General features: G+C 45.9%; 1 protein-coding gene across 1 annotated transcript; it reads right to left on the reverse strand.

Moving 5' to 3' along the window:
- Nucleotides 1-9604: 9604 nt before the first annotated feature.
- On the reverse strand, nt 9605-59479 carry LOC143962429 (uncharacterized). The gene is made up of 4 exons (XM_077471706.1): nt 59225-59479; nt 46572-46682; nt 27601-27658; nt 9605-9870 (listed from the first exon to the last, which is right to left on the reverse strand). Exons 1-4 carry the CDS (start codon nt 59438-59440, stop codon nt 9605-9607), a joined length of 651 nt encoding a protein of 216 aa, XP_077327832.1. The 5' UTR covers nt 59441-59479.
- Nucleotides 59480-72089: the final 12610 nt, after the last annotated feature.

A 72089-nucleotide genomic window follows, 5' to 3' on the forward strand; every position in this document is an offset into this window, starting at 1 on the left:
AGGGAGTAATGTCACGTATTCAAAGAGCAGGGGAGACTTATCAAGTCTGTCCCAGGTCTTTGAAGTATTGTGACATTAGGGACATTTTTACCAATTAAAAAATGGGTAGAGCGTTTATAACACTTTCTTAAGGTAATACATGGATTGGTGAGGCTAACTTTTGATCAAAACATGCTATTTGAAAAATTCCTTTTGCTACTGACATCTCTTGCACGGGGGAAGTCAGGTGCAACTTGTGGATATTTGGCGTTTTGCCAACAAGGGTTCAAATACTAATATCTCACCAACCGTAATAGATAATGGGGAATTGTTTGTGGCATTAGTATTACAGCAATTGAAAGTACTGTTTAAACCTGTTGACACTTTGCCAAGAAATTTTAAATATACATAAAAATTGTTTGGTTATAAGAATAAGAAAAGTAATAGTTTTTGCTTATGTTCGGGGGAACCTCTGGCCAAAGGGAGTGTTTTTTGGCATTTTGACGAGAATAAAAAAAAATTTTTTTTTTATTTGAAAAAACTAAATTTTCCTTAAAAAAAAATAAAAAATGATGGGTTCCAGGATAACTAAACCAATTCCACACCCCGAACTGGGAGAGACATGTAAATGTTATGTTGCCCAAGTCTGTGGGACAGATTATGTGTACATCAATCCATGGGTAGACAATTTGGCCAGTTGGACTCTAGCCATGGGTAGCTGTGACCCCTTCCCCAGGGTAGGACAGAATGATACCTTCCATATGGACATGGTAAAGAGCTTGTCTGGGAGACAAGAAAGCCTTTCCGTATTTCTCATTTGATCCCATCTGGGACATGGATTATATGAAAAAAGGGGGGAGAATTGGTTGACTTATGCGCCCTATTGGTATAATAGGTCAGATAAAAAGGTGAGAAGGAACCACACTAATCCCAGAAACAAAGAGTCACCGGGACTGCATGCCATGGAGGAGACGGATGTGTCCTCCTACAGCTCCATGCCTTGCACCTATCTCTCCTTTCCCCGTATCCCTATCCATATCCCTCCTCCCGTATATTATTCAGAAACAAAACTGTATCCCTCGCTCAAAAATGTATGACCCACAACCCCCGCACCATTAGTCATTTACTAAGGATGAAATAGATTTCTTGGCTGCAGCAATCTACCAAACCAGGCTAGCCAGAACCACAACACTAGTACGGGAAGAGGAGGAACAAGGGTTCCCCTATACCCCAGAAGGGATTAATAGGACTGTTTCCCCACTATCCCACGGTGAGGAAGATTCAGAACCAGGGGGTGCGGAGGGGGGACAAGGGGAAGCTAGTGGTAGCAATCCCCTCCCCGTCCCAACAGTCCAATAGTAAAAACGTTAAGAAGCGGACTCACCATCCCAGCACAACAGTATCCCTTCTTAACTGTAGGAGTCACACTAGTAATCAAGGTATTGGAATTACATGAGATGAATGATACAGTCATAAATTGTCCCAAGCCCACTACAGCCCCTGGGGGTACATTGAGTTACCTAAAAAAAAGGCTTGTAGAGGTAGGAATTTCACCCAAGAGGACATGGGATTAAACATAGATGGTATAGTGGGGACTACATCCCAATAGGATTGGGCACAGGTCCCCAGTATTAATATCCCTATTGCTCTTAATACACCAGCTACTGATTATCCCTTACACAAAGAAGGTGGGAGGAAGATAATGTGGGAGGAAATAGAAAAAGAACTTAGTAGAGCATTTAAAAATAGATCCTCACTGCCCCTTGCAGTAGCCTGCAGACATAAACCAGGGGAATCAGTACTCGGGTTCTGGACCCGTTTCAATTCCAATTGGCCAGAAAAGACACATGATGCATTTAAAAAGGCTTTAATAGGAAAAGATGCAGCAGGGCATTTTGAGGTGCCCAGAGAGAAACCAATAAGTACCCACTTCCAAACAGACATATACCAGAGGGGTAGGGGTAGAGGAATAGGCAGATTTAGGGGTCGAGGACCTTATTCAAGATCACCATATCCTAATAAGAATACACACCCACAACAGGTGGGATGTTTCAATTGTGGGGACCTTAATCATTGGAAAAGGGACTGCCCTCACGAGATGAGGCAGCCACGGCAAGTGGGGGTTCCAAATTTTAACCCAAACAGATGCCAGGTTCCACAGAAAGATCTCAGAGGTTTTAGGTTGACTGGGGACTCAGGTCCCACAATGAAGTTGCCCGGAAAGTGGGGAACAAGCTTTTCCTTTGCTTTCTCTCCACTACAGGGAACAATCCATGAGATCCCTTTGAGTAAATGGTAGGGAAACAATACCTTTTATCAAAAGAAAAGATAGAAGGGATGCAACCAATTATTGCAGAATTTTTGTCCAAGGGAATTATAAAGCCCATTATTTCACACTACCGCACACCTATTAATCCAGTAAAGAAATCAAATGGATCTTACAGGTTTGTGCAAGACCTTAGAACCATCAATAGTCTAGTCATCCCTATTGCATCAACTGTACCTGATGTGCCATCTTTACTGACAGCCATACCATCCGATGCTACATACTTCACAGTGATTTGTCAAATTCATTTTTTAGTGTCCCAGTAGACGAGGAGACACAACCCATCTTTGCATTTCAATTTTTAAACCAGACCTTAAACTAGTTTAAAATGCTGTAGGGCTTTGTGGATTTACTAGTAGTGTTTTCCATCATTTTGCAAACGACCCTCAAGGGGTGGACACCTGGATTTGGTTCATTCCTGCTGTAATATGTAGATGACATCCTCATATGCAGTCCTTCAAAGGAGGTCAGTGTCTGTGACTCAGTAAGTCTTCTGCAATATCTCTATGAATGTGGACACAAGGTGTCAAATAAAAAGTTACAATGGTGTCAGGAAAGTGTTGATTGCCTTGGTTTTGTACTCTCAAAGGGGGAAAGGAATATCAGTCACAAAAGAGCCACATTGCTCGTAGGTCTAGCCCACCCACAGACAAAGAAGGACATGCTAACCTTCTTGGGGGTCATTGGTTACTGCCACCAATGGATCCCTGATTGTTCCTTCTATGATAACAGTCTGAGACAAGCCACAGGTTCTGAAATGTCAGATATTGTATCATGGTCACCAGATATTAAATGCATTTTTGTATTTGAAAAATGATATGGTTGTAGCTCCAGCACTTGGTGTCCCAGATTATGGAAAAATGTGACCCTCTTACTTAAAAGGATGACACATGTCTTCACAAGGGTTGAGCGGATATGAGGTAATCCTACTATCCGATAGTGATCTAATTATCAAGTATGTTGCCCCAACAGCTGGCCCAGCTCCAATTTAGAATGCCCTGCTAGGTCTTAAAGGTGGGGAAGATGAAGTAATGGATGAACATGACTGTATGCAGATTGTTCAGGAGGATACTTCCCCTAGGTCAGATTTAGAATCAAAACCGAAAGAGGGAGTACAATTGTTTTTGTGGATGGTTCTTGTTCAAGACCAAAATGACAACACATATCATGCAGGATATGCAGTAGTCCAGTTGCCAAACATCGAAATGAGGCCAGATAAATACCTTACCAATCAGCCCAGGCAGCAGAATTAATAACAATTAACAAGTGCTTGTCAACTTTTTGAAGGCCAAGATGTTAATATCTTTACAGATTCCAAATATGGTTTCAGGGTTGTACATGACCTCGAGGTCATATGGTCAAGAAGGGGATTTGTAGCAGCTGATGGCAAGGGGATGCCACACGTTGGTAAAAATCTATTGCAGGCCAAACAGTTACCCAACAAAATAGCCATCATGCACTGCAGGGCACACACTAATGACACCACTGAAATAGCAAGAGGAAATGCTTTTGCTGACAAAGTGGCTAAACTTGCAGCCACTACACAAGAAACACAAATTGCCATGCCAATGTTAACACAGGAAATCAATCTCCTAGACCACACATTGATAGAACTCCAGAATCATAACACTGAACAAGATTTGAAAGAGTGGGTTAGGGAACCAGAGTCCAAGGATGAGAATGGGATCCTGAAGGAAGAGGAAGAGGACAGGTGGGAAAAGTCCACAGGTGGACTTATCTTTAAAGAGTGGAAGCCATGCAGCGAGTGCACCATTGTTCATAGCTTAGTACCATGGAGTTAGCCACAGAGGGTGGAAAACCACATGTGAGGTATTACTGAAGAGACTATGTAGCCCACTGCATTACATGCATTAGAAACCATATCCCCACAAGGCAAAACATTAACATCTTCCATATCCTACCACCCCTGTCATACATCTACAGATTGACTTTCCCCACATGCCCAAGAAAGGACCCAAACAGGAATTTCTGTTTGGTTTAGAGGCCTTTAGAACCACAAGAGAAGACACCCAAACAGTGGCCCGCATACTCACACCTTAAGGTTTTGGAAACAGGAGATTTAGACCAAATTAGGGAAGAATATGTCCAAAAACTGATTAAAACTTTAGATCAAGTTAAAAGAAACATTACTCGCACCTCTCCTCTTTCTTCACAGAATCTGCCTACACATCCCTTCCAGCCTGTGACTGGGTCATGGTGCAACAGTTGGCATAGACCAGAAAAGGAGGATAACCAGTTGGACCAGAAACCAAGGTGGTGGCCATGACAAGTACTGCAGTCCTGGTGGAAAACCAACAAGCCTGGATCCATGCCAGCCATGTAAAATCCTTACACAAGGAGATGTGAAGCAAGCTGCTAGAACGTGAGCTGACCCAGAAATAAAAGACGAGGCAAAAGGAGGCACAGCAGGTGATTTTAGCCCTCAAAGAGCGAGTGAAGCAGGTGTTTTAGACTCTGAATCATCAAAATGACTGTGCTCATAGCCAAGGACTCTGGCAAACTCTGGATGTTGATTTTGACAACCGTAGTGGTTATTTTTGTCCCTGTCTGGGTCATAATGAACTGTATCTACCACCCGGCAGATTTGGGTGCAACTAAAAGTATGTGTGGGAACACACATACACAGGACAATATTACACTGAGGGAAGGCCCAGTAGAAAAATGTAAAGGGGGCTTAACCCCAGATTAGACATGTAAGGTATTTTGCCTCTCCCTGTTTTGTTGACATTATGTAAAATTTGAGAAAACATATAGATTAATGTTTTAAGAGGGGATTTAATGAATATGTACATTCCCTAGAGCCAATGGGACTCCATTTTAAGATCAGTATCAATTTTGTCAGTATGCATACAGTCAAATATTGCTTGTTTAAGTCTTAGGTATTTGCCCATGCAGCTTACCATAAAGCTGTTTCTCTTATAAGTTTGTTCTGCGATTTCTTAGAAATAAATGTTGATTACACTGTCCTCAAGACAGTCTGCCTCCAAGTTTGTTATGTAGTATAGTTATTGTTATGAATTATATGTCTGGAACATAATTGTTTTGCATAACTATGAAAAGTCCCATGACACACATGGGGTATTGTATAGCATTTTATGATAATCTGTTTCCTATATAAGTGTTAGAAGAATAAAAACTTATCAGATTTGCTGTGACCAAATCACAGTACTGTCTGTGTCATTGTTTGTGATGAGTATATCTCCAGGCCTGTCGGTATAGGATGAAGGGAAATCAGGCTATGGGTCTATAAATTGTAAACCCTTACAACAGTAGCACTGATGGGCACTGATAGGTGGCACTGATTATGCAGCACTGATAGGTGGCACTGACTGATGGTTGGCAATTATGGGAACTGATAGGTGACATTTATGAGCACTGATAGGTGGCACTTATGGGCACTGATGGGCAGGCACTGAAATGCAGCACTAATTGGCATTTGCTAGCCTGGCATAATAAATGACATGAATGATGAGAGGAAAGGAAGGATTTTGCAATGATATATGGCATATAGCATTGCAAAATCCTTCCTTTCCTCTCATCATTCATGGCATTTATTATATGTGTAGCAGGTACCTCTCCAGGCTGATTGAATCCATGAGTGAGAGAGCTACCTGCTAGCAGCTGTGTGGGCTTTTTACGGCCTTCCCAGGCATGTTCTGGCTATTGGAACTACCGGGAGTTTTACGGTGGGCCGATGGCTCAGTGGGCCAATTTCAGAGACAGGGGAGGAGAGAGAGATAAACAGTGCCAAATGTAGCATTAAAACAACTTTTATTCCACGTAAAGAACATTACTGACAAAGTTAGTAGGGTGAAAGGCATGGAGACACTTGTCTTCGATCTGAATTAGGAGCCGCCACTGGGAAATGATCAGGCCAGAGAGAGCATTGGTGTGTACTACTACTTCCTGATAGCGGAGGAATGATGGCCTGAAGGATGCATCACCGCCCACATCTTGCATCATTTCCGGCTGATGACATCAAGCCCACCCCATAATGCGTTCCACCACCACCAGGAAGTAATAGTACACACCGATGCTCTGCATCTACTGGTCCAATCAGTTCCTGGTGGACGGCTCCTAATTAAGATCAATGACAAGCCTTGCACAGTGTATCAATGCCTTTACATTCTTTAATTGGAATACAAGTTGTTTTAATGCTACATTTGGCGCTGTGTATCTCTCTCTCCTCCCATGTCATGTTGTGTGTTGGGGGGGTACAGAGCTGGATTGGAGGTGACCATCAAGTCCTGTAGTAGAGCTGCATCTGGTGGCAAGTGACTTGGCAGGCAACGGGCAAGTGATATGTGGCATCAGATGGCAGGTGACGTGGCAAGTGACAATGCGCCATCTGGTGGCAGGCGATGTGGCAAGTGACATGCAGCATCTGGTGGCAGGTAACGTGGCAAGTAACATGCGGCATCTGGTGGCAGGCAACGTGACAAGTGACAAGCTGCCTCTGCTGACAAGTGACGTGGCAAGTGACGTTCTGCATCTGGTGGCAGGTAACATGGCAAGTGACATGCGGCATCAGGTGGCAAGCGACGGGGCAAGTGACAAGCTGCCTCTGCTGACAATTGATGTGGCAAGTGACACACTGCATCTGGTGGCATTCGATGTGGCAAGTGACATGTGCCATCTGGTGGCAAGCAACGTGGCAAGTGACATGCAGCATCTGGTGGCAGGCGATGGTGGCAAGTGACATGCAGCACTTGGTGGCAGGCAACATGGCAAGTAACATGCAGCACCTGGTGGCAGGCGACATAGCAATTGACAATCTATACAAAAGTGTACCGCTAAACAAGAAACCGTGCAAAAATTACATAAACTCTAAACATAAATTACATAAACTCTATAACATAACCCCATGTGCCGCCACCCGGGGCTACCACAATGTTCCTTGTAATGAGAACATTGATCTAAATAAACACAAAGATTGTATTAAATGAAACAATCACTTAAAATTTTGCACATAAGAACAATTCACACATAAGATTATATTGTTTTGTGAACCAAAACCAAAATGTTCAATAGTCCAAACAAAAGAAAAAAGAAAAAAGATCCATAAAGTCTCTTTGAATAAAGTGATCCAATCCCACGTGTATAGTCAGATTCACATTCCACCTTCATTAGATATGGAAGACATGCGAACACCATGTGACAATCCCACCACCTCTGAAGATGCGGGCTTACCGGACGTATCTGACCCAAACGAATATATATTCGAAGGATCACACAGGCTTATGTAGTATCAATAGGAATTCACATTCACGAGGTTAGAATCGCCAGGGAAACTTAAAAATGATCACTCCACCCGTTATAATAGGTTTTCTCCAACTATATGATCCAGCTCAGAATGTTGGACATATGAAATAAGAAAATGGGGCCATACAGTGTAATTCCATTAAGAAACAATTTTAATAAAAATACTGGTAATAAACTCACATTTATGAGGTAAATCAAGTGATTTTTCAATTAAAAATCGGCTGCAGTAGAGCCCCGACATGTTTCGTCCTCATAGACGTAATCTGGGGTGTCACTCCACTGCAGCCACACTTACTTTTACACCAAGGTTGTCCATTAGACGAAATTCTGTCTGCCTGTGTCACTGCATGTTACTTCCGGTTTCAAGGGTCAAACATGGCTGCCGGGCGTGCGTTCCACGCCTCACTTTCATATTGTCCCACTTCCTTTCTACGGGTGTATATCATACATCCTCATATTTATGGCAGTATATTGTGCGTTGAAGCGCTCACTGAATAAAATTATGTTGCAAGATCGGGCGCTCATTAGCAAGAGAGCGACGCCAAAATACTCCTGTCACTTCCGGGTAAATGTCATCTCGGAACTAGATAGTATCGCGCACTGAAGTGCACGATATTCCGGAAGTGACGCAGACACGATCCCATCACTTCCGGTCCCCGTTAAAACTAGTGGTATCACGCGCTGGGGCGCACGATGCTCGGGAAGTGACGCAGACTCAATCGCGTCACTTCCGGTCAATAGGGCCCGACGGACACCTGGATGGTAAACACCATCACCTGTGGAAATGATGCAATCACGTCGTCAGTGTCTTCTCAGGACGGCGGTATGTAAACAAATAACTCCCACTGTCCCTGGATTAGAGGCTACAAATCGTTTCACCTCCATTCCAGTGTAAAGGGGGCAAGACCTATAAAAAATAGAAATGTGATTTGCATTATTTAACCAAAATTAGGTATATAATAAATAAAAATCCATCACAAACAACCCTCGTAGAAAAATAAATAGATGGGGTAAGTGATGTAAAAAACAGACCACTTTTTAACTAAAATTGCTCCCATTTTACATAATTTTGTTAAATATAAATAAATAACGGGCAATCATGATCAAGTGGATAAATACAATCCACCATATATGTAAAGAGCAATATATGGCTAGAAGAGTGCTTGTAAAAGGACTACACAACACGTTGACACATAGAGCAGACAAACTTACGCCCTGCGACTATCAACATACAAATGCCACCATATCTATGTTCAGACTCAAATTTTCCAGGTACATACAAAAAAAATATGTTTTTAATTGATATATCTTATGGGACTCAACCCTCTCTATATCTTCCCATTAACCTTCATTAATGAATGCATTAATGTCCCACTCCACGTTCAAACCAAATGGGGAGTGGGACCGGAGCGTATAGATCCAATAGGTTTCTAGTCTCGATACGCCTCTAGTCATGGCACCCCCCCTCCATGGGGGTACATATTTATCGATAGCCAAAAATTGTGTTCCCATAGGGTCACTATTATGGCATTCTCTATAGTGACTATGGACACTATGTTTAGAGTCTTTGCTCTTAATCAGGGCTATGTGTTCACCTACTCGGATTGCGAATGTTCTTGTTGTCCTTCCCACGTATTGTTTGCCACACAGGCCGGTAATTAGGTACACAACATATTTAGTATTACATATACAGAATGTTTTGATGGTATGTCTCTTGTTGGTAACCGTTGACATAAACTCAACCGTTTTATACCTCCCAGCTATATTGTGTTGGCATACAACACATTTTTTGCAGGGAAAAAAAACGGTTAGATTATGAAAAAACGACGGACGACTCAGTGGATTTATAATGTTAGGAGTAATACGGCTCTGCAGGGAGGGAGCTCCCCTAAAGAGTACTTTAGCTCTTTCTGGTAATCTGGACCTAAGGACAGGATCACTCCTCAAAGCCTCCCAATGTCTGTCCATAATGGTTTTGATCTGTTTATGTTGGATTGAGAAGGATGTTAGCATAGCCTATTTATAGGTATCATCGGGTTCCTGTTGGGGTTTGACCGCAGCGAGACTCTCTCTGCTGGTGTTCACAACCCTCTGCACTTCTCCATCCAAGACTGTGATGTCATAGCCTTTGTCTAGAAACCTCTGTTTGAGGATCTCAGCTTGTGCCTTGAATGTATCCAAGTCCGTACAGTTCCTACGAAGCCGCAAAAACTGGCTGCGTGGAACTGAACTTAACCGCGACTTATGGTGGCAGCTGTCTACAGAGATAAAGCCGTTGCGGTCTGTAGGTTTAAAATATGTTTTAAATTCAAATTTGTTATTCACTATCTGTATCTCTAGATCCAGAAAGTTAACCTAATGCCGCGTACACACGATCAGATTGTCTGGCGTACTTAGTCTGCCGAAACGCATTTCAGCAGACAATTTGATCGTCTGTGGGCTTCAGCGGACTTTTCCAGCGTGAAGTCCGGCGAACTAAGAAAGTATTTTTGCACTCCAATCTTCCCGTCGGACAAGGGTTTCAGCGGACAATACGTTCATCAGTATGCTAGTACGGCGGACTAAGAATGACGCATGCCCAGAAGCAAGTATGAAAAAGGAAGCTATTGGCTACTGGCTATTGAACTTTCTTTTTCTAGTCCCTTCGTACGTGCTGTACGTCATCGCGCAAGCGAATGTCGGACTTTCTGTGTGTCCGTGTGTGGCCAAGTCCGTTCGGTAGAAAGTCCCCGGATTGTCCGCTGGATTGTATGTAGGACTAAGTACGCCATACAATTCGATCGTGTGTACGCGGCATTAGAGGTACTCATTTCATATGATAATGCTATGCCCCTATCATTAAGATTCAAAAAAATCAAAAAATGATTTCAGGGACTCGGGAGAGCCATTCCATAGGAGGAGGATGTCGTCTATATATCTAGCCCATAGAACAAACGAAGGGTTCCGCTGGGCATAGACGACATCCTCCTCCCATTTGGCCATAAAAAGATTGGCAAGACTAGGGGTGAACTTAGCCCCCATCGCCACGCCTCGTTGTTGTAGGTAATAGTACTCATTAAACCAAAAGTAACTATGCTCTGTGGCGAATTCTAGAAGCTCTACAAGATAGTCACATTGAAATCGTGCTAGAGAATCCTCAAGATTAAGAAAATCTCGAACTGCTTCTATACCCCTCCCGTGTGGTATACATGTAAATAGGGAAGCCACATCTGCTGTGGCAATAATGCATTGATCCTGGAGTACAATGTTCTCAAGTCTTCTAATTTTAGCACCTGTATCTTTAAGGTAAGATGGGGTTTTCTTAACGAGAGGCTGTAAATAAAGTTCTATGTAGCGACCTATACATGAGGTTACCCAATTGATACCACTCACTATAGGCCTACCAGGGGGATTAACTGGATCCTTGTGTATTTTAGGTAAATAATATATTGTGGGGATATGTGGGGCAATAGGGACCAAAAACGATTTTTGTTTATTGTTCAAAATTTTTAAATCATGACCCTTGTTCACAAGATCCTTGAGCTGTCTCTTGTATATATTCATGGGATTATTGGGAAGCTTTTTGTATGTACATGGTTCATCCAAAATTCTGTGCATTTCTGTTTCATATTGTTCTCTGTCCAATATGACGATATTTGTCAGCCGGGCGTATAACTACATCCCTTTGCTCACAGAGAGATTTGAATCCAGTCATTGAAAAGGGGGGTCGACATCTTTGTTTGACAGAGAGTTTATCAAGGTCTTTCAATACTAGGTCTTTAAAAATTTTTACAGCTGGAGCTGTGGGTACAGGGGGTATAAATAAAGATGGATTAGCTAACCCTGAATGTACGGTTCCTGATGTGGCCGCATGGTAATCTGTCCTGAATGGGTTAGATGTTAAATATCGTTGAATATTAATCTTACGGATAAACTTATGTATATCTATAAAAGTGTTGAATTTATCAAACTTTTTGGGGGGTGCATATTTCAGTCCCTTGTCAAGTACGGATAATTCCACATGGGAGAAAGTTTTTGTACTTAAATTAAAAACATCCTGCCCTACTAAACTGTCCTTCTTTTTCCTCCTCTCTAGTCTCCTTCAACCTCGACACCCTCTCTTGGGTCTTGGCCTCTTTTTCTCGTATATGGGTCCTCGTGAAAACCCTGATTCATATAATTATTATTAGGTTGATTATATGTAGATGGTACATATCCATTCATCATGGTCTCAGGGTCACGTAGGCCCCTCAATGGTGAAAACCTATTATATGTAGGAACCGCAGCTGTGTTATAACCGTGGTAAGAATTGGGGGGAGCTCTTCTGGGTAACGGGGAATAGTATGGGGAGTTATTATATTCCCTACGGGGATAAGCACCTGGGTTGTGGAAATACCCTCTACTAGGGATGAGCTTCGTGTTCGAGTCGAACGTACGTTCGACTCGAACATTGGCTGTTCGTGCGTTCGGCGAATTCCGAACGTTTTGGCCGTTCGCGTCAAAATTCGAGTGACGCGCGCGCGGACCACAATGCACTGCGTTGGCGCAGTGCATTGCTGTCCGATGATTGGCCAAGCATGCACTGTGACCCCGCATGCTTGGCCAATCGCAGCGCCGGCAGCGAGGAGAGCCATGATTGGCCACAGGCATCCTGCCTGTGGCCAATCATAGCTCAGACTGTGTAGTGCATGCCCCACACTATATAAGGCCGCCTTTAAGGCGGCCTCCTGTAGTGTGTTACTTTGCATCTGAAGCAGTGGGTGTTCTGTGTACCTTCAACACAGTACACACCAATCGTTTTTGGCTGATTTCCTATCTTGCTGCTGTGTAGTGGTTGTTGTCTGTGCCCTGACTGCAGTATACACCACTATATTCACCTCACCTATATAGCTAGTGATCTAGCCTTAACCACTTAACAACTGCCCATTGCCGATTAACGGCTTCAGGGCGGTTGTTTAACTCAGAGAGGCCGTTAATTAACGGCCTCCCAGAATTCTGCTCTCGCGTGCCCCGAGGTGTGCGCACTCGAGAGCATCCGTTACCGCCGGTAAACGGCCGCTCATAGCGACCGTTTACCACGTGATTGCTCCGTCAAATGACGGAGTGATCACTTGGAAACAAACCGGCGTCATGTTATGACGCCTGTTCCTCCCTCCCCTTTCTGTACCGATCGGTACAGCGGAGGGGAAAGAGATCGGTGTCAGCAGCGATGTGGGCTGCATCTGCAGTGCCCACATCGCTGCTCACCGAATTTAACCCCTCAATTCCCTGCCAATACTCTGCAATACCAGTGCATACTCTGCAGTACCCTGCCATTACTCTGCAGTACCCCGCCATTACTCTGCAGTACCCCGCCATTACTCTGCAGTGCAGTACCCCGCCATTACTCTGCAGTGCAGTACCCTGCCATTACTCTGCAGTACCCCGCCATTACTCTGCAGTACCCCGCCATTACTCTGCAGTGCAGTACCCCGCCATTACTCTGCAGTGCAGTACCCCACCATTACTCTGCAGTGCAGTACCCTGCCATTACTCTGCAGTGCAGTACTCTGCCATTACTCTGCAGTGCAGTACCCTGCCATTACTCTGCAGTACCCCGCCATTACTCTGCAGTACCCCGCCATTACTCTGCAGTGCAGTACCCCGCCATTACTCTGCAGTGCAGTACCCTGCCATTACTCTGCAGTGCAGTACCCTGCCATTACTCTGCAGTACCCTGCCATTACTCTGCAGTACCCCGCCATTACTCTGCAGTACCCCCCATTACTCTGCAGTACCCCCCAATACTCTGCAGTACCCTGCCATTACTCTGCAGTACCCCCCATTACTCTGCAGTAACCCCCATTACTCTGCAGTACCCGCCATTACTCTGCAGTACCCCCAATACTCTGCAGTACCCTGCTATTACTCTGTAGTACCCCGCCAATACCCCGCCAATACTCTGTAATACCCTGCCATAAATTGCCATACCCAGCCATACTCAGAGATACCCAGCCATACTCGGTGATACTCTGAAGTACCCAGCCATAGACGCCCCCCACCCCTCACCGCCCTCCGGTGCTTCTACCAACTCGCCAGTACGATCAAAGCCAGAATCTTTTTTTAAATTTTTTATTTCAGGCTTCCCAGCCTAGAGGTGAGATGTGGGGTCATATTGACCCCCCAGATTTCACTGTAAAGAGGACCTGTCACCCCATATTCCTATTACAAGGGATGTTTACATTTCTTGTAATAGGAATAAAAGTGATCAAAAATATATTTTTGGGAAAAAAAATGTCAAACTAAAATAAAGTAAAATGAACAATAAAAAAATAAAATAAAAATGAAAGCGCCCATGTCCCCATGTGCTCGCATGTGCCACACATGTGAGGTATCGCCGAGAATGTTAGAGCGAGAGCAATAATTCTAGTCCTAGACCTCCTCTGCAACTCAAAACATGTAACCAGTAAAAAAATATTTAAAGCGTCGCCTATGGGGATTTTTTAAGTAGCGACGTTTGGCGCCATTCCACGGGCATGTGCAATTTTGAAGAGTGACATGTTTGATATCTATTTACTCAGCATAACTTCATCTTTCACTTTAAGCAAACATTGGGCTAACAAGTGGTTAATAATAGAGCTTGCAGTCAGTAGTGTTAGGAGATAGTGCGTGCTGTCTGCGTGCTCTGTACCCAGTACATAACGCTATAATATAGGGCAGGCCCCTACTTTCAAACATCCAACTTACAAACATCTCCTACTTGCAAACGCAAGGAGACAGCAGCAAGTGAGATGAAAAAAGATGGACGACAAAACAAATTATACAGGGGTGATAACCCTTCCCTATGTTTTCCAAAAAGCTTAAAGATAGTTTTTTTGACTGGAGCTACACTTTAAAAATGTACCGGTTGAAAATGACAAACAGATTCAACTTAACACAACAAACCTACACAGTCCCTGTCTTGTTTGCACCGCCTGTATACTGCTGTTCTGAGTATATAGGGCCTGGGGGCCACACGCATTTCCTTTTTTTAATATGGGTACGGGGTTCCCCTTAATATGTGTACAAGACCCAAATAGGCTGGTAATGGGCAGGGAGGGCTACCCATGCCATGTTTCTCAATGATTTTCAACCATATTGCAGGAACCAGATATAACATTAAAACCGCAAGCAGTTTTAAATGGTGTTATTTCCGTTTAATGCCATTTTGTGCAGGGACTGTTCTAAACACGGGAAACATGTGACACTTCACAGGCATACTATAGACACCCCCCAGGCACCATATTTAAAGGAATATTTCACTTTTTTTTTCACTTTAATCGTCATTAAAATCAGTGCTCCCGCCAAAACGGTAGTTTTTAAAACTTTTTTTTGCAGTGACCCATGTCCCCTGAGGCAGGAGGCAGGTCGCCAAACCCTTTTTAGCACACTATCTTGCATATTAGCCGTTAAAATTAGCACTTTCCAATTCGAACGTTCGAGTCCCATAGACTTCAATGGGGTTCTAACGTTCGTACCGAACGCGGGGGTCGTTCGCAAGTTCTGGTGCGAACCGAACCGGGGGGTGTTCGGCTCATCCCTACCCTCTACCAGAGCCGCCTCTCTTACCACGATTATTTCCCCTTCCCCTCTGGGGATTGTTGGGGGTATGTGGAGTATAGTGTTGTACCTTTTGTTGGGAAAATGATGGATCAATACCTGGCCCCCTCTGTACTGCCTCACTGTAAGGTAGTGGGGGTATGACCTCCCTTTGGGACGCAGTGGTATTTGTGGATTGGGACCCAATAGCTAGTGATGGACGAACTTCTGACGGGACGTTTCGCAAACGCGAAACGTGAAACGTGAACGCGGCCGGAAGTTCGCGAACCGCAAAGTTCGCAGCGGGCCCCATTCACTTCAATGGCAGGTGAACTTTACAAACCTACAGGTCATATTTCCAGCCACAAAATAATTACTAGCTGTGCACACATAGTCCCACCACACGGCCACTGACATAACACATGTATGAAGTGAATCTGGGATCGACAACTACAAGCATTCTTTTTTTATATGTGAAATTCTGACAATTCAGGATTCAGGAGCGCATGAAGGCAATGGAGGAGAGGGAAGATCAGGGTAGGCTAAGAAGAGGGTGCAGGAGATGATCACCTGCCCCGTGATATAGAGCACTGACACCAGCACCGTGATAGAGTGATCTGACACCAGCACCGTGATAGAGAGCACTGACATTAGCACCGTGATAGAGAGCACTGACATCAGCACCATGACATAAAGCACTGACACCAGCACCGTGATAGAGTGCACTGACACCAGCACCGTGATAGAGTGCACTGACACCAGCCCGTGATAGAGTGCACTGACACCAGCACCGTGATAGAGTGCACTGACACTAGCCCCGTGATAGAGTGCACTGACACCAGCACCGTGATATAGAGCACTGACACCAGCACCGTGATAGAGTGCACTGACACCAGCCCCGTGATAGAGTGCACTGACACTAGCCCCGTGATAGAGTGCACTGACACTAGCACCGTGATAGAGTGCACTGACACCAGCACTGTGATAGAGTGCACTGACACCAGCACTGTGATAGAGTTAACTGACGCCAGCACCGTGATAGAGTGCACTGACACCAGCACCGTGATATAGAGCACTGACACCTGCACCGTGATAGAGTGCACTGACATCAGCACCGTGATAGAGAGCACTGACATCAGCACCGTGACATAAAGAACTGACACCAGCACCGTGATATAGAGCACTGACACCTGCACCATGATAGAGTGCACTGACACCAGCACCGTGACATAAAGTACTGACACCAGCACCGTGATATAGAGCACTGACACCAGCACCGTGATAGAGTGCACTGACACCAGCACCATGATAGAGTGCACTGACACCTGCACCGTGATTGAGTGCACTGAAACCTGCACCGTGATAGAGTGCACTGACACCAGCACCGAGATAGAGAGCACTAACAGCAGCACTGTTACCAGCAACTTGCTGCTGGGCCCCAAAAATATGACACCTCTCAACCTCTTCAAACAGGAGGGTACGGGCATATAGTACGGTGTGCTTTTTTTGTACAAGGAAGTGAGCCAAATGTAGAAAGAAGGTCTGTGTGCTCGATTTAAAAAATCGTTTATAGAGATATACATGGTCTACTGGTCACATGTGTTAAATTCCTCCGCGATCCATGCCTCATTAATTTTTATAAATGTGAGGTAGTTAACACTGTCGTGAGCTAGGCGAGTACGCTTATCGGTCACGATCCCCCCTGCTGCGCTGAATGTCCTTTCGGACAGGACACTGGACGAGGGGCAAGCCAACAGTTCAATTGCAAATTGGGCAAGCTCTGGCCACAGGTCAAGCCTGCCCACCCAGTAGTCCAGGGGTTCATCACTCCTCAGAGCGTCCACATCGGCCGTTAACCCGATGTAGTCGGACACCTGTCAGTCTAGGCGTTCCCTGATGCTGGATCCGGATGACACCTGTCGATGGATCGGCTGAAAGAATGACCTCATATCAGAAGTCACCAACACATCTTCAAACCGGCCTCTTCTTGCAGGCACTGTTGGATTGGTACCCACAACTCCTTCTCTGGTAGTGGGAATTGCTCCTCTGCCAGCGCACGCAAAAGCAGAATGCAGCATTTCTCGAAGCAAGGCCTGGAAGTGCTCCATTCTGACATCCCTCTGTGACGGAGGTAACATTTCCACCATTTTGTGTTTGTACGGGGGGTCTAAGTACGGTGCCACCCAGTACTGGTCCTTGACCCTTATGCTATTTATACGGGGGTCCCTATTAAAACACTGGAGAATGAAGGCCCCCATTTGCACTAAACTGGAAGCGGTGTGGTGGCCTGGCTCCTGCTCATCATCCAGGATAATGTCGTCCTCTTCATTCTCCTCTCCCCATCCACACACAACAACAGGGATCCCAGAAAGGTTGCTCCTCCTCATCCGCCCCGGCACCATCCTCCTCTGACTCCTCTTCAGACTCCGGTTGTTTACTTGTCTCAGATAGAGTAGCCCCCCTTGGGAATTCATCCAGCATTGCGACTTCCTGATCTTCCCGCTCCTGCTCCTCCACAGCTTGATCAATGACACGACACAATGCACGCTCCATAAAGAAGGCATAAGGTACCATGTCACTGATGGCGCCATGGCTGCGACTAACCAGTTTTGGTAATCTCCTCAAATGGCCGCAGAAGTCTGCATGCGTCGCGCATGAGCAGCCACTGGCGAGGTGAAAAAAAACCCAGCTCCCCAGAACCTGCTCTGCCGCAGAGTTCATACAGGTAGACGTTAACTGCATGTTTCTGCTGGAGCAGCCTATCAAGCATATAGAAGGTTGCGTTCCATCGCATCGGGCAATCGCAAATAAGACGTCTGACCGGCAGATTGTGTTGCCGCTGAATGTCAGCAAGGCAAGCCATGGCCATGTAAGATCTTCTGAAATGGGCCGAGATTTTCCTTGCCTGCCGCAAGATGTCCTGGACCCCAGGGTATTTGACAACGAATCGCTGCACGACCAAGTTTAAGACGTGGGCCATGCATGGCACGTGCGTAATTTTGCCCTGTTTCAATGCGCTAAGCAGATTGGCACCCTTGTCACACACCACTTTACCAACTGTCAAATTGAGCGGTGTTAGCCACTGATCTGCCTGTGAACGCAAAGCTGAAAGGAGTGCCGGGCCAGTGTGGCTCTTGGCTTCAAGGCACAACAGACGCAGCACAGCATGGCAACGTCTCACCTGGCATGTCGAATAGGTTCTGGGGAGCTTGGGCGGCGCAGCGGAAGAGACGCTAGCAGCGGAAAAGGAGGAGTCAGCCGAGGAGGAGAGGGAGTAGGATGGAGTAGGAGGAGGGGGAGAAGAAGAGCCAGGCCTGCATGCAATCCGTGGCGGTAAAACCAAATCTACACGGGTGCCACGGGTTACATGCTTGAGGCCGTCAGAAGGTTCACCCAGTGGGCAGTAAAAGTGATATACCTTCCCTGCCCGTGTTTGCTAGACCACGTGTCTGTGGTCAGATGTATCTTGGCACCAACACTGTGTGCCAGAGATATATTCACTTGCTGAACATGGCCATATAGCTCTGGGATGCCCTTCTGTGAGAAATACTTCCTTCCTGGGACTAGTGATGGACGAACTTCCGACGGGACGTTTCGCGAACGCATAACGCGAACGAGGCCGACCGTTCGCGAAACCGAACGTTCGCCGCGTCATATTTGCAGCCACGAGGTAATTATTAGCAGGGCAAACATAGTCCCACCATATGGCCAATGACATAATACATGTATGAGGTGAATTTGGGATCGATAACTACAAGCATTCTTTTTTCATATGGGAAATTGTTCTGACAATTCAGGACTGTGGAGCGCATGAAGGCAATGGAGGAGAGGGAAGGTCAGGGACCAGGGTAGGCAAAGAAGAGGGTGCAGGAGATGATCACCAGAAGCGTCACATAGAGCAATGACACATGCACCGTGATAGAGGCATCTGACAACAGCACCGTGATAGAGGGCACTGACATCAGCAGCGTGACATAAAGCATTAACACCAGCACCGTGACATACAGCATTGACAGCAACACCGTGATAGAGAGTACTGACATCAGAAGCGTGACATTAAGCACTGACATCAGCACCGTGATATACAGCACTGACATCAGCACCGTGATATACAGCACTGACAGCAGCACCGTGACATTAAGCACTCACACCAGCACCGTGATATACAGCACTGACAGCAGCACCGTAAGCAGCCCCAGGAGTAAGTCAGCACAGCACAGGGATGGTGTGATCCCCTCATAATGAGAACCCCCAGGAGGAAGTCAGCACAGCACAGGGATGGTGTGATCCCCTCATAGTAAGCAGGCCCAGGAGAAACTCAGCACAGCACAGGGATGGTGTGATCCCCTCATAATAAGAACCCCCAGGAGGAAGTCAGCACAGCACAGGGATGGTGTGATCCCCTCATAGTAAGCAGGCCCAGGAGAAACTCAGCACCGATAGCGGTCCTTACAGAACAGCAGACTGTACCGCACTCAACCCTATGTACTGTAGCACCCTAGACCAAGTTACCAGTCCTTATAGGAACTTTTGTGGACCAAGCAGGTTGTGTGTTAGTGATTAGCAGACTGTACGTCAGTCCCTATACCAATGAAGGACTGCTGCAGTATAGGTCAGCGGTCAGCAGTGGTGCACCTCAACCCTATCTACTGTGGACCGATAGCGGTCCTTACAGAACAGCAGACTGTACGGCACTCAACCCTATGTACTGTAGCACCCTAGACCAAGTTACCAGTCCTTATAAGAACTTTTGTGGACCAAGCAGGTTGTGTGTTAGTGATTAGCAGACTGTACGTCAGTCCCTATACCAATGAAGGACTGCTGCAGTATAGGGCAGCGGTCAGCAGTGGTGCACCTCAACCCTATCTATTGTGGACCGATAGCGGTCCTTACAGAACAGCAGACTGTACCTCGCTCAACCCTATGTACTGTAGCACCCTACACAGACCAAGTTACCAGTCCTGATAAAGAGCTTTGTGGAACAAGTGAGTTGTGAATGATTAGCAGACTGCAGCAGAAGGGCAGCAGTCAAGTATAATATTCTTTCTATATTTGGAAGAAAGAATATTATACGTGTACAAGCCTATTACCATACCACTGATACCAGTCCTGAAAAGAACCTTTGTGGAACTAATAGTAACAGCAAGTCTTTAAACTGACCCTCACTGCCTGACACACTGCTTCCTTCCTGTCCCTATACAAAGTGGCAAAAAAGAGGAGCCTGGAAAAATTAGTGGTTACTTGAATAGCTCTTTTGTGGACCTGATAGTAACAGCTAATGATGATGATGATGATGACGACTAAACTGACTCTCCCTGTAGCACACACCGTCCTGTCCCTTTCTCTAAACTGACAAAAGACACTCAGGCTGCTGCAAGAATCAGTAGCACAGCAAACCTATATACACCTAACACCTATACCAGTCCTGAAAAGAACTTTTGTGTACCAAATAGCTAGCGATTTATCTCTCCCTACTCCACACAGCAACCTTTCCCTATAGTGACAGAAGAAAGAATGTAAAATGGCCACCAGATCGGGTGTATTTATAGGTTAGGGGAATGTCCAAGTGTCCATGTGCTGTCATGTCTCAATTGGCTGTCCTGTACCCCATGATAGACGTGTCATCATAGGTTAAAGTTCTTTTACACATTAAACACGTAAGTCCACCGGGGCGAACGACGGCAAAAGGCGTGCGAATGAGCGGACCGCGAATGACCGAAATTCGCTGCGAAACGACCGCCGGGCGAACCGTTCCCCATCACTACCTGGGACCTTCCATTGTGGTGTTCCAATGGCCACAAATTTTCGAAAGGCCTCAGAGTCCACCAGTTTATAGGCAGTAGTTGGTGGGCTATGAGTTCTGACAAGCCAGCCGTCAACCGTTGGGCAAGAGGGTTATCCGGCGTCATCATTTTTTTATACTTGAACATTTGGCCCACGGAAGCCTGCCTTTTTGCAGAAAAATGTGAGCTTGGCGTGATGGAAGGTGGAGTGGAGGACAATTGTGAGGAGAGAGGAGAAGAAGTAGAAGACGAGGCTGGATGGTGAGAGCCTGGAGTGTGGCTTTGTGTGTTCCGTTGCTCCCACTGGGCTCGGTGATGGCAGCTCATGTGCCTTCTTGAGGCGGTCGTCCCTAGGTGAGTGTTGGGCTTACCGCGACTTATGCGTTGACTGCAAAGATTGTCAGTAGCGGACACGTTAAAAAAAGCCCACACTGCGGAGCCATGTGCCGGCGTCCTGGGAGCGCCAGATGTGACCGTACATGGTCGATGCCTCGCTCCTGATACATTAGCAGTCTGCTTTGTCCCTCCTGTGCAATGTAAGTTATTCCTGCTTCTCCTCCCTATCTGCTGGTCCATATCTCCCTCTGAACTCCCCTCCTCTTTCTCTCTTGTGGGCACCCACGTGACATCACTAGACACGTCATCCTCGACGTCACCTTCCCCACCGCTATAATTAGAGATCTGGGAGTAGGCAGCAACACCGGGGACCAACCTCCTCCTTGGGCTGATCTGGGTACTGTCGTCAGACTGTTGAGTGGCGGTTGTTGCTACCTCCTCTTCCTGATCCAATGCCAAGAGTGGCTGCGCATCAGAAATGTCTTGATATGGATCGGCAAATAATTCCTGTGACTCATGCGTAAGGTATGTGGTGGTGGTGTTGGTGGTAGTGTCTTTGGGGGTGCACATAGCAGAGAGTGAAGAAGAGGGTGCAGATCGAGAGGATGAGGAGGGTGTAGAAGAGTAAGGCTGAGTGAGCCACTCAACCAAGTCTGGTGCTTCCTTTGACCTAATCGCACGCACCTTCTGCAATTTGCCACTTTGGCTCAAGCCTGTTGCTCCTGCTCTACCCCTACCACCCCTGCGGAAGGGCCTGCCTCTTCCTCTGCCTGTCATTTTTTAAATGACCCTGTGACAAAACTCTCTACAGAAGTGCAGTACGTATGTGGAAGAAGATATATAACACCCCGTTTCAATCTGTTGTTTTGGGGGGTCACTGGTCTATCACACCAGTTACAATACTTTTTTATTTGATTGCGCTTGTCACTCTTTGTAGTATCGCTGCAGAACCGCTCAGCAGTCACAATGTTGCACAGTGGAAATGCACTATACTATGCTTTCTATATGTGCAAGTATTTTATACGTGTATTACACAACTATATACTGCACACCAAATAGTACACCTATACCAGTCCTTAAGGACCTTTGTGGAACTAGTAGCTAGGGATTAGCAGACTGTACCTCAGTCCCTATACTGATAAAGGACTGCTGCAGAATAGGACAGCAATCAGCAGTAGTGCACCACAACCCTATATATTGTGGACCTATATCAGTCCTTGAGGACCTTTGTGGAACTAGTAGCTAGGGATTAGCAGACTGTACCTCAGTCCCTACACTGATAAAGGACTGCTGCAGAATAGGGCAGCAGTCAAGTATTATATTCTTTCTATATTTGGAAGAAAGTATATTATACGTGTACAACCCTATATACTGTACTACACCTATACCATAGCAATCCTTAAAAGGACCTTTGTGGACCTAATAGTAATAGCTAGTGATTAAACTGACTGTCCCTGCTCCACACAGCATTCTGTCCCTCCCTGCACTCATAAAAGACAGGCTGCTGCAATCACAAGCAGAGCAGTGCACTCAACCCTATATACTGTACTACACCTATACCATACCAGTCTTTACAAGGACTTTTGTGGATCTAATAGCTAGCGATTTGTGTCACTGCAATCTCTCCCTGCTCCACACAGCAACCTCTCCCTATAGTGACAGAAGAAAGAATGTAAAATGGCCACCGGATCGGGTATATTTATAAGTTAGGGGAATGTCCAATTGTCCATGTGCTGAAATGTCTCCATTGGCTGTCCTGTACCCCATGATGGATGTGTCATCATGGGTCAAAGTTCTTTCACACTGTAAACACATAAGTCCGCCGGGTGAACAGCGGCAATAGTCTGCCGATCAGGCGAATCGCGAACAGGCAAAATTTGCCGCAAACCGACCGCCGGGCGAACAGTTCGGCCATCCCTACCAATAGCGGGTTGGGAATCAGGGAAGATGGATTCTGAAATAGTTTCTGCCAACCGAAATCAGTACCCATCTTATAATCATTAACATCCCTAAAGTACTTTTTTTGTTTCTTATATTTTTTTCTCTATCCTCCTTTTCTAAATGATTCAATAGATTGGAGGAGAGAGAATTGTATTCTGGGGTGTTTTTTATGAACCACAAGTTTTTCCTTAATTTCCTTGATTTCTTTGTCAAGAAACACTAATCTATTGTTTTTCTTGGTGATTAACTAGATGCCGACCGCCGGCTGTCAAATGACGGCCAGGCGGCGCACCTATTGTGGTGGGAGGCCGTCATATGACGGCCTCCCGTTTAAACAGGGAATGCGCGCGATCGTGCGTGTGCATCCCTGTTTCTTCGGTGGCGGCGTGTCACGGAGACACCGCTCGCCACCGAAGGGGGTGAACAGCCATTCGTTATGGCTGTTTACCACGTGATCGGCCGTGATGAAGTCACGGCTGATCACAGATGGTCACACCCCGACTGTGCACGGCGCATGCGCGCGATCGTGAGCGCGCTGCGCGTGCACGTCGGTGGCGGCGTGTTCCCCGGGAACACTGCTCGTCACTGACGCTGGTAAACAGCCATTGGCTGGCTGTTTACCCACGTGATCGGCTGTGATCCTTTCACAGCCGATCACTAAAATGTAAACAAACCGCGGTAACGAGATGTTACCGGGTTGTTCTCCTCCTCACACACCGATCGCGTGTGAGGAGGAGATTGCGGTAATATCTCGTTACCACCTAGTGTACACCAATCACACTGATTGCCTGCCTGCCCCCCCCAATAAAGAGGACCTGTCACCACCCCTCATAGTACCTGTCAATCACAGTTCATCAGAGTACCTGTCACAGTCCATCAGAGTATTTGAGTACCTGTCACAGTCCATCAGAGTATTTGAGTACCTGTCACAGCCCATCAGAGTACCCGAGTACCTGTCCCACCCCATCAGAGTACCAGAGTACCTGTCCCAGCCCATCAGAGTACCCGAGTACCTGTCCCAGCCCATCAGAGTACCCGAGTACCTGTCACAGCCCATCAGAGTACCCGAGTACCTGTCCCAGCCCATCAGAATACCCGAGTACCTGTCACAGCCCATCAGAGTACCCGAGTACCTGTCACGGCCCATCAGAGTACCCGAGTACCTGTCACGGCACATCAGAGTACCCGAGTACCTGTCACGGCACACCCGAGTACCTGTCACGGCCCATCAGGGTACCCGAGTACCTGTCACGGCCCATCAGGGTACCCGAGTACCTGTCACGGCCCATCAGGGTACCCGAGTACCTGTCACGGCCCATCAGGGTACCCGAGTACCTGTCACGGTCCATCAGGGTACCTGAGTACCTGTCACAGGCCATTAGAGTACCGAGTACCTGTCACAGTCCATCAGAATACCGAGTAGCTGCCACAGTCCATCAGGGTACCCGAGTATCTGTCACAGCCCATCTGAGTACCCAAGTACCTGTCACAGTCCATCAGGGTACCCGAGTATCTGTCACAGTCCATTAGAGTACCGAGTACCTGTCACAGTCCATTAGAGTACCGAGTACCTGTCACAGTCCATTGGAGTACTGAGTACCTGTCACAGTCCATTAGGGTACCTGAGTACCTGTCACAGTCCATTAGAGTACCGAGTACCTGTCACAGTCCATTAGAGTACCGAGTACCTGTCACAGTCCATCAGGGTACCTGAGTACCTGTCACAGTCCATCAGGGTATCCGAGTACCTGTCACAGTCCATCTGTGTACCCAAGTACCTGTCACAGTTCATCTGTGTGCCCGAGTACCTGTCACAGTTCATCTGAGTACCCGAGTACCTGTCACAGTCCATATGAGTACCTGTCTCCGCCCTTCAGAGTACCCAAATACCAGTCACCAAACCATCAGAGTACCTGTCACCAGGCCATCAGAGTACCTGAGTACTTCTCACCAGGCCACCAGAGTACCCGAGTACTTGTCACCAGGCCATCAGAGTACCCGAGTACCTGTCACCAGGCCATCAGAGTACCCGAGTACCTGTCACCAGGCCATCAGAGTACCCGAGTACCTGTCACCAGGCCATCAGAGTACCCGAGTACCTTTCACCAGGCCATAAGAGTACCCGAGTACCTATTTGCAGCCCATGTCTCATAGAATATACAGTGGGGTGTTGAAGGTCCAGGACCTTCAAAAGTGTGATGGGTAGGAATGAAATGAGATGTGTCATTTATGCTCCTAGAACGCCTGAACGTACTACTTCAATGTTCGGCCTCTCTATGTGGCCAGGCTGTGTAAAAGTCCTACACATGTAGTATCGCCATACTCGGGAGGAGTAGCAGAATGTATTTTGGGGTGTAATTTTTTCTATATACATGCTATGTGTTAGAAATATCTTATAAATTGACAATTTTGTGTAAAAAAAAAATGCGTTTTATTTTTTTTCCACATATTCCAAAAACTTCTGGAAAAAAAATTAACCATTCAAAAGACTCATTATGCCTCACAGATTATACGTTGGGGTGTTTGCTTTCCAAAATGGGGTCATTTTATGGGAAATTCCATTGTCCTGGTACTCCAGGGCCTTCAAAATTGTAATAGGTGGTTGAGAAATGAGATGCGTCATTTTTGCTTGTAGAACGTCTGAAGATACTACATCAATGTTGGTGCTCTGTATGTGGCCAGGCTGTGTAAAAGTCTCACACATGTGGTATCACCGTACTCGGGAAGAGTAGCAAAATGTATTTTGGGGTGTAATTTGTTGTAGGCATATGTTGTGTGTGAGAAATAACCTGATAATATGACAATTTAGTAAAAAAAAATAAAAAAAATAAAAAAATCTTCATTTTGCAAAGAATTGTGGGAAAAAATGACAACTTAAAAAAACTCACCATGCTACTTACTTAATACCTTGGGATGTCTACTTTGTAAAAAGGGGTCATTTTGGGGGTATTTGTACTTTCCTGACTTGTTAGTGTCTCAAGAAATGAGGTACACCTGATGTACTGAAGGCCTGATCAGATGTGATCAATTTTCAGTGATTGGCACCATAGTTTGTAGACTCTATAACTTTCACAAAGACCAAATAATATATACTAATGTGGGTTATTTTTACCAAAGATATGTAGCAGTATAAATTTTGGCCAAAATTTATGAAGAAAAATTACTAATTAGCAAAAATTTATGACAGAAACAAAGAAAAAGGCATTTTTCACAAAATTTACGTTTTATTTTATTTATAGCACAAAAAATAAAAAAAACACTAGTGATTAAATACCACTAAAAGAAAGCTCTATTTGTGTGGAAAAAAGGACGCAATGGAGAACTGTTTCAACCAAGTCCTGACTACTCATACAGGACTTGGCTGACTAATATTACTTTAAACTTTTCTCTGGTCCAAGGAAACTTGAGAGAGCAGAACTGTGTTTATTACTGTGTTATTCCATTAATCACATTGCTAGGTGCACCAGAGGGGCTGGGACAGTTCTTTGGGGTTGGGAGGCAGTGTAACGGACTGAAAAAACAAAAGTAGTTCCTTCGGGGGTATCGGTGCAATAGTATATACTATATGCTGCATCGCCCATCTTGGTACACCTTGCACTCAGTAAGCAGCAGCAGACATTTGTTACACCCAGCCCAAAGCATATTGGCTGGGTGTAACAAGATAGTCGCTGCTGGCTTACTGCGGCCGAGTGCAAGGTGTATCAAGATGACATTGTGATGTTTAACCTCCGGAGACACGGAACTTACTTCCTTTACCAAATTTGATGGCTCCATTCACTGATTTTGACAGAATATGTGGCTGAGCCCTGCACCCTTGTCCTGGCCAGCTTATCCCTAGTTCCAATGCTGCCCACCTGTTGACTTGCTCTCTACCCCGCCCACTCCCATCACATTCCCAGGTATCAGATTAGGCATCAGGAGCATTTGTGCGAGTTCAAGTACTCTCACAAATGCTCGGTATTGATACCAATATTAGTATCGGTATTGGGACAATCCTAGTGGGAACCCATGCTACTGGACACAGTAGTTGTTCAGATACCAGAAACTCAGGCCAGGGATAGAGAGAACCCCTCATGACGGACACAGCTGGTGTTTAGGCCCAGGAACTCAGTGTGGGAATGGGGGAAGCCTATTCATAGACACAGTAGGTGTACAGACCTGGGAACTCAGCTCATGGATGGTGAGAGTCCCTCATAATGGGTACAGCAGGTGTATGGACTCAAGAACGAAACAGAATGCTTGAGAGATAGAAAAGATAGTGATGGGGTGTAACTCTCCAGCATTCAAACTCTGAAATATCATATTTGGGTAAACTGACTGCGTAACTTGGACTAGTACATTTGGATACAGGGCTAACAAGGGTTTACTATGCTGCTAAAATATCCTGGCAGTATGAAGTTGTATTTGTTGTATTACCTTTTTCCCGTATGGAAATATAAATCTCCTCCAGATAAAACACATGGTTTGTCTTGTTCTATAAAAAGAAATGTATAAATTATTCCATCAACACAAATTGTACTAGTTGTTTCTACATATTATATAAAATAAAAATGTTGCGCTAAAAAAAAGTGACCACCAATCACCTACACAGTGATGGAAAATAAAAATGAAGTCCACAAAAATCCCAGTAGTTTAATGTCGATACGTGATAAAAATCAAAGTACAGCGACAGTTTCCAATGGAGAAAAAGTGCTGTGTCCAGACCTCCTCCCAGGGATAAAACACAAGGCTTACCAGACAGAACTGACCATCCACTACAGATAGGTCGATTACGCATTGTAATGATATCCTTTATTCCCTGATGATGGTAAACAGTCAAAGGCGATACCACTGTACACCCTGGTAAATGGCTGCTCCGTGATGTGTATATATCAGAGATAAACAGAGAGATCTCACATAGCGTAACTCTGTATGTGCATAGCTTATCTAATAAAAGGAAATAACACTAGCATAACCTCCAAGTAAAAAGCGATTTTCACATTTAAAATCCCCGGGTACACACAAGATAGCTTCCCAATCACTTTCAGTATGGAACATAGTGGCATCAAAGCAGGATCCTCCCAACGCATTTTGCCATAACTGATCTGCCATCTGGGACACGGATGCCATGCCAGACCACCACTCATATATAGTAAGCGGGGAAGCCAAGCCTGGATTTGGATCCTATTACACTCCCAATCTAACAGGCTGAAATACACCATGCGGTCTCCATGGCGAACCACGTACCTACATTAAAAATGTGAACGAGACCAGATGGCCTTATCGGCATTGCATGGAGTGCATAATGTGTAAACCATCCATATAAGATTAAAACTTGATTGAAAAATACAATAAAAATGTATCTGACAGTCTTCAAAGCACCTAAAATACAGATATCACAAAATTAAAAAATCCGATGTCATGCAATTCGAACATACAAAAAATAAAAAATAAACATAAATAGCCCTATTTGTTTTTTTATTCTTTCTAAAGGCCCTCCAGTGCCCATAAGAGAAATTGACATCCATAATGGTATTTAAACAGGCCCTCTAGTGGTCATAAAAAAATTGGCACCCAAAATGACTTGAAAAGCGATCAAATGTTAGATCCGTTTTTCCAAATACAAGGTTTCTTACATCGCTGGGTGTCAATTTCCCTTATGGTCACTGGAGGGCCTTTAGAAAGAAAAATCTCAAATAGGGCTATTTATGCTTATTTTTTATATTTGTATGTTTGAATCTTGTGTCATCTGTTTTTTTAATTTTGTGATATCTGTATTTTAGGTGCTTTGAAGACTGTCAGTTATATTTTTATTGTTGTTTTTTTTTGTTTACGTTTTATTCTTATATGGATGGCTTACATATTATGCACTCCATGCAATGCCGGTAAGGCAACAAGGCCGTCTGGTCTAGTTCGCAATTTTAATGTAGCTACGGGGTTCGTCATTGGGACCATGCAATATCTTTCAGCCTGTTAGATTGGGTGTGTAATATAGGATCCAAATCGAGGCTTCCTATATCTCAGTGAAGTTCCGGTGTGGCATTTGTGCACCAGATGATGTCAGGTATGACTAAACGCGAAGGAAGGAGCCTGTGGCATCACTACGTTCAATCCTTGAAGCAATTGGGAAGCTATCTTGTGTGTACCCACAGATTTTAAATGTGAAAATTGCTTTTTACTTGGAGGACATGTGAGTGTTATTACCTTTTATTCAATAGCAGAGTTACGCTATGTGAGGTCTCTTTGCTTATCTGTAATATATACACATTGTGGAGCAACCAGTTAACAGGGTGTGCAGTGGTATTGCCCATGATTGTTTACCATCATCAGAGAATAAAGGATGTCATTAAAATGTGTAATTGACCTATCTCTAGTTGATGGTCATTTCTGTCTGGTAAGCCTTGTGTTTTATCACTGGGTGGAGGTCTGGACACAGCACCTTTTCTCCACTGGAAACTGTCACTGCAGTTCGATTTCTATCACGGATCGATATTGAACTACTGGGATTTTTGTGGAATACATTTTTTATTTTCCATCACTGTCTAGGTCAGGGATATGCAATTAGCGGACCTCCAGCTGTTGCAGAACTACAAGTCTCATGACGCATTGCAAGACTCTGACAACCACAAGCATGACACCCAGAGGCAGAGGCATGATGGGACTTGTAGTTTTGCAACAGCTGGAGGTCCACGAATTGCATATCCCTTGTCTAGGTCATTGATGGTCACTTTTTCTAGTGAAACATTTTTATTTTATCTCTTATGCTATGTCATTATGTCACAGCTGTTTATTTTGGATTAAGTTTGACTTAGCGCAGTTTTTCTTTCCACTACACAAATTCACATATATATTTCTAGCGGGTGCATCTTGCTCATGCCACTGCCAGAATGTACATGGGCTCTCCAGAGAGGGAGAGTGCGCCTGTCAGCTCTTGCGGGGTGGAATCTTCCCCCTCCCTCTTCTCTTTACTTCAGTTAATAAGAGCGGCACTCGCATAGTCACAGCCACCTGCTCTGTTCCCTCCCCTGTATCCTCATTGGCAAGAAGAGAGAGCCAATCATGTGGTCCTCCAACTAAAGTGGCCCCATAGCCTTGTATGTGGGGAGGAACTAAAAAGCCCAGCATGCTCTGGGAAAAAAGAGCAGAGGACACCATCTTGTCTGCCTGAGGACCAGGGCAGGCACCACAAAGCAGGAGAAGAGACTGGACACAGGGGAGAAGTGTTGCCTCCTGGGTCAATCCACCACTTCTTTACAGGCATCCATGGCCGGTTGGGGGCATTCAGACTGAGAGGGGATCCCAGATGCATATCCAAGCGCACCCGCACAGACACCGTGAAGCATTCCAGTGTGAGGTAACCAGTCTGGTTACCTGAAGAGTCTGCCTGTTTCCAGGACATTTGTGTGGGCCTTGACTACAGGATTGGTGAGCGGGCACTTGCCCATTTGCAGAAACAGTCACACTGCATGCAGACATTACTTTACTTTTGCGCCCACTTGCCAGAACCTGGGTCTCATTCACTCCCTGCTAAACAGTCATAGTGTCCCCCTTGCTATCCGGATACTGTCAGCATACTGCAGTTACACTTTACTAAGCAAGAGTTCTAAGTGCACAAACTAAAGTGGCTAACAGAAGATTCAAGACCTCATTATTCTTCCAAGAGACTGAAGTTACTGGTGCCATACGGGCACACACAGACACATACTCAGAGCTCTGTATATGTTGTGTATGTATGGGGTAGTCCGCACACAGCAATATAATTACAACAATTGTCAGACTTGCCGACTTTAAGCTCACTAAAAACAATACACATTATTACAAGTATAAACACAACCCACAAGAGTTTGCTAGCAGAGACAATACTGTAGGTGTTTCAATTAATATAAACAATGATCTTCCCCCTCCTCAGCCTCATAGATAGACTGTTATTATTATTATTATTCAGGAAAGATATAGCTCCAACAGTTTGCACAGCGCTTTACAACATGGAGACAGACAGTACAGTTGCAATACAATTCAAAACAGGAGGGATCAGAGGGCCCAGCTCATTAGAGCTTACAATCTGGAAGGGAGGATCAAATGAAACAAAAAGGTAATAGCTGTGGGGGATGAACTGATGGAGAAAATGAAAATGCAGTTGTTAGGTGTGGGTAGGAGAGGCTTCTCTGAAGAGGAGGGTTTTCAGGGATCATCTAAAAGCTAATAGTAGGAGATAATTGGACAGATTGGGGTAAGGATTTCCATAGGATTGGAGAGGCTTTGAAAAAGTCCTGGAGGTGAGAAAAGGAGGAGGTGACGGGGGAGCTAGAGAGCAGGAGGTCTTGGGATCCCATCTACCCATTATACCCCTCCATAAGTCTGTGCACTCCATATCCCATTACATCCCTCCCCCAGTCTGTGCCCTCCATGTCACATCTACCCATCACACCCACCCTTGCACCAGTCTGTGCCCTCCATGTCCCATCTATGTGTAGTACTGACCCCCGAAGGAGCTGCTGAATTTGTTTGGACCTGTACTCTGCTATTAAACCCCCACTGACTTGGCTCAGACCCCTTAACACAGCTGTGGTGCAATGTACAATGTAACAACAGTATACCTTTTGTTATTACCTGGGTATCCGATGTTCCACCTGCATGCAGGAAAAGGAACAATACTCCACACCAATTGTACTTATATCATATATAATGTTTTTCTGTTCACCTCACCAGGGGATTTTAGTAACCCCATTATTGTCACTTAAGGTCATACTCAAGGTCATACTAGTTTTTTTTTTTCTAGTGTCTCTCTACCCCCCCCCACTGAGGTGGGAAGTGTGGGATCCAGCATCTCAGCGGTGGTGCCCAGGACCACCCATAGGGTGAAAACTTAAATGTTCTTAAGTCTCTGGTCTGTGTGAAGCGTTTTGATGGAAAAGGTAAATACTACATGTCATGAATAAAGTAAAAATAATAAATGATTACAAAATGTTTATACCTTTCCTTCTTGATATCGTGCAGATATGTGATCAAGCCATCCCACCTTTTCCTTTTTTTCCCCCTGAAGAAGACCATAATCTCCAATAAGGTTGAAATGCATTGGGATAGTGGGGTGCCTTTTATCAGATGGTGTAAAATTTCTTGGAATATTATTTGAATACTGTTTTAGAATTTTTCTGGTAATTATTGTAGGGAGTGATGCATGTATTTTTCATCCAATTGTTTGTTTACTATTTTACACTAACCCCAGTAAAAGAACATTTCTGGTTAAGTACAATTGGTGTGGAGTATTGTTCCTTTTCCTGCATGCAGGTGGAACATCGGATACCCAGGTAATAACAAAAGGTATACTGTTGTTACATTGTACATTGCACCACAGCTGTGTTAAGGGGTCTGAGCCAAGTCAGTGGGGGTTTAATAGCAGAGTACAGGTCCAAACAAATTCAGCAGCTCCTTCGGGGGTCAGTACTACACGTAGATGGGACATGGAGGGCACAGACTGGTGCAGGCGTGGGTGTGATGGGTAGATGTGACATGGAGGGCACAGACTGGGGGAGGGATGTAATGGGATATGGAGTGCACAGACTTATGGAGGGGTATAATGGGTAGATGGGACATGGAGGGCTCAACTGTTCAGGCACAGCTAGCACATGGTTAGGCCTTGCACAGGTTTCAGCCAGGCCTTAGCAAAAGTACCTTATTACAGGCAGGGACTGCGGGCACCTATGGTGAGCAATTGAAAGTTCTGATGCTAGCTGCATTCTTTGGTGGACTACTGCTCCCAGCCAGTAGCCCTACTGACTGCAGCTTTCTGTTTTCACTGCCCATGACACCACAGTCCTCACTGGCTCTACATCCATCTCAGATTGCATATACTAACAACTTACAAACTCACCCACAATTTAGCTCCCAGCTACATCACTAGACTAGTCTCAAAATACCAACCAAATCGTTCTCTTCATTTCACCTTTCCTTCTTGATATTTTGCAGATATGTGATCAAGCCATCCCACCTTTTCCTTTTTTCCCCCCTGAAGAAGACCATAATCTCCAATAAGGTTGAAATGCATTGGGATAGTGGGGTGCCTTTGATCAGATGATGTAAAATTTATTGGATTATTTGAATACCGTTTTAGCATTTTTCTGGTAATTATTGTATGGAGTGATGCATGTATTTTTCATCCAATTATTTGTTTGCACAATGTACACCAGAGCTCAAATTTTAAACCAATTGTTCACGTTTCAATAATGGCTTTAGATCAGTATTTCTTTTGGATCAATAAAAATATTTCAAACTTTATCAATAACGGTCTCTTTTTTGCTGCTAAAAAAAACCCCATGGGGAATCCAATTCATGTTTTTATAAAACTCTATACGGGGTGTGCAGCTGGCTCAAAGTAATTTGTTAGGTGCACTTTCTCTTTATACTAAAAGTGTAAAATAGTACTGTATTTATTGGCGTATAACACTCACTTTTTCACTATGAAAATAAGGTGAAAAAAGTGTGTGCGTGTTATACGCCGATACTTCAATTTTAGCTGGCTCGGAATGGACAGGGATGGGCGTGAGACTAGAGCCACCAGATCAAATAGAGGGGGAATATCATGTTTACATGCCTCTGTAATAGGAAGTCCTGTCTCCTGGGCCACCATTGGACCACTGTTCTGTCTATCATAGGAGATTCTGACTGTATGTAATCTGTCGGTGCTCATCACGCCCGCCTTCCTGTCCCCTCTAGGCCGCAGATGGGCATCAATCAGGCTGCACTGATGGCAATGGTGAAGTTGCTGCACTGACGGCAATGGTGAGGTTGCTGCATTGATGGCAATGGTGAGGTTGCTGCACTGATGACAATGGTGAGGTTGCTGCACTGGTGACAATGGTGAGGCTGCTGCATTTATGGCAACGATGAGGCTGCTGCATTGATGGCAATGTTGAGGCTACATCGATGTGGACTAATGAGGCTGCATTGATGGCACTTGTGAGGCTGCAGATGGGCATTGGTCAGGCTGCATTGATGGCAATGGTGAGGCTGCAGATGGGCACTGACCCTTATTTTGCTTCAAAGTTGCTTATTTAAAACATACGTTTTTTTCCTGAAACTTCCCTCTTAAAATGAATATGCGTGTTATACGCCTGTGCGTGTTATATGCCGATAAATACCGTAATTACAGCATTTGCACTGTCACACCAACATAATGTGACAGCACAATAGTAATACACAACCGTTTGCACATATCAGTTTGTCTCAGATTATCCCTGAGAATGTGTCTTCAATTGGGACTAGTGCTACAACTTACTCTGGGCACCTTCCCACTTCCAGCCCACACTGGTGAATACAAAATGCAAAGTGATAAATAGAGTACAACACAATCATTAGGGAGCTCCCCCTACTTTAATAGGATGCAAGGCCTTGTGATAAAAAATGCAGTATATTAGTCTTCTTTCTTATGCTAGCTATTTGTGTTGTAACAATTGTAATCCAACAGGGAATCAACAGAGGAACAACAAGGGTTAATGTGAGATGAATATTAGAACAAATCCTGTGGTGTGGTACACGTGTAATTTCCTCTGGTGTAATTGACTTTGGGTAACACAGTGTCAAAGGTAGGCTTGATAAATGCTTAAACTCAGTCTTTATTAAGTTCTCCTCCATGGGACTACAGGTTCCAGCAACACTGTGTTAGATTGTCTAGGTGTATATAAAGTGCGTCAAAAACTGTGGGCAGCAGCCCTCTCACCAAACTGGGTCTGAAGAATGGAACAGCTCCACTCCGCTTGTCTCAGTCTTGCTTCTTACCGGCCAACTCCGTCACACCGCTCCGCTTCGTAAGATGAACAGGACCCTCTGATGGCTCTGACAGGTGTCTCTGGATCCTTCCCGATCCGGTCACTCAGTCTCTCCAGCGATCAGGTAACAGGCAAAGTCTGTAGTCGTTCCGCTCAGCAGTGGCTGTAGGCCATGCTCTTTGGAGACCTCCTCACAGGTCCTTACAGACAGGCCATGCGTCCAGAAGAAAAAGAAAATGGCCATACATGTCCTTTTATAGCCTACCCAGAATGCAGTTCAGACCAGAAGAATCATGGGCAGGTCACCTGGCATTCTGGGTAGGTAGGGCATAGCAAAAAATGTAAACAGTCACTTCCTGTTATATTTCCAGTGTTATAGAAAAGAAAATACTAAGAGTACATTTCTTGCATTGTCCACTAGATGATGCCAAATACTAAGCAATAACAATGCTCATAGACTTACACTGCATTATGTTAGTATGCAAAAATATCAGCACTACATACCCATTACTAGTGATGGATGAACTTCCGACAGGACGTTTCGCGAACGCGAACCGCGAACATGGCCAAAAGTTTGCAGCCGAACCCATTGACTTTAATGGCAGGCGAATCATAAAAACCTACAGGTCATATTTTCAGCATTCACAGAATACTTACTAGCTGTGCACACATAGTCCCACCACGTGGACACTGACATAACAAAAGTATTAGGTGAATCTGGGATCGACAACGACAAGCATTCTTTTTTTATCTGTGAAATTTTGACAATCCAGGAGCGCATGAAGGCCATGGAGGAGAGGCAAGGTCAGGGCAGGCTATGAAGGGGGTGCAGGAGATGATCAGTGCCACAGTCAGGGCAGCGCAGGCCTGTGCCAGTGTCCCAGTGTGCCAACCTGTGCTTGAGCCCCTCCCTCTGCCTGACCCTTACCCCCGCCTATGCAGGGCTCCGCTGCGGTGGTCCGGAGGTGCCAGTCCAGTGCTGATCCTCAGCCATGGTGCTAACACTGCCTGCTGATTGGCTTCTTTGCTGCTATCTCCCTCACTGTCTGAATCCAGCTCTGCGATAGAGACTGAGCACTGACAGCAGCACCGTGATAAAGAGCACTGACAGCAGCACCGAGATAGAGAGCACTGACACCAACACAGAGATAGAGAGCACTGAAACCAACACCGAGATAGAGAACACTGACACAAGCACAGAGATAGGGAGCACTGACACCAGCACAGAGATAGAGCTCACTGACACCAGCACCGAGATAGAGAGCACTGATACCAGCACCAGCACTGAGATAGAGAGCACTGACACCAGCACCCCCACCAAGATAGAGAGCACTGAGACCACACCAGCACCGAGAGAGAGAGCACTGAGACCACACCAGCACTGAGACCACACCAGCAACGTGATAGAGAGCACTGAGACCACACCAGGACCGTGATAGAGAGCACTGACACCAGCACCATGATAGAGGGCACTGAGACCACACCAGCACCGAAATAGAGAGCACTGAGACCAAACCAGCACCGAAATAGAGAGCACTGAGACCACATCAGCACTGAGATAGAGGGCACTGAAACCACACCAGCACCGAAATAGAGAGCACTGAGACCACACCAGCACCGAAATAGAGAGCACTGAGACCACACCAGCACCAAAATAGAGAGCACTGAGACCACACCAGCACCGAGATAGAGAGAGAGAGAGCACTGACGCCAGCACCGAGATAGAGCACTGACAGCAGCACTGATACCAGCAACTCGCTGCAGGACCCAAATATGACACCACTCAACCAAAGTGAGTGAGCCAAAGGTAGAAAAAAGGTCTGTGCGCTCGATTTAAATAAATCGTTTATAGAGTTATGCATATACATGGTCTACTGGTCACATGTGTTGAATTCCTCTGAGATCCATGCCTCATTAATTTTTATAAATGTGAGGTAGTCAACACTGTCGTGAGCTAGGCAAGTGCGCTTATCGGTCAGGATCCCCCCTACTGCGCTGACCGTCCTTTCGGACAGGACACTGGACGAGGGGCAAGCCAACAGTTCGATTGCAAATTGGGCAAGCTCTGGCCAGAGGTCAAGCCTGCCCACCCAGTAGTCCAGGGGTTCATCACTCCTCAGAGAGTCCACATCGGCCGTTAACCCGATGTAGCCGGACTGACGGTCTAGGCGTTCCCTGATGCTGGATCCGGATGACACCTGTCGATGGGTCGGCTGAAAGAATGACCTCATATCAGAAGTCACCAACACATCTTCAAACTGGCCTCTTCTTGCAGGCGCTGTTGGATTGGTACCTGCAACTCTTTCTCTGGGAGTGGGAATTGCTCCTCTGCCAGAGCACGCAAAAGCAGAATGGAGCATTTCTCAAAGCAAGGCCTAGAAGTGCTCCATTCTGACAGCCCTCTGTGACGGCGGTAACATTTCGGCCATTTTGTGTTTGTACCAGGGGTCTAGGTACGTTGCCACCCAGTACTGGTCCTTGACCCTTATACTTTTTATACGGGGGTCCCTGTTAAAACACTGGAGCATGAAGGCCCCCATTTGCACTAAACTGGAAGCGGTGTGGTGGCCTGGCTTCTGCCCATCATTCAGGATAATGTTGTTCTCCTCGTTCTCCTCTCCCCATCCAGGCACAACAACAGGGATCCCAGAAAGGTTTAAAGCATGCTCTTCTTGCACCTCCTCATCCGCCCCGGCACCATCCTCCTCTGACTCCTCTTCAGACTCCTGTTGTTGACTTGTCTCAGATAGAGTAGCCCCCCCTGGGAATTCATCCAGCATTGCGACTTCCTCATCTTCCTGCTCCTGCTCCTCCACGGCTTGATCAATGACACGACGCAATGCACGCTCCATAAAGAAGGCATAAGGTACCATGTCACTGATGGCGCCATGGCTGCGACTAACCAGTTTGGTGATCTCATCAAATGGCCGCAGAAGTCTGCATGTGTCGCGCATGAGCAGCCACTGGCGCAGTGAAAAAAAAACCCAGCTCCCCAGAACCTGTTCTGCCACAGAGTTTGTACAGGTAGTTGTTAACTGCATGTTTCTGCTGGAGCAGCCTATCAAGCATATAGAAGGTTGAGTTCCATTGCGTCGGGCAATCGCAAATAAGACGTCTGACCGGCAGATTGTGTCGCCGCTGAATGTCAGCAAGGTGAGCCATGGCCATGTAAGATCTTCTGAAATGGGTCGAGATTTTCCTTGCCTGCTGCAAGATGTCCTGGACCCCATGGTATTGGACAACGAATCGCTGCACGACCAAGTTTAAGACGTGTTCCATGCATGGCACGTGCGTGATTTTGCCCTGTTCCAATGCGCTAAGCAGATTGGCAACCTTTGTCACACACCACTTTACCAACTATCAAAATTAAGTGGTGTTAGCCACTGATCTGCCTGTGAATGCAAAGCTGAAAGGAGTGCAGGGCCAGTGTGGCTCTTGGCTTCCTGGCACAACAGACACAGCACAGCATGGCAACCTCTTACCTGGCATCCCTTCGCTAACAGTTTTTTTTGGTAGCGTTTTATATTTAAATCCGGAAAGCAGTGCTTGGTTTTCAGGGTCCTGTATGCGGCTAGGCTCCCAAAAAGTCCCCCACATGTGGTATCCCCATATTCGGGAGAAGCAGCAGAATTTATTTTGGGGTGTAATTTCACTTATGCCCATAGCATTTGTGAGCAATATATCATTTAGTGACAACTTTGTGCAAAAAAAATAAAATTGTAATATTCCTGCAACTTGTGGCAAAATATAAAATATTTCATGGACTCAACATGCCTCTCAGTAAATAGCTTGGGGTGTCTACTTTCCAAAATGGGGTCATTTGGGGGGGAGGTTTGTGCTATTTTGGCATTTTATGGCCTTCAAAACTGTGATAGGTAGTGAGGAGTGAAATCAAAAATTTGCACCCTAAGCCCCCGTACACACGGTCGGAGAATCCGTCGGAATGTGTCCTATCGGACCGTGTTGTTGGATAATCCGACTGTGTGTGGTATGCATCGGACTGTTTCCGTCGAAATATCCCTCGGACCAAATTTTCCAACTTGTTGGAAATATTTTCCGACAAACTGGTCCGATAGGACATACTCCGATCATGTGTAGAGAATTCCGATCGGACAAAGTGCCACGCATGCTCAGATCAAATTCCTACATCAAAGCTATTGGCTACTAGCCTTAACGTAGTCCCATCGTAACGAAATTACATCATCACGTTCTGAAAGATCGGATTTTTCTACAACTTTGTCCGACCGTGTGTATGCAACAGTTTCGGACACAATCCGACGGACAAAATCCGACGGACAAAATCAGACGCATTTGGTTGGCAGAATGTCCGACCGTGTGTACAGGGGCTTAGAAATCCTGAAGGCAGTGATTGGTTTTCGGGGTGCCGTACGCGTCTTGACTCACAAAAAGTCCCACATATGCAGAATATGTTTTGGGGTGCAATTCCACAAATAACTATGGCATGTGTGAGCAATATATCATTTAGTGACAACTTTTTGTAAACCTTTTTTTTTTGTGTCATTATTCAATCACTTGGGACAAATATTCAATGGGCTCAACATGCCCCTCAGCAATTTCCTTGGGGTGTCTACTTCCCAAAATGGGGTAATTTGGGGGGGGAGGTCTGTGTTATTTTGGCATTTTATGGCCTTCAAACCTATGATTGGTAGTGAGGAGTGAAATCAAAAATTTGCACCCTTAGAAATCCTGAAGGCAGTGATTGGTTTTCGGGGTCCCGTACACAGCTAGACTCCCAAAAAGTCCCACATATGTGGTATCCCTGTACTCAGAAGAAGCAGCAGAATATATTTTGGGTTGCAATTCCACATATAACTATGGCATGTGTGAGCAATATATCATTTAGTGACAACTTTTTGTAAACTTTTTTTTTTTTTGTGTCATTATTCAATCACTTGGGACAAAAAAAACATGCAATGGGCTCAACATGCCCCTCAGCAATTTCCTTGGGGTGTCTACTTTCCAAAATGGGGTCATTTGGGGGCCGGGGTTGTACTGCCCTGCCATTTTAGCACCTCAAGAAATGAGATAGGCAGTCATAAATTAAAAGCTGTGTAAATTCCAGTAAATGTACTCTAGTTTGTAGACGCTATAACTTTTGCGCAAACCAATAAATATACGCTTATTGAGATTTTTTTTTACTAAAGACATATGGCTGAATAAATTTTGCCCTAAATGTATGACTAAAATTGAGTTTATTCGATTTTTCTTATAACCAAAAGTAGAAAATATCTTTTTTTCTCGAAATTTTCGGTATTTTTCAATTTATATCGCAAAAAATAAAAATCGCAGAGGCAATCAAATACCATCAAAAGAAAGTTCTATTTGTGGGAATAAAAGGACGCAAATTTGGCCTCCAGATCAGGTCTATTTATAAGGTAGGGGGAATTGTCCATGTGCTGAAATGTTTCAATTGGCTGTCCTGTACCCCATGATGGATGTGTCATCATGGGTCAAAGTTCTTTCACAATGTAAATGCATATGTCCGCCACGCGAACAGTGCAGTTTGGCAAATCGCGAACACGCAAAATTCACCGCAAACCGACCGCTGGGCAAACCGCAAGACCATCCCTACCCGTTACACCCCTCCACCAGTCTCTGAACAACATATCCAAACTATCCCATTACATCCCTTCCCAGTCTGTGCCCTCCATATCACATCTACCCATTAATCCTTCCCCCAGTCCGGGCCCTCCATGTCCGATCTACCCATTACAACCCTCCCCCAGTCTGGGCCCTCCCTCCATGTCCCATCTACACATCACACCCCTCAAGTCTTTACCCTCCTTGTCACAGCTATCCATCACACCCCTCTCCCTGTCTGTGCTCTCCATGTCCCATCTAACCATTACACTTCTCCCCTAGTCTGTGCCCTCCATGTCTAATTTACTCAGTACCCCCCTCCCCCAGTCTTTACCTTCAATGTTGCACCTACATATTACCTCCCTCCCCCAGTTTGTGCCCTCTATGTCCCACCTACCTATTACAATCCACCCCCAGTCTGTGCCCTCCACGTCCCATCTACATATTACACTCCCCCAACAGTCTATGCCCTCCATGTCCCATCTACCCATCGCACCCCTCCCCCAGTCTGTGCTCTCCATGACTCATCTACCCATTACACCCCTCCCCCAGTCTGTGCTCTATATGACCCATCTACCCATTACACCCCCCAATCTATACCCAACTTGTCACCGCTATCCATCACACTCCTCTCCCTGTCTGTGCCCTCCATGTCCCATCTACTCAGTACACCCCTCCCCCAGTCTGTACCTTCAATGTTGCATCTACATATCACATTCTGTGCCCTCCATGTCCCATCTACCTATGGCACCCCTACCCCAGTCTTTTCCCTCCATATCCCACCTACCCATTACACCTCTGCTCCCTCCATGTCCCCTCTACCCATTACACCCCTACCCCAGTCTGTGTCCTCCATGTCCTAACTCCTCATTACACCCCTCCCCCAGTCTGTGCCCTCCATGCCCCATCTACCCATCACACCCCTCCCCCAGTCTGTGCCCTCCATGCCCCATCTACCCATCACACCCCTCCCCCAGTCTGTGCCCTCCATGCCCCATCTACCCATCACACCCCTCCCCCAGTCTGTGCCCTCCATGACCCCTCTACCCATTACACCCAAGTCTATGCCCTCCATGTCCCATCTACCCCTCACACCCCTCCCCCAGTCTGTGCCCTCCATGTCCCATGTACACATTACTCCCCTCCCCCAATTTGTGTACTCCATGTCCCATCTGTGACAGACCTAGCCGGAACAGAGGCTGTTGGAGGGGACTGAATGCCAGCATTTTGCTTTGCGATTATGGGCCCTGGCATTTGGGGTAACAGTGCTCTTTGTGAGCTGTATGCCCGGGGACTCCTGAGGTGTTACTTGGATTCAGGTCCATGCCGCCCCCCAAGACACACAGGCTCTGGATATGTATCGGCCATATTAACAATAGAGTGAATCACACTGTTGGGACACAAACTGTTAGATGCTAATGTCATCAACTCCAGCCACCTGTCTGTTGTGTAAATGAGTCTAGTCTGGCTTGTAAGAGTATTCCACACATTGTTGTTTGTGCTAATTAACCCTCTTTTGATGTTTATGGTAATGTGTATTGAATAGTCAGTCAGTGAGCTAGGAGACGTACCCTGAAAAGTCTCATTCATCTCTCAGACAAGTAGTCTGGGTCAATGATTAGATAATTAGCTCATGCTAATTAGGTTAGGTTTTAGTCATCCTGCTGTATATATTTTTGTATGATCTCAAATAAAAGATGATTCCTGATGCACTCCAAGACTGGTGTTGTCTAGTTATTGGGGGTTCCTATAGCCAGATCCATTGGACTCGTGTTCCAGGACTTAGGAAGCGGCATACTGACGGACACACTCAAGTGGAGTGTGGGGGATAGGTTCCGTCACACCATCTATCTACTACACTCCTCCCCCAGTCTATGTCCTCCATGTCCCATTTACCCATCACACCCCTACCCCAGTCTATGCCCTCCATGTTCAATCTACCCATCACACCGCTCCCCCAGTGTGTGCCCTCCATGTCCCATCTATCCATTACACCCGTCCCCCAGTTTGTGAACTCCATGTCACATCTACACATTACACCCCTCCCCCAATGTGTGTCCTCCGTGTCCCATTTACCCATCACACCCCTCCCCCAGTCTGTGCCCTCCATGTCCCATTGCCCATCACACCCCTCCCCCAGTCTGTGCTCTCCATGTCCCATTTACCGATCACACCCCTCCCCCAGTCAGTGCCTTCTCTGTGCTATCTAGTCATTACACCCCCACCCCCGGTCTGTGTCCTAAATGTCTCATATACCCATTACACCCCTCCCCCAGTCTGTGCCATTCATGTCTCATTTACCCATCACACACCTCCCCCAGTCTGTGCCCTCCATGTTACATTTACCGATCACATTTCTACCCCAGTCTGTGCCCTCCATGTCTCATCTACCCATCACAACCCTCCCCCAGTCTGTGCCCTGCATGCTACATTTACCGATAACACCCCTTCCTCAGTCTGTGCCCTCCATGTCCCATTTACCGATCACACCCATCCCCCAGTCTGTGCCCTCCATGTCCCATCTACCCATCACACCCCTTCCGCAGTCTTTCTCTTCCATGTCCCATCTCCCCATTATATCCCTCCCACAGTCTATACTCTCAATGTCCCATCTACCCATCACACTCCTCCCCCAGTCTGTGCCCTCTATGTCCCATGTACCCATCACACCCCTCCCCTCAGTTTGTGCCCTCCATGTCCCATCTATTCATTACACCCCTCCCCAGTCTCTGCCCTCCATGTCCCATCTACCCATTACACCCCTCCCCCAGTCTGTTCCCTCCATGTCCCATCTATTCACTACACTCCTCCCCAGTCTGTGCCCTCCATGTCCCATCTATTCATTACACCCCTCCCCAGTCTGTGCCCTCCATGTCCCATCTGCCCATCACACCCCTCCCCCTGTCTGTGCCCTCTATGTCCCATCTATTCATTACACCCCTCCCCAGTCTGTGTCCGCCATGTCCCATCTACCCATCAGACCCCACACCTAGTCTGTGCCCTCAATGTCCCATCTATTCATTACACCCCTCCTCAGTGTGTGCCCTCCATGTCCCATCTACCAATTACACCCCTCCCCCAATGTGTGCCTTCCATGTCCCATCTACCCATCACACCCCTCCCCCAGTCTGTGCCCTCCGTGTCCCATCTACCCATCACACCCTCCCCCCAGTCTGTGCCCTCCATGACCCATATATTCATTACACTCCTCCCCAGTCTGTGCCCTCCATGTCCCATCTACCCATCACACCCCTCCCCCAGGCTGTGCTCTCCATGTCCCATCTTTCCATCACACCCCTCCCCCAGGCTGTGCCCTCCATGTCCCATCTCCCCTTCACACCCCTCCCCCAGTCTGTGCCCTCCATGTCCCATCTATTCATTACACCCCTCCCCAGTCTGTGCCCTCCATGTCCCATCTACCCATAACACCCCTCCCCCAGTCTGTGCCCTCCATGCCCGATCTAATCATTACACCCCTCCTCAGTCTGTGCCCCCCATGTCCCACCTACCCATTACACCCCTCCCCTAGTCTGTGTCCTCCATGTCCCATGTACCCATCACACCCCTCCTCCAGTCTGTGCCCTCCATGTCCAATCTACCCATCACACTAGACATGTGCAAAAGGAAAAAATTAGTTTAGTTTCGTTTTGTTTTAATTAGTTAATTCATTAATTTCGTTTAGTTATATTCGTTAACTTCCTTAAATTCGTTTTCGGATTTCGTTTAGTTTTCTACCGAATTCGAAAAATCGGCCACATTCGAAAATATTTCAACCAAATTCGAAAATATTTCTACCAGATTCGAAATGATTTCAACATGATTCGACATTATTTCAACCACATTCGAAAATATTTTGTGACCCGAATTTAGGGCCATGTATCTCGGGGTCACTTGGTGCTAGAAACTCCAAATTTGGATATGTTGTAGTGCTAGTACTATTGTGTTTGCATACCAAATTTGGGGTTTCTAGCTATAAGTGACCCCGAGATATGGGGCCCCAAAATCGGGTCACAAAATGTCATTCTCTGCTCTAATAACTAATAACATTTTGCGACCCGATTTTGGGGCCACATATCTGGGGGTCACTTATTGCTAGAAACCCCAAATTTGGTATGCAAACACAATAATATGGGGCCCCAAAATCGGGTCGCAAAATGTCATTCTCTGCTCTAATAACTAATAACATTTTGCGACCCGATTTTGGGGCCACATATCTGGGGGTCACTTATAGCTAGAAACCCCAAATTTGGTATGCAAACACAATAATACTAGCACTACAACATATCCAAATTTGAAGTGTCTAGCACCAAGTGACCCCGAGATACATGGCCCTAAAATTGGGTCACAAAATATTTTTGATTGTAGTTGAAATAATGTCGAATCATGTTGAAATCATTTCGAATGCAGTTGAAATAATGTCGAATCATGTCGAATTTATTCAAATTCATTCATTATATTTCTTTCGTATTCGTTGTAATTTGTTATTTTTTTATTCGGACATTCGGATGCATCTGAATGTCCGAAAGATGCAAAATTCGGCCGAATTTCGATTCGTTACGAAACGAATTGCACAAGCCTACATCACACCCCTCCCCCAGTCTGTGCCCTCCATGTCCCATCTATTCATTAAACCCCTTCCCAGTCTGTGCCCTCCATCTCCCATCTACCTATTACACCCCTCCCCAGTCTGTGCCCTCCATGTCCCATCTACCCATCACACCCTTCCCCCAGTCTGTACCCTCCATGTCCCATCTATTCATTACACCACTCCCCAGTCTGTGCCCTCCATGTCCCATCTATTCATTACACCCCTCCCCAGTCTGTGCCCTCCATGTCCCATCTACCCATTACACCCCTCCCCCAGTCTGTGTCCTCCATGTCCCTTGTACCCATCACACCCCTCCCCCAGTCTGTGCCCTCCATGTCCCATCTACCCATCACACCCCTCCCCCAGTCTGTGCCCTCCATGTCCCATTTTTTCATTACACCCCTCCCCAGTCTGTGCCCTCCGTGTTCCATCTACCCATTACACCCCTTCCCCAGTCTGTGCCCTCTATGTCCCATGTACCCATCACACCCCTCCCCCACTCTGTGCCCTCCATGTCCCATCTACCCATCACACCCCTTCCCAGTCTGTGCCCTCTATCTCCCATCTACCTATTACACCCCTCCCCAGTCTGTGCCCTCCATGTCCCATCTACCCATCACACCCCTCCCCCAGTCTGTACCCTCCATGTCCCATCTATTCATTACACCACTCCCCAGTCTGTGCCCTCCATGTCCCATCTATTCATTACACCCCTCCCCAGTCTGTGCCCTCCATGTCCCATCTACCCATTACACCCCTCCCCCAGTCTGTGTGCTCCATGTCCCTTGTACCCATCACACCCCTCCCCCAGTCTGTGCCCTCCATGTCCCATCTACCCATCACACCCCTCCCCCAGTCTGTGCCCTCCATGTCCCATCTTTTCATTACACCCCTCCCCAGTCTGTGCCCTCCGTGTCCCATCTACCCATTACACCCCTTCCCCAGTCTGTGCCCTCTATGTCCCATGTACCCATCACACCCCTCCCCCACTCTGTGCCCTCCATGTCCTATCTACCCATTACACCCCTCCTCTCAGTTTGTGCCTTCCATGTCCCATCTATTCATTAAACCCCTCCCCAGTCTCTGCCCTCCATGTCCCATCTACCCATTACACCCCTCCCCCAGTCTGTGCCCTCCATGTCCCATCTATTCATTACACTCCTCCCCAGTCTGTGCCCTCCATGTCCCATCTATTCATTACTCCCCTCCCCAGTCTGTACCCTCCATGTCCCATCTACCCATCACACCCCTCCCCTAGTCTGTGCCCTCCATGTCCCATCTACCCATCACACCCCTCCCCTAGTCTGTGCCCTCCATGTCCCATCTACCCATCACACCCCTCCCCCAGTCTGTGCCCTCCATGTCCCATCTACCCATCACACCCCTCCCCCAGTCTGTGCCCTCCATGTCCCATCTACCCATCACACCCCTCCCCCAGTCTGTGCCCTCCATACCTTTCTGAATATCGGGATAAGTTTTCCTCCTGGAAATTCCAGGTCCAGCCATGTAATGTTGTAATAACACATACCCCAGACCTTTGTGATTGGAGGTGGTGGGATTGTGATCTGAAGAACACAAAGATCAGTGTGAGGATGATCAGGACAAAGCTTAAAATGTTTTTTTTTTACTGTCTAACATTTGTAGTGTAAATATAAATTTTATGTTCCCCCCCAAACTCTGCTCCTTACTGACATGCTTTACCCTCTGTCAGGATTTAGAGGGGAGTGGGGGGAGGGGCAACTATTTGTACATCATTCCCACAATTTACAACCCCAAAGGTACAACACATCCATGTTACATTGTTCTTTCTTCAGTCTTAAAGAGGAACTGCAGTCTGATCACATCATTTATGATAAAAACATCTTTGCCATTCTGAAGCTTCCCTCCAACCACTTTACATATTATTTCATATATACTGATATTCACTACTTGCCAAATATGCTGCAGAAATTTCCCTACACTGAGTCTGGCTGCATCCATCATAACTGTGGGCAGCTGAAGCTGTTGCCCGGGTCACTTCCTGGATTTACACTGATACACACCCCCAGCTCTGCAGCTCTCATTGGCTCTCTTGTGACTCATTCCTTCCTTACCTTCCTGGCAAACTCCCACTAGAGTGAGAGAGAGAGACTTTTAATAAATGGACACTCACCTGTCCCGCGTTCCAGCGATGCCGGCAGCCGAGGCCGATCGATCGCTCGGCTCTCGGCTGCTGTCGCCACCATTCTAGGTGAGGTAATCAGGAAGTGAAGCGAATCAGCTTCACTTCCCGGTTCCCTACTGCGCATGCGCGAGCCGCGCAATAGAAAATCTCCGCGCTGTCACTGGGACTCGTGTGTGTCCCAGCAGACAGCGCGGCAGGGCAGGAAATGGCGTAGACTCCCACGGGAGTCTATGCCCGGAAGTGGGTGAAAATACCTGTCTTTGACAGGTATCTCCACCCCCCTCCCCCCTGAAAGGTGTCAATTGTGACACCGGAGGGGGGCAGGGATCCGATAAGCGGAGGTTCCACTTTAGGGTGGAATCCCGCTTTAACTTGAAGCCAATGAATGTCAGAAAAAGGTTTAGTGTTTAAGTGATTAACCCCTTCCCGACCGCCTCACGATGATATACGTCGGCAGAAGGACACATACAGGCAGAATCACGCACCTGTACGTTGCCCTTTAAAAGGTGGCAGAGTGGACACGCGTGCCCGTGGCAAGCTCCGTGAGTCAGGTCACAGGTCCCACTGACTCCATCGCCGCAGCGATACCCATGATGGCCTCACGGGGAGATGCTAAAGTAAACAAGCATCTCCCTGTTCTACCTAGCAACAGTGACACTGATCTCTGCTCCCTGTGATTGGAGCAGAGATCAGTGATGTGAAAAACACAGCCACACTTAACCCCCACACTGACCCTAGTGGTTAACCCCTTCACTGCCTGTGTCATTTACACAGGAATCAGTGCATTTGTATAGTACTGATTGCTGTATAAATGTGTCACAAATCTCCGATGTGTCCGCCATAATGTCGCAGTCACGATAAAAATCCCTGATCGCCTCCATTTAAAAAAAAAAAGATTATTAATAAAAATGCTATAAAACTATCCCCTATTTTATAAAAACTATAACTTTTGTGCAAACCAATCAATAATCGTTTATTGTGGGTTTTTTTTACCAAAAATATGTAGAAGAATACGTATTGGCCTAAACTGAGGAAAAAAACAAAAAAAATTATATATTTTTGGGGGCTATTTATTATAGCAAAAAGTGAAAAATAATGCGTTTTTTTTCAAAATTGTCGCTATTTTTTTGTTTATAGCGCAAAAAATAAAAACCGCAGAGGTGATCAAATACCACCAAAAGAAAGCTCTATTTGTGGAAAAAAATACGTCAATTTTGTTTGGGAGCCACGTCGCATGACCGCGCAATTGTCAGTTAAATCAACGCAGTGCCAAATCGCAAAAAAGTGCTCTGGTCTGGAAAGGGATAAATTCTTCCGGGTTTGAAGTGATTAAACTTCCCTCATTTACACACCAAAGTCTATTCCTTTGATCTATAGGGCAAATCATTACAATGTTTACACTTAAGTTAAACTGCTAAAGAATGTTTTTCTTGGCAGACTGCCCATTTTTATTCCCTTTCTTTTGACAGATGTCGGCTTCAGAAGAGCAGAGAATTCTCTGCGTAGAAAGAATCGGGAAATACTTTGTCAAGATCGCAGCGGGGAAAAAATTGCGGTAATGATTCTTAACGATTAATCGTGCAGCTCTAGTAGACATATTTGTTAAGGGGAAATTTTTTTTCTTACAGTAATTTGTGCCAGCATTGGCAGTCCCGTACATGTGACAGGTGTCCAACCAAAAGAGGTCCCATCACCTTCCCAGCTGTGTGGGCGGCTCCACCAGGATCTCCTAATGGTGATCACTTCTCTGGACTTTACCCATCTATACCAAAGCTCAATATGACATTCCAAGATCAAAAAAAAGGGGGGAGGGGAAGGGAAAAGAAAGCAGTAGGGCAGACCTGCTCTGTATCCACCTGCCCAGCCACCAATCACTCAAGGGCCAATATTCTAAAATCCACCTTCATGGCAGTATGGACTCAGTGGCCCGGTGTCTAAGAAGGAGGCTCCTACCAAAATGCAGTCAAATTCAGCAGTGTAAGAGTTTTAAGCCAAAAGGTCTTATTAATCTTCTCATCAGTTCCCTTTAGGGCTCTAGCCAGGCTCTCCATATGGCGGACATCTTCCACCTTATGAAACCATTGTGTGAGAGTGGGGGTAGCCGTGGATTACAACAAAGCTGGAATGAAGGATCGAGCTGCATTTACCAGATGGGGCACCACTGATTTCCTGTATATTTTCTCTGGCATTGAGGTGGGATGGAAAATAAAGTAGCAGTACCACCTTGTCAGTAGTATGTATCACAATTCCTGCTACTTATTACTAATGGAGGATTTATACGTCAGTGGCAGAACTTTGGTACAGTCCACGTCTGTTCAGATCCCTCTCCCAACTATCCAGGAAGGGAGGAGTCGGGCGCAAGGCTTCCAATAAAACCATATTTAGAACACAATTCATATTAAATATGAATATTGGAAAATATAAATCACTATTTAGTACCTTTTTTCCATTTCAGCCAAAATTCTAATACTCTACTTTTCCCTCTGAAGAAGAAAGAGACAGAAAAAGACTCCTTTCCCTCCATAACAAATTCCTGAAAGAGGGTGAAATGCATCAGAAGATGCAGAGATTGGAAAGATGGAATGAACATTGTACAATAAAGGTGACTGAGAAGTGGGATTAGTGGTTGTGCAGCCTTTGTATGTATTGTTGGAGAATTTCTGGGCAATAGATGGACCCCATTGCTGGATACATCTCCCGTGACTGGTGATTATAGGACCAGCCAGGAGTAATACCATTTCACCACTTCAGCCCCGGCAGGTTTTACCCCCTCAGTTACCATTTTTTGCAATAAGGCACTGCGCTATTTTAACAGACAATTGTGCGGCCGTGCGACATTGTAACCAAATAAAATTGATGTCCTTTTTTCCCCACAAATAGAGATTTCTTTTAATGGTATTTAATCACCTCTGTGTTTTTTATTTGTTTGCATTATAAACAGAAAAAGAGCGACATATTTGGAAAAAAATAATATATTTTTAACTTTTTCCTATAAAACGCATCCAATAATAATAATAATAATAATAATAATAAAAAAAAACAAAATGTTTTCATAAGTTTAGGCCAATATGTATTCTGCTATATATTTTTGGTAAAAAATACCAATAAGTGCATATTGATAGGTTTGTGTAAAAGTTATAGCGTCTTCAAATTGGGAGATATATTTATGGGATTGTTTAAAAAATTGTTTTACTAGTAATGGTGGCAATCAGTGATTTTCTGGAGGGACTGTGACATTGTGGCAGACAAACCAGACACCTAACTGACACTTTTTTTGGGAACAAGTGACACTAATACAGTGATTAGTGGCAAAAATATGCACTGTCACTGTACTAATGACCATGGCAGGGAAGGGGTTAACATCAGGGGCGATGACAGGATTAAGTTAGTTCCTAGGGGGTGCTTGCTAACTGTGTGGGGGATGGTCTGACTGGATGAACATAGAGGTCAGTGTTCCTGCTTAGTGGGAACACCAATCACTATCTTCTCACCTGTCAGAACGGCGATCTGCCGTGTTTACATAGGCATATCGACATTCCGCCTCTCTGGGGAATGATTGCGGGTGGCTGACGGACATCAGGCCTGCTGGACCTGCTGATTGGCTCCCCCTCTGTCCAGTCAGTGCACGAGCGCTCCCAGTGTCTATTGCACGAAATGATGTACAGGTAGATTGTTTCGCACAATAGAGCCGACCTGCCACAGTACATATGTGGTAGGTGGTCGGCAATTGATCAATTCACAAAGATAACTGGAGTGACCTGTCACCTAATCCATACATCCAGCAACAGTGTGATGTCCATTTATTGGAATGTTTCCAAATTCCTTATGTCCTCTAATAGCTTTTGTATAATTATAACTATGAGCTGAGAAGAGCCGGGGATTGTTACTGCAACCTGACAGCAAAGGGGAAATGACAGAGCTAAATGAATTGTAACACCTAAGAAAAGACTCAACAACAGTGTGATGTCCAATTGCTGCAATGATTCCAGATTTCATATGTCCCTTCCATTAGCTGTTGCATTATACAGTATCTCACAAAAGTTAGTACACCTCTCACATTTATGTAAATATTTTATTCTATATTTTTATGCGACAACACTGAAGAAATGACACTTTGCTACAATGTAAAGTAGTGAGTGTACAGCTTGTATAACAGTATAAATTTTATGTCCCCTCAAAATAACTCAACACACAGCCATTAATGTCTAAACCTCTGTATGGTCTTGGCCACCGTGCTGCAGCTCATTTTCAGTGTCTTGGCAATCTTCTTATAGCCTAGGTCATCTTTATGTAGAGCAACAATATTTTTCTCAAGTCATCTTCCAGGACGGCACACCTGAGAGATGAGAGGCTCCTCCCTACAGGAAACACAATCAATCGACAGCTGTTATAAGTCACCACCCTTCCCCTTGATCCTCAGTTTTTGATTGTGTTTCTCCCTACACAGCGAAACTGTTTGTTTTTTTGCAAATGACCCGAAGCCTGGGGCTGGTGGTCTCCCCCTGGGAGCCGGACCACAAGCCTGGGAAGCCTCTGGGTCTGGTAGGATATTCTTGTCCTTCCTGGGGGGTTCCCCTATCTTTTCCTCAGGGCGGGCAGCAGAATTTGGAAGAGCCCCCCTGAGAGCTGAAGGACCCTGGGTACAGTGGTGTACCCAGAACTTCAGGGGCCATTATCCTGTCTCCCCCTCCTTACCTGTACAGGTGGCTGTTCAGACGGGGGTGCTGGCCATCGGTTCTTTCCAGGGGGCTTGTCCCCGACTCCTGGGTCCCCGGTAGCTCGCGTGGGCTGCCGGAGAGGGCGTGGCAACAAGCACCCGCGTCATTTTCAAACTTCGGGAAAATGGCAGCGGCGTTCTTACCCAGGAGGGAAGGCTGAGAGTCAGTAGGAGCAGGCGCCCACATCCTCCTTTCTCTCGAGCGAGGAGGCACCAGTTTACTACGGTGGATGTCTGCCTTAACCACCTCAGATATGAAGATGGGAATGAGGAATGGAAGGCATTGCCCCCCCCCCCCCCATGTATATAGACTGACTGGTACAGCCTAACCTGGCACCTCCCTATGGGAACAGCAGTTGGGGGGGGGGAGCACTTTGGCGGCTATCCTCCTTGCGTGTGGACCATAAGGATGGAAAAGCAAGCCCGCTGGCTGTGGCAAAAAGAGGAAGACGACAACGGTGAGTACTTTACTTTCCTTTTGCCGTGGGAATTTAGCTGCAAAATCCCCAATTCCAGCCAGAGGGTTCCTGGGCATTTGAGATCTCACCTGGGGTCTGGATTCAAATAGCCCTTAAGCTTCTGCTAAAAACACCAGCCGCAGCTCCCTCTTACACCAGAGAAGCTGTATGGTGGACAGGTGGTGCAGAGGAACGAGTGTGCCTAAACCACCTCAGATGAGAAAGAGGTAGGTAGGCCATTGCTCCCCCTTCCCCGTGTATATACTGACTGGTGCAGTGCAGAACCTGGGGTCGGGATACAAATAGCGCAGACGCCACTGCTAAAACCACCAGCCACAGCTCCCTCTTACAGCAGAGACACTGTGGTTATCGCAGCAGTAGGTTGCCAGCCTCTCCCTACATGCCCAGTTGTGGTACATTTAGTAGGGATGAATATAGCGTACAGAGGGGATCTGGTAGATACAAAGTTACTTACAGGCCAGGTATACCACTGAACAGGTTATTAATTGGGCAGTGGTTGGTGGATTCAGAAGCTCCCCTGGTCAGCAGGTGCACTAGGTTACTGGCCCTATTAGCCCAGCTGCTAGGAATCTGAAGTTGCTTCACAATGTTTAAAAGCTGACCTAACATTCAAGGATGGGCAGAGACCAAGCTACTGTGTGGCACAGTAGGGGTTCCCTTGTCACAGATCCTCCTTTTGGGGGTTGCCTGCTATAGTTAACTTTCATAAGCTCCAACCTCCCACTCCACCTTTACACTGTGTTTATATTATAGTGTAGGAGGTAAGAAGAAACTTTTTTTTATTGGTTTGGGCTACAATCCACGCAGTGGCAGATCTAAAGGCGATTCACCATAGATCGCTCCCTACATCCTTTTAATTGAGGATTTTCTGTGCAAACCTATGCAAGAGCTACATAATTGATTGTTTGAAGCCTGCAAATAGCTATTTACCTCCCAGGCTAAACTGGTAACCACCTCTTCTAGAGGCCGTCTTAAATTGGTCTCTAGGGCTGGGCTCATTGAGACTTTAGTTGCTAATCAGCACCACCTGGATATGTGCTGGCTAGTGTTTGCTCAGTCTATGAAGGTAAGGTAGGACAACAACTACTACTAATAGTAGGGTGTCCAACCATTTTAGGATCTGTTCCTTCTCTGGTGGTGAAGGTTTAGTACCTACAGCCCAGGCTATGCCTATGAAATAAATTGCCTGTTGGTTATTTCATAAAGGGATAGACCATGACTCCTCATTGGCTGCACACCAGTAGACCTCAGTAGTGAAGTTTTGTGCTTGCTGGGATGTTTTTGTGGCACAGCAGAAATACACATTGAGATTTGTGACATCTCTGCTTATAAGGGCTATATTGCTGTACATCAGAAATGCACTGCACTGAAGCTTGTTTGCTGTCCTTTATATACTAAAGGTACTGCTTTGTTTGGCTACAGATCAGAAAAATACAACAGTGAAGGTGATCTGTACTTTCTGGTTTTGTGTTGCACAGCAGAAATGCACATCATTGTGTCTGGTGACATCTCTGCTCATAATGGTTATATTGCTGCACATCAGACATACACAAGATTGAGGTCTGTCTGTGGGGCTTTGTGTCCTGTTTTACTGCCTTGTTGGTTACTTATCAGAAAGGCAGCAGTAAAGTCTGATGTTCCTGATTTGCGTGGCGCTGTGCTGATTCAGACAGTGCTATTAACAGCAATGGCTGCCGAGTTTAAACATGCGATTTGACATGTTGAGTCGCATGACAAATCATTTCAATATGATACAGCATTAAGGTCTGTGAGGTTTTGTGTCCTGTATTACTGCCTTATCAGAAAGGCAGCAGTGAAAATTGATGGTTCGAATTTGTTGGGCTACATAGTAGAAATACAAATTGAACCCCTGCCAGGTGTAGTACATATACTGCCTTTGGTAATCCATGTAGCACCACAAAGTGGTGTTGTGCTGATTTTAGCCATGCGATTTGACATGTTGAGTCGCAAGGCCAAATCGCTTCAATATGGATGTGCTATCTCTATTCAGAATTGTTATATTGTTGCACATCAGACATATACAGGATTGAAGGTTGTCTGTCCTTTTATGTCTTGCATATACTGCCTTATTGGCTGCATATCAGAAAGGACACAGCAGTGAAGGTTGCTTGTCTTTTTCTGATTTTGTTTTTGCTGCTCAGCTGAGAGACACATTGAGGATGGTGGCCTCTCTGCTCAGTATTGGTATATTACTACACATCAGACATACACAAAGATTGAATGTTTGTGTCCTGTATGTCCTATATTTACTGCCTTATCGTTTGTATATCAGGCTAAGCAGTGTTTCTCATGGATCTACCTTTCTGCATCTTAGGGATACACAGCAGGGGTTTGTTGGCTGCAATCCTCCAGGGAGTCACAGCATTGGGGACCCCTTACTTGTTCGACCTGAAAATTGCTATTTGTTTTTTTTTTTTTTTTTTTCCTGCGACCTGTGTAATCTTGAGGTCTGTGGATCCAGGAATCAGGGACTGCTGGTGTCGCACAGACACAAATGGTACCCATTGGAAGCCATAGTATATGACTTCTCATGCGTCTTGCAGTCCCAAGTCGCAGGTTGGGTCGCACGGGTGTGGGAACCCTAAACTTATCTGTCCCTTCTGATTGAGGTTTTGCTACACAGCAGGAATACTCATCATGGCGTTATTGTTTTATTTTGCAGCAGACCAGAAAGATTGCAGCTGTAAAGGCTGTCTGTCTTTTTTCCTCAGTGTCTGCTTTTATGTTGTTGCACAGCAGAAATACTCAAGATTGAAGCTTGTTGGTGCTTTCTGTTTCAGAAAAACACAATGCTGCAGGTTGCTTGTGTCCTTTCTCAGTGTTGGTTCTATCTGAACTACACTACAGAAGTGCATAACAGAAAGGATTGTCTTGTGTTCCATATTTTTCCCTGTGGCATAGCAGAAATGCACAACACGGGAGTTGGTGTTCATATTAATCTTGTAACTGTGGTGGTTTGTCAGAAATACACAACATAGAAGTTTGGGTCTTTCTGTCTTTATAGCCTTGTTTTGCTGTACATAGGTAAAGCACAACAGTAAAGGGGGTTCCTGTCCTTTCCGTATTTATATATCAGTTATGACCTAGCTAGCTGCACTAAAGAAATACGCAGCATTTAGGGTTTGCTTGAGTCTTAATGTTTTTACGTCTTGGCAGCACATCAGAAAACCAGACTATGAGGACTGTTTGTCTACGTTGAGGTTCAGATTTGGGTCTCTTCCCATATTTGATATATTGGTTTAGCTAGTCACACAACATTGTTGTCTATGCTTGTGTCCTTTCTGTCTAAATCTATTGTGCCGTGCCCACAATCTATGAGCATTTTATTTGTGATATTAATAATGCATGTATCACCTTTTTGTATTTCAGCCTTCTTTTCCATGGAGAAGTTCGGGCAGCAGATGTCACATGTCAGAAAGCCTTGACCACTTGCATTCAGGGATGCCAGAACCATTTCCTAGGGTTGAAGCCCTGTAGGGTTATGGGACACTGGAGGAAGGGGATAATGAATCGCCCTGTTTAGTAAGAACTTGGAGAGTTCTGTTCAGAGGAGTATTAGGGCCTGAGGATGAAGTATAAAGATGTATACCCGATCGAATAGGTTTCGGCTCGGTGCATGGCCTTCATTTTGCCCTTTTAGCAAAACTAGACATAGCAATATGGGTAGTCTACTCCTGCTAGGGACTTTAATCTCCTGAAGAAGGCTCTCAGGCGTAAGTAAGGACATAGATTGGGTGTGCCTTAAACCCAGGGTTCAAGCTTCTGTTAATCTATTTCCCTTAAGTAGGCTTCCCTTTAGTCTTTTGCTGACATAAAGATAAAAAGGAAGCAGTTTTATTTCCCTCAACAGGATAGTGTTAAGACAGGCCCTCTTATTGATTAATGTAGTGTCCTTGTCTTACACAGGTCTCTTATTTATCTTTTTAGTGGTTCTAAGTAGCACCTACAGGCATAATAGGCCATGGTTGTTAGATGTGTGAGATAGGCAACATTGCTAACCTACAAGTTTAACATGTTTTCTGATTCCATTTTTAAGAGCCCATTTCACCTAGATACTGCATCTGAAGCGGAAAAGGCAGGAACATCTGTGGAGCAGACCTGCAGATCAGCCGCATGATCCAGCTAACATGCCTTCATCAAGCATATGAGCGTATGGAGTGGAGGTAAAGCTCACTGCAGAGCCAAGGTTCGCCAAGAAGGTTTTGCAGTGGCCCCACCCTAAGGTAGGCCTGAGGTACTTGTTTATCCTCTCAGGTGTGCCGTCCTGGAAGATGACTTGAGAAAAGTACCAGTTACTTACCGGTAACTGTCTTTCTGGGAAATCTTCCAGGACGGCAGGCCTACTTCCCGCCCGTTGGAGGAGGGAAAATTCTAGAACACTAGAAGGTGAGTACCTATGAGGAATGATTTCCCTTGTGAACCTGGTTCAGGAGTTACTTCTCTACAAACTGAGGATCAAGGGGAAGGGTGGGGACTTATAACAGCTGTCGATTGATTGTGTTTCCTGTAGGGAGGAGCCTCTCATCTCTCAGGTGTGCCGTCCTGGAAGATTTCCCAGAAAGACAGTTACCGGTAAGTAACTGGTACTTTTTTGCGGATCCTCAGAGTTCTTTGCCATGAGGTGCCATGTTGAACTTCCAGTGACCAGTATGAGAGAGTGAGAGTGATAACACCAAATTTAACACACCTGCTCCCCATTCACACCTGAGACCCTGTAACACTAACAAGTCACCTGACACAAGGGAGGGAAAATGGCTAATTGCCCCCAATTTGGACATTTTCACTTAGCCCTTGTACACACGGTCAGACATTTCCGACAACAAAATCCATCGGATTTTGTCTGACAGATTTTGTCCAAAACTGGTGTTGTATACACACGGTTGGATAAAGTTGTTGGAAAGTCCGATCGTTCGAAACGTGATGATGTTATTTCGTTATGACGGGACTACGTTCAGCCTAGTAGCCAATAGCTTTGGTCTAGGAATTTGATCTGAGCATGCGTGGCACTTTGTACGACCGGAATTCTCTACAAACAAAGTCCGATCGGATCATGTTGTCGGAAAATTTTATAGCCCAGCTTTAAAACTTTGTCGGTCGGATATTCCGACGGAAACAGTCCGATGGAGGTCGGATTATCCGAAAACAGGGTCCGATCTGACATTTTCCGTCGGAATGTCCGACCGTGTGTACAAGGGCTTAGGGGTGTACTCACTTTTGTTGCCAGTGGTTTAGATATTAATGGTTGTGTGTTGAGTTATTTTGAGGGGACAGCACATTTACACCGTTATACAAGCTGTACACTCACTACTTTACATTGTAGCAAAGTGTAATTTCTTCAGTGTTGTCACATGAAAAGATAAGAAAAAGAATAAAATATTTACAAAAATGTGAGGGGTGTACTCACTTTTGTGAGATGCTGTTGCTATTATCTGATCAGATTTTGAGAATTGCTACTGATACAACCAATTAATAAAGCCCACTGTTGTAAGATTTATGGTCATTGCCCTTTGCTGGCAGATCTGTCTATGACTTCAGAACAGGATGTCATATAATCATTGATCTGATAATCATGGGATTTGATTGTATAATCTAAACCAATCATAACTCGTACAATTGAATAAAGGTGTAAAAAAATACTGTGCTGTAAAAAGATGTGCTCTACCCAGCTGCCAACACTACTGAAGACTACACAGTAACATGCAAAAATTAAAACAAAAAAGTGTGGCGCTTAGGTGGCAACAAACCACAAGAACCAGTAAGGCACTAATTCAAGCAAAGAAAATTACATACACTTAAAAAAAAAAAAAAATATGTGTAAATTCCTTTATATATCAAGAGATCTTACTCCCAGGTGAAAGAGTGCATGAACCTCATGCACACAAAAGGTTAAAGTAAATAAAATTAATTTAACATATACAGTCCATCAAGTGAACGTCTAACAGTCCTTGAAATGTGTAATATCAATCACAATTCCAAACTTAAGGTGACGTAAAAAAGGTGAAATTCAACTTCCGATGTGTAGAATAATACCACCACCACCGTGATAAAGAAGGGGAGAGGAGGCTTACCAAATGACGTGGACTAAGAGGAAGGTTTACGCCTCTCGAGTCATATGGGCCTGTAGGTTAGCAAACCAGATAATCATACATCTAGTGTGTAATCTCTCGCAAGTCTTCAGGTCATGAAATCATCCATAGCGATCCTCCTATAGTGCTAACCTACAGGCCCATATGACTCGAGAGGCATAAGCCTTCCTCTGAGTCCACGTCATTTGGTAAGCCTCCTCTCCCCTTCTTTATCACGGTGGTGGTGGTATTATTCTACACATCAGAAGTTGAATTTAACCTTTTTTCACATCACCTCAAGTTCGAGGACTGTTAGACGTTCACTTGATGGACTGTATATGTTAAATTCATTTTATTTACTTTAACCTTTTGTGTGCGTGAGGTTCATGCACTCTTTCACCTGGGAGTAAGATCTCTTGATATATAATGAAATTTACACATATTTTCTTTTTTTTTTGAAGTGTATGTAATTTTCTTTGCTTGAATTAGTGCCTTACTGGTTCATGTGGTTTGTTGCCACCTAAGCGCCACACTTTTTTATTTTAATAACTTGCACAATTGGAATGGATGTTCCTCATTGGCATTGAGTCTTCAGCCCCCACAACTTCCAGATCATGCTCAAGGCTTCCATTAAATTGCCAATCTATGGGAACTAACTTACATTTCTGATCTCGGTGATGTTCAGCATTATTATGAAGATTGCCTTTATTCTTAGACAGACTCCTGATGCACCAACCACAATGTATTCTACGGGTTTGGGTGGAGGAGAAGGTCCTTGTGTGGTCTGATCGGTGGGTAGCACAGTGGTACGATGTGTCGGGTGGTGTTCGGTCTTTTTTGGACAATTATCACACTGCGGAGTTGTTATATTCTGCATAGTAGTCAGTCTTGGTGAGACAGATTGAGTGTCTCTGATGTTCTCTGCAATCAAAAAATGAGATGAAGACAGATGAGTGACATCTCAATGACAGATACAGCTGAATGATTTATTTTTATTTTTAATACAATAACTTTTTTTTATTCTTTTTTTACATACTGAAATAAACAATACGTTGCATACATACAATCCAGATACAGATACAAGCGAATGGAACAAGAAAAAAAAAAGACAAACAAAATATTCAAAATTAAGTCTCTCCCTCTCCTCTCTAGCCCCTCATTGGCTATAATCCTCCTTCCACATCCGGGCCAAAATCGACCAGCCACCTTCTCCATATAATCTCCAACTTCCCTGAACCACCTTGATGCAAAAACACATATTTCTCTTTTAACCACCTCAATACTGGGCACTTATACCCCCTTCCTGACAAGGCCAATTTTCAGTTTTCAGCGCTCTCACAGTTTGAATGACAATTACTCAGTCATGCAACACTGTACCCATATGAAACTTGTGTTCTTTTAGTGGTATTTAATCACTAGTGGGTTTTTTATTTTTTGTGCTATAAATAAAAAGTAAATTTTGTGAAAAAAAATGCCTTTTTCTTTGTTTCTGTAATAAAATTTTGCTAATTAGTAATTTTTCTTCATAAATTTTGGCCAAAATGTATACTGCTACATATCTTTGGTAAAAATAACCCACATTAGTGTATATTATTTGGTCTTTGTGAAAGTTATAGAGTCTACAAACTATGGTGCCAATCACTGAAAATTGATCACATCTGATCAGGCCTTCGGTACATCAGGTGTATCTCATTTCTTGAGACACTAAGAGCCGGTTCACACGGGGCGACTCAGATCCGACTTCAGGTCGCCCCTAGTCGCCTCAGGTCGGACAACATGCAAAAATCAATGTAATTGAATGAGAAACGTCTTAATGCACCGCTACTGAAGTCGCTCCGACTTCAGAAAAGGTTCCTATACTACTTGAATCCAACTTGTAGGGGACTGGTACCCATTGATTTCAATGGAGGTCACCTCCAAGTCGGATCTCCATCTATACGGAGGCAACTCTGGGAATTATCAGCTCTCAAGAGGGAACTCCACGCCAAATTTATTTAAAAAATTTGGCATGGGTTCCACCTCCTAGAGCATACCAGCCCCTTAGGTCTAGTATGGATTCTAAGGGGAACCCCCTACGCCGAAAAAACGGCGTGGGGTTCCCCCCAGATCCATACCAGACCCTTATCCGAGCACGCTACCCGGCCGGCCAGGAAAGGGGTGGGGACGAGCGATTGCCCCCCCTGAGCCGTACCAGGCCACGTGCCCTCAACATGAGGGGTGCCTTGGGGAAGGGGGCCGCGGGGCCCTCCCACCCCAAAGCACCTTGCCCCCATGTTGATGAGGACAAGGGCCTCTTCCCGACAACCCTGGCCGTTGGTTGTTGGGGTCTGCGGGCAGGGTGCTTATCGGAATCCGGGAGCCCCCTTTAACCACTTGCCGACCGCCGCACGACGATATACGTCGGCAGAATGGCACGGGCAGGCATATGGGCGTATATATAAGTCCCTGCCTGCCCGCGGCGGTCGGCATTCCTTCGAGAGCGATCCGGGATGAGGGGGCGGCCATTCATTCATGGCCACCCCCTCGCGATCGCTCTCGACGAATGGAAATCCTCCGTGACATCACTTCCTCTCCTGTAATGTAAACACAGGAGAGGAAGTGATGTATTCTCTCCTCCGTGTTGGTATTTTTCGTTCCGGCACCGAGGAGAGAGGTTCGGTGAGTTGCACCAACACACCCCACATACAGTAGAACATGCCAGGCACACTCACACCCCCCTTTACCCCCCGATTACCCCCCCAATTACCCCTGCCCCCCCAGTCACAGTGACACCAATTGCTTTTTTTTTTTTTTTTTTGCATTGGTGTCATTTGTGACTGTAATAACTGTTAGCGCAGTTAGGGTTATCCCCCTTTAGTTCTAATGTACCCCCCTAACCCCCCCAATAAAGGTTTAACCCCGTGATCACCCCCCGTCGCCAGTGTCACTAAGGCTGGGTTCACATTGCAGCGGTTTGAGAACGGATGTGATTCGCACCGCACTGCAGTGCAAATCACATCCGATCTCTGTGCGATTCGAGTTCAGCCATACAGATAGTATGGCTGAATTCGTGTCGCACCCGCCGCACCCGCCGCAAACTCGCACAGGACCCTTTTTTTGGTCCGCAGCAGAATCGGATCGCATGGGTGTTCACACCATGCGATCCGAGTTTGCAGATCGCACTGCGATATGCGAACTGATCTGGGGGTGTCATTATTTCACTGACACTCCCAGCAGTTCGCATAGGGCAGTGTGAACTGCCGCCGGGAGGCATGCGATGCGGGAACCCGCCGCGGATTCGTGGCGTTCCCGCATCGCTCCAGTGTGAACCCAGCCTAATAAGCAATCATTTTTCTGATCGCTGTATTAGTGTCACAGGTGACGCTAGTTAGGCAGGTAGGTATTTAGGTTCGCCGCAACTTTTTATAGCGCCAGGGACCCCCATATACTACCGCATAAAGCCCCCTGATTGCCCCCTAGTTAACCCTTTCACCAGTGATCACCATATAACTGTTACAGGTGACGCTGGTTGGTTAGTTATTTTTTTATAGTTTCAGGGCACCCGCCATTTATTACCTAATAAAGGTTTAACCCCCTGATCACCCGGCGGGTGTCATTTGTGACTGTAATAACTGTTAGGGCAGTTAGGGTTAGCCTCCTTTAGTTCTAAGGTACCCCCCTAACCCCCCAATAAAGGTTTAACCCCGTGATCACCCCCCGTCGCCAGTGTCACTAAGGCTGGGTTCACATTGCAGCGGTTTATGAGAACGGATGTGATTCGCACCGCACTGCAGTGCAAATCACATCCGATCTCTGTGCGATTCGAGTTCAGCCATACAGATAGTATGGCTGAATTCGTGTCGCACCCGCAAACTCGCACGGGACCCTTTTTTTGGTCCGCAGCAGAATCGGATCGCATGGGTGTTCACACCATGCGATCCGAGTTTGCAGATCGCACTGCGATATGCAAACTGATCTGGGGGTGTCATTAACATTTCACTGACACTCCCAGCAGTTCGCATAGGGCAGTGTGAACTGCCGCCGGGAGGCATGTGATGCGGGAACCCGCCGCGCATTCGTGGCGTTCCCACATCGCTCCAGTGTGAACCCAGCCTAATAAGCGATCGTTTTTCTGATCACTGTATTAGTGTCACAGGTGACGCTAGTTAGGCAGGTAGGTATTTAGGTTCGCCGCAGCTTTTTATAGCGCCAGGGACCCCCATATACTACCGCATAAAACCCCCTGATTGCCCCCTAGTTAACCCTTTCACCAGTGCTCACCATATAACTGTTACAGGTGACGCTGGTTGGTTAGTTATTTTTTTTATAGTTTCAGGGCACCCGCCATTTATTACCTAGTCTCACTAGTGTACCCCTACATTTAGGGGTGTCTACTTTCCAAAATGGGGTCATTTGGGGGGGGTTTGTGCCATCGGCATTTTATGGCCTTCAAAACTGTAACGCCCTTAGAAAGCCTGAAGGCGGTGCTTGGTTTTCGGGGCCCCGTACGCGGCTAGGCTCCCAAAAAGTCCCACATATGTGGTATCCCCGTACTCAGGAGAAGCAGCAGAATTTATTTTGGGGTGTCATTTCACATATGCCCATGGCATGCGTGAGCAATATATCATTTAGTGACAACTTTGTGAAAAAAAAAAAAGTTTGTAATTTTCCCGCAACTTGTGGCAAAATATAAAATATTCCATGGACTCAACATGCCTCTCAGCAAATAGCTTGGGGTGTCTACTTTCTAAAATGGGGTCATTTGTGGGGGTTTTGTGCCATCTTGGCATTTTATGGCCTTCAAAACTGTAATAGGTAGTGAGAAGTGAACTCAAAAATTTACGCCCTTAGAAAGCCTGAAGGCGGTGCTTGGTTTTCGGGGCCCCGTACGCAGCTAGGCTCCCAAAAAGTCCCACATATGTGGTATCCCCGTACTCAGGAGAAGCAGCAGAATTTATTTTGGGGTGTCATTTCACATATGCCCATGGCATGCATGAGCAATATATCATTTAGTGACAACTTTGTTAAAAAAAAAAAAAAAAAAAAAAGTTTGTAATTTTCCCGCAACTTGTGGCAAAATATAAAATATTCCATGGACTCAACATGCCTCTCAGCAAATAGCTTGGGGTGTCTAATTTCTAAAATGGGGTCATTTGTGGGGGTTTTGTGCCATCTTGGCATTTTATGGCCTTCAAAACTGTAATAGGTAGTGAGAAGTGAACTCAAAAATTTACGCCCTTAGAAAGCCTGAAGGCGGTGCTTGGTTTTCGGGGCCCCGTACGCGGCTAGGCTCCCAAAAAGTCCCACATATGTGGTATCCCCATACTCAGGAGAAGCAGCAGAATTTATTTTGGGGTGTCATTTCACATATGCCCATAGCATGTGTGAGCAATATATCATTTAGTGACAACTTTGTGTAAAAAAAAAAAAAAAAAATTATTTTTTTGTCATTATTCAATCGCTTGAGGCAAAAAAATAAAATATTCGATGGGCTCAACATGCCACTTATCAATTTCCTTAGGGGTCTACTTTCCAAAATGGGGTCATTTGGGGGGGTTTTGTACTGCCCTGCCATTTTAGCACCTCAAGAACTGAGATAGGCAGTCGTAAACTAAAAGCTGCGTAAATTCCAGAAAACGTACCTTAGTTTGTAGATGTGACAACTTTTGCGCAAACCAATAAATATACAGTTATTGACTTTTTTTTTACCAAAGACATGTGGCTGAATACATTTTGGCCTAAATGTATGACTAAAATTGAATTTATTGGATTTTTCTAATAACAAAAAGTAGAAATATCATTTTTTTTCAAAATTTGCGGTCTTTTTCCATTTATATCGCAAAAAATAAAAATCGCAGAGGCAATCAAATACCATCAAAAGAAAGCTCTATTTGTGGGAAGAAAAGGACGCAAATTTTGTTTGGGTACAACATTGCATGACCGCGCAATTACCAGTTAAAGCAGCGCAGTGCCAAATTGTAAAAAGACCTCTGGTCATTTACCAGCAAAATGGTCCGGTCTGAAAGTGGTTAATAAGGGTGCCCCCCACCCTATGTGAATGAGTATGGGGTACAATGTACCCCTACCCATTCACTTATGAAAAAAAATGTACAAAAAAAACACAACACACAAGGGTTAAAATAGTTTATTGCACAGCTCCGGGGGTCTTCTGTCCGTCTTCGGGGGTCTTCTCGCCGGACTCCGCTATCTCCTGCTAGCTCTTTTACTAGTGGAGGAGCCCGGCTTTCTTCTTTGCCGCCGCCCTCTTCTTCCGACTTCTGGGGTCTTTTCCCCCACTTTGGTTCTTCTTGCTGGGCCACAGTGCCTTCTTCTAGCTCTTTTACAAGCGGTGGCCCGGTCTTCTGTTGCCATCTTCTGTTCTTCTCTTCTTCTCTTCAGATGGTGCCTCGTCACTGTCTCTGCTCACAATGACAGGGACGCGGTACGCTGCGACTTTTATAGGGACATCACCGGATGATGTCCCCGCCCATTATGATGTCACAGTCCCACTTTTGAAGGTCCCACAAAATGACCCCATTTTGGAAAGCAAACACCCCAACGTATATTCTATGAGGCATGGGCTGCAAATAGGTACTCGGGTACTCTGATGGGCTGAAGATAGGTACTTGAGTACTCTGATGGCCTGGTGACAGGTACTCAGGTACTCTGATGGCCTGGTGACAGGTACTCGGGTACTCTGATGGCCTGGTGACAGGTACTCGGGTACTCTGATGGCCTGGTGACAGGTACTCGGGTACTCTGATGGCCTGGTGACAGGTACTCGGGTACTCTGATGGCCTGGTGACAGGTACTCGGGCACTCTCATGGCCTGTTGACAGGTATTCTGGTACTCTGATGGCCTGGTGACAGGTATTCTGGTACTCTGATGGCCTGGTGACAGGTACTCAGGTACTCTCATGGCCTGGTGACATGTACTCGGGTACTCTGATAGCCTGGAGACAGGTTCTCTGATGGCCTGGTGACAGGTACTTGAGTACTCTGATGGCCTTGTGACAGGTACTCTGATGGCCTGATGACAGGTACTGGGGTACTCTGATGGCCTGGTGACAGGTACTGGGGCACTCTGATGGCCTGGTGACAGGTTCTCTGATGGCCTGGTATTTGGGTACTCTGAAAGGTGGTGATAGGTACTTAGGTACTCAGATGGACTGTGACAGGTACTTGGGTACTTGGATGGACTGTGACTGGTACCCAGGTACTCTGATGGCCGGGTGACAGGTACTCAGGTACTCTGATGGCCTGGTGACAGGTACTCGGGTACTCTGATGGCCTGGTGACAGGTACTCGGGTACTCTGATGGCCTGGTGACAGGTACTCGGGTACTCTGATGGCCTGGTGACAGGTACTCGGGCACTCTGATGGCCTGTTGACAGGTATTCTGGTACTCTGATGGCCTGGTGACAGGTATTCTGGTACTCTGATGGCCTGGTGACAGGTACTCTGATACTCTCATGGCCTGGTGACATGTACTCGGGTACTCTGATAGCCTGGAGACAGGTTCTCTGATGGCCTGGTGACAGGTACTTGAGTACTCTGATGGCCTTGTGACAGGTACTCAGGTACTCTGATGGCCTGATGACAGGTACTGGGGTACTCTGATGGCCTGGTGACAGGTACTGGGGCACTCTGATGGCCTGGTGACAGGTTCTCTGATGGCCTGGTATTTGGGTACTCTGAAAGGTGGTGATAGGTACTTAGGTACTCAGATGGACTGTGACAGGTACTTGGGTACTTGGATGGACTGTGACTGGTACCCAGGTACTCTGATGGCCGGGTGACAGGTACTCTGGTACTCTGATGGCCGGGTGACAGGTACTCTGGTACTCTGATGGGCTGTGACAGGTATTTGGGTACTCTGATGGGCTGTGACAGGTACTTGGGTACTCGGATGGGCTGTGACAGGTACTCAGGTACTCGGATGGGCTGTGACAGATACTCGGGTACTTTGATGGGCTGTGACAGGTACTCGGGTACTCGGATGGGCTGTGACAGGTACTCGGGTATTTGATGGGCTGTGACAGGTACTCGGGTACTCGGATGGGCTGTGACAGGTACTCGGGTACTCGGATGGACTGTGACAGGTACTCGGGTACTCATATGGACTGTGATGTGTACTCGGATGGACTGTGACAGGTACTCGGGTACTCTGATGGACTGTGACAGGTACTTGGGTACTCTGATGGGCTGTGACAGGTACTCGGGTACTCTGATGGGCTGTGACAGGTACTCGGGTACTCTGATGGGCTGTGACAGGTACTCGGTACTCTGATGGGCTGTAACAGGTACTCGGGTACTCATATGGACTGTGATGTGTACTCTGATGGCCTGGTGACAGGTACTCTAGTACTCTGATGGCCTGGTGACAGGTACTTGGGTACACTGATGGCCTGGTGACAGGTTCTCTGGTACTCCGATGGCCTGGCGACAGGTACTCTGGTACTTTGATGGCCTGGTGACAGGTACTTGGGTACACTGATGGCCTGGTGACAGGTTCTCTGATGGCCTAGTGACTGTTATTTGGGTACTCTGAAGGGCGGTGATAGGTACTCAGATGAACTGTGATAGGTACTCAGGTGCTCAGATGAACTGTGACAGGTACTCAGATGAACTGTGACAGGTAATCATATGGACTGTGACAGGTACTCAGGTACTCAGATGGGCTGTGACAGGCACCCGGGTACTCTGATGGGCCGTGACAGGTGCTCGGATGGACTGTGACAGGTACTTGGGTACTCTGATGGGCCATGACAGGTACTCAGATGGTCTGTGACAGGTACTCGGGTACTCTGATGGACTGTGACAGGTACTTGGATACTCTGATGGACTGTGACAGGTACTCGGGTACTCTGATGGACTGTGACAGGTACTCGGGTACTCTGATGGACTGTGACAGGTACTCGGGTACTCTGATGGACTGTGCAAGTACTCGGGTACTCTGATGGGCTGTGACAGGTACTCGGGTACTTTGATGGGCTGTGACAGGTACTCAGGTACTCTGATGGTCTGTGACAGGTACTCGGGTACTCGGATGGGCTGTGACAGGTACTCAGGTACTTTTATGGGCTGTGACGGGTACTCGGATGGACTGTGACAGGTACTCGGGTACTCTGATGGACTGTGACAGGCACTCGGGTACTCTGATTGGACTATGACAGGTTACTCTGATGGACTGTGAGTGACAGGTACTATGATGGGTGGTGACAGGTCCTCTTTATTGGGGGGGCGGGCAATCAGTGTGTGTTGGTGTACACTGTAAGCTGTAACGAGATGTTACTGCAATCTCCTCCTCACACACGATCGGTGTGTGTGAGGAGGAGAACACAGTAACATCTTGTTACCATGGTTTGTTTACCTTTTAGTGATCAGCTGTGAAAGGATCACAGCCGATCACGTGGGTAAACAGCCAGCCAATGGCTGTTTACCAGCGTCGGTAACGTGCAGTGTTCCCAGGAACACGCCGCCACCGACGTGCACGCGCAGAGCACTCGCGTGCATGCTCCGCGCACGGTGGGGGTGTAACCATCTGTGATTGGCTGTGACTTCATCATAGCCGTTCACGTGGTAAATAGCCATGCGCAATGGCTATTCACCCCCCTCGGTGGCGAGCGGTGTCTCTGTGACACACCGCCACCAAAGGAACAGGGATTGTGGTAAGGCATGTATATCCCTTCATAGTCATAACCCCCTTGCTCAAAACCTCCCATCATACATATAAGATAGTGTGACGGACTGGGGTTTATATGGTCACAAAACAGACACCCCAAAGCAAAGTACATATTCATTTTTTTTTTTTATTGTTAAATATCTCAGTTCTATTCTATTAATAACCAGTAGATGGCAGAGAAGGTACACAAACAGAGTCTATATAAGGCCACACACCATGTGACTGGAAATTAAACTACTTCCAGCCATAAAGTCAGTGGTCATATCTCATGCTGTTTGTGTGATTCTTTGCAGTCCACGCCAAGCTGATCACCTTATCTCATCGCGTCTACAATCATCGGCTCTCTTAATTCACATTTTGAGGCCGGTAACATTTTGGGGGCTCGTCCGGGATTCGTTGTGTTACCAGTGAGAGGGAAGCGTGAGACAAGCGTGAGCCTGCTACAGAGCTACAAGGAGAGTCGTGAGAGTCATCTGCCTCTTGAGTGCAAGTCTTCAGATTGCAACAGAGATGGCGTCTCCTCGTCGTGCGCTGATGTGGGATATCCAGAAACAAATTCATCTGCTTAATGAAGAACAGTTGCATAGCCTCGCTATTACACTGGAAGATGAAAGAGACGTGGACGTTCCATCAGTGACTGGTACCAACGTAATGGAACTTGTTGAATTTATTGAAGACTACTTGAGAAGTGATCAGTTGGAAAAGTTGGAAGGTCAAGGTATGTCTTACCTACTCATCATCCAAGACAAGATCAATGAACTAAAACTTAACAAGGAAAGTACACCAACTGTGGACATTGCAACCGCTGCAAAAAAAATAAGTAGTGGGACTGCAAGGACTGAACAGGTATCGGAGGTGGTGAGATTAACTGATGTTGTTGCTTTATTGCCACGTAGAGAATTTAAAATGCATGGTGGTGTAATTTCAGATCATGGTTCGGACATGAGTTACAGTAGCGTGTGCAGACAAATTGACGAGGGCCTAACAGAAAAATTCCCTGAATCTGAAATTATACGCACAGTGTTGAGAATAATCAAACCTGGTAATTTTAAAGATATGTTGACTGACAAAGATGATCTTACTGTTGCTGAATTGAAAAGGTTTTTGAAGTTACATATGAGAGAACGAAGTGGTAATGAGTTATTTCAGGACCTTAGCAATGCTACCCAGCAAGAAAGAGAAACAGCACAACAATTTGTTTACAGGCTAGTGGGGTTAAAACAAAAAGTTCTGTCTATATCACAACATGATAAGCGAGAGCTTAGCTATGACAAAAAACTGGTGCAAGGCATATTTCTTCATACACTGTATCAGGGACTAAATGAGAAAAACTCTAATGTTAGACGAGATATCAAGCCTTACGTGTCTAATTTGACAGTAACGGATGACTTTATCATAGAGCAAGTCACCAGATCAGTTGATGAGGAAACAGAAAGGCAGAGACGCTTAAACAGTGCACCTAAACATAAACCTCTTAGGCCGCGTACACACGGGTGGACTGTTCGCTCAACTTAGTTCGTCAGACTGTTTGACAAACAGTCCGTTCAAAATTTGCATGAACGGACTTGACCACATACGACGAACGAACAGTCCGCTGAAAACTTGCGCGATGACGTATACAGCACGTACGATGGGACTAGAAATTCGACGTCCAATACACTGCAATGCAACCTTCGCCGTGGAAATCCTTTCTGAGCATGCGCGCAACTTAGTACGGCGAACAAGCCTACACACGAGGGGACTGTCCGCTGAAACCAAGTTTCGGCGGACTGTCTTACGGAAATTCCGAAAGACTTGGTTCAGCAGACTGTCCGCTGAAACAGTCCGCTGAAGCCCACACACGAGCGGACTGTCCGCTGAAACACTGTTCAGTGGACTAAGTTGGGCGAACAGTCCGCCCGTGTGTACGCGGCCTTACTGTTCATTCATCACAGACACCAGGGAATAGCGAAAAAAGACACCTTCCAAAAGGCAGTTGAGGGAGATGCTAGAGCAAATCACACTGCATTAATGGAACTAACAACACAGGTCTCTGCTCTCACAAAGAACCTGGAAAAGATGATGAAGCAAACTCCTATTGTTGTAAACCAAATGACTAAGCCACTAACCAATGTTCAAGTTCCAGATACAACTCACTGCAAGCCCAGGTGTGATGATTGCATTAAACAAGAGAGTCAGAACTGCTACCATTGTTTCTACTGTGGTTGGACAGGACACAGAGCGGTTGATTGCTTGAAGAAAAGAAGGCAGTCGGGAAACGACAGACGGTCACTGGGAAAGGGACAACCAGTGACCACCTCAAATGATCTGTCCCATGCTAAGGTAAACAGGGTATTCACCCACCGGTCAACTAGAACACTCCCAAAAGAGAATGGATTCTCCAAACAACATGTAGCACAATTAATTGGAGGAAAATGCCTACTGTCATCTCAGATGAATGGTGTACCGGTTGACATGTTGATGGATACAGGAGCTCAGGTCAGCATTGTCGGGAAGGCATGGTTAGAAAAGTTTCTACCCAGTGTCTCCATTTGGCACATACAAGATTTACTTTGTGATGACAACTTATCCATTACAGCTGCAAATGGTTCTATCATTCCATTCATCGGGTGGATTGAAGTCTGCCTGGAATTCGAAAGTAGTGGACATGGAAACTTAGCCATTTATGTGCCAATGCTGGTGAGTGACTGCTGTAATGACAATCCAATTCTTGGGTTTAATGTTATCGAAGAATTGATCAGAGAAAACCGTGACCGACCAAACAGCACCCAAAACCTGAATATCTTGCTGAGTGAAGCTATGAAAGTAAGACAGAGTGTAGCGAATAACATTGTCAATGCTGTCAGTCAAGCAACTGACCCAGGAGAAATATTCGATAGTCGTATGGTCAAAGTGGGGAAGAAGGGACTCCAGATTAAAGGAGGCGAGCTCTGTGAAGTCAAATGCAGAATTAGAGCGTGTCCGAAAGGAGGAATCATGCCATTTGAACCACTTCCCGAATATCCAGTTGAGGAAGGACTTGAACTATTTCCTTCAGTGGTAGATGTGCCAAATGGGTTCTCTAAACTGGTGAAGATACCTATACTGAACCGTGCTCAACATGACATCTACCTTCCACCCAGAACAGTATTGGGTACCATTTCTCCAGCAGCTGAGATTCTACCATTGTCTCCAAACAAAGACGATGGAAAGGGAATTGACCAGAAGAAAAGGGTGTTTCATGTAAACCAGTTGAATCAAGTGGACACTGGAAATCAGCTACCCACTAACAAATCTGTTAAGTGGCACCCACCTGTCAATTTGGAAGATCTCTCAGAAGAAGAACAGGAGATAGCGAGACAAATGTTATATGATGAATCAGATGTCTTTGCTCGAGATGAGGGAGACATAGGATGCATCCCTAACCTGAAACTGAGGATAAATCTGAAAGATGAAACTCCTGTCCAGAAACAATTCGATACCGAAACCCCTATACAAAGAAGTGAAAGAATATATCCAAAACCTTCTTGACCGAGGTTGGGTAACAAAATCTTCTTCCGCATACTCATCACCAGTTGTTTGTGTTCGAAAGAAGGACAGTAGCCTACGACTATGTGTTGACTTTAGGGAGTTAAACCGAAAGACTATCCCAGATAGACATCCACTACCCAGAATACAAGACCTGCTCGATAGCTTTGGAGGATTTACGTGGTTCTCAATCCTGGACCAGGGTAGTGCGTATCATCAAGGCTTTGTGCACGAAGACTCCAGACATCTGACGGCTTTCAGCACCCCCTGGGGACTCCTGGAGTGGAACCGTATTCCATTTGGATTAACGAATGCCCCAGCAGCTTTTCAGAGATGCATGGAGAATGTATTAGAG

The sequence above is a fragment of the Lithobates pipiens genome, unplaced genomic scaffold (genome assembly GCF_037356315.1).
Source record: "Lithobates pipiens isolate NorthernLeopardFrog02 unplaced genomic scaffold, aLitPip1_a1.2 Scaffold_8, whole genome shotgun sequence".
In the NCBI taxonomy this organism is placed as follows: Eukaryota; Metazoa; Chordata; class Amphibia; order Anura; family Ranidae; genus Lithobates; species Lithobates pipiens.

What these genes read in the sequence shown, in the direction of transcription:
- LOC143962429 (XM_077471706.1), bottom strand. Translation starts at nt 59,440, where the DNA reads ATGCAGAATATAACAACTCCGCAGTGTGATAATTGTCCAAAAAAGACC. An exon ending in ACATCACCGAGATCAGAAAT is followed by an intron (nt 46,683 to 59,224) that starts GTAAGTTAGTTC and finishes TGTGTTCTTCAG; the next exon opens with ATCACAATCCCACCACCTCC. An exon ending in TTATCCCGATATTCAGAAAG is followed by an intron (nt 27,659 to 46,571) that starts GTATGGAGGGCA and finishes TTCTTTTTATAG; the next exon opens with AACAAGACAAACCATGTGTT.